Source organism: Pan paniscus, chromosome 18 (genome assembly GCF_029289425.2).
Source record: "Pan paniscus chromosome 18, NHGRI_mPanPan1-v2.0_pri, whole genome shotgun sequence".
NCBI classification, from domain to species: domain Eukaryota; kingdom Metazoa; phylum Chordata; class Mammalia; order Primates; family Hominidae; genus Pan; species Pan paniscus.
In genome coordinates, this window is record NC_073267.2 from 31,301,459 (window position 1) to 31,373,336 (window position 71,878).

Genomic DNA, 71,878 nt, shown 5'->3' on the forward strand with positions numbered 1-71,878 from the left:
GGAAGCACCCTCATATGACTGTAGTTGGACTGACATGACTGCCAGATTGTGGGACTTGGTCTGGAGCAGAGACTACTTGGAATGGTAGAGACAAAACTCAACAGCCCCTGGAGCTGCGCTTGTGGTGGAGCTGGACCCTGATTTTAGCTGAACCTTGTTTTTAGAGACAGGGTTTCCTTCTGCAGTCTCAAACTCCTAGCCTTGATTGATCCTCCTGCCTTGGCCTCCCAAAGTGCTGGGACTACAGGTGCATGCAACCACACCTGGCTAATTTTCTTTTCTTCTTTCTTTCTTTCTTTTTTTTTTTTTTGATGGAATCTTGTTCTGTTGCCCAGGCTGGAGTGCAATGGTGCGATCTCGGCTCACTGCAACTTCTGCTTCCTGGGTTCAATCCATTCTCCTGCCTCAGCCTCCCAAGTAGCTGGGACTACAGGTGTGTGCCACCGTGCCTGGCTAATTTTTGTATTTTTAGTAGGGACGAGACTTCACCATGTTGGCCAGGCTGGTCTCGACCTCCTGACCTCAGGTGATCTACCCATCTTGGCCTCCCAAAGTGCTGGGACTACAGGCACATGCAACCACGTCTGGCTAATTTTCTTGAGTTTTAGTATAGACTGGGTCTCGTTATGTTGTCCAGGCTGGTCCCGAGCTCCTGAGTTCAATCGATCTTCCTGCCTTGGTCTCCCAAAGTGCTGGGCCTACAGGCGTGAGCCACCATACCCAGCCCAATTTTTGTATATTTTGTAGAGACACAGTCTTGCTATGTTGTCCAGGCTGGTCTCAAACTCCTGGGCTCAAGGGATCTTGCCTTGGCCTCCCGGAGCACTTAATTACAGGAATGACTGCATGTGCTGTTGTGCCTATACTTTCTGGAGATACGTTGTTAGGAATTTATGTAGTTGGCCGGGCACGGTGGCTCATGCCTGTAATCCCAGCACTCTGGGATGCCGAGGCAGGTGGATCACCTGAGGTCAGGAGTTTGAGACCAGCCTGGTCAACATGGTGAAACCCTGTCTCTACTAACAATAGTAAAATTAGCTGAGCATGGTGGCACATGCCTGTAGTCCCAGCTACTTGGGAAGCTGAGGCAGGAGAATGGTTTGAGCCCAGGAGCAGAGGTTGCTTGCAGTGAGCCAAGATCATACCATTGCACTCCAGCCTGGGCAACAGAGCGAGACTCTGTCTCAAAAAAAAAAAAAAAAAAAAAAGGAATTTACATAGTTGAACAACTATTCTTTGGACATCTTTCAGTCCAGTAGACGGTGTTAAACTTGAAGACAAATAACGATTTGACCTGTGATATTTGTTTTTCCCTCTTATCTTCTAAGCCCATTCATCCAGGTCATTCATCACCTTTAAAGGCATCCCCAGAGGGAGGCAGGTCTGGACAGAGCTGAAGATTGCACAGGCCATTTGCAGGCTGGATTCGTTCTCTGGTGACCCACCTGTCTGACTCGAGTTATTTTTTTCCCATGTCTGGACAAGACTGACCTCTGCCCAGCAACTCAGGCCTGTATTTAGTCCAAGGGCCCTCAGTGGCTTTTTTTTGTTTGTTTTTTCAGGAAGTGAAGAATTTAGAGGGATAAAAGGGGGAAATAACTTTTCAGCCTCTGACCTTTGTAACAATCTGATTTCCTTTTAAAGGAGCATTGTTTGGGCCTGGGGCCACCTAGACCTTCTGATGCTCTTTCCCCACCCTTGGAGGAGGAGGAAAGGAAGAAAATGGGCCCTGAGCGATCACCACATACCAGGCCCTGGTGGTCTAGTGGCGAAGGAGGCAGGTAGGGTCTCTGCTTTCATGGAGCTTCTAGTCAAGCGAGATGCACTAAACAGTAAAGGGACAAATAGGATTACTGGAGGTAGCCCTAACTACTGGGACAGAAACAAGATGGTAAGATAGAGAAGGAAGAGTGGCCTGCTCAGATGGGGTGGTCCAGAGGCCTCTCGGTGGAGGTGACTCCTTTTTATTTTTTTTGAGATGGAATCTAGCTCTGTCGCCCAGCCTGAAGTGCAGTCGTATGTTTCATGTGCGTCCGTGTGAAGAGACCACCAAACAAGCTTTGTGTGAGCAACATGGCAGTTTATTTCACCTGGGTGCAGGCGGGCTGAGTCCAAAAAGAGAGTCAGCAAAGGGTGGTGGATTATCATTAGTTCTTACAGGTTTTGGGATAGGGGGTGAAGAGCCATGTTTTGCGGGCAGGGGTGGATCTCACAAAGTACATTCTCAAGGGTGGGGAGAATTACAAAGAACCTTCTTAAGGGTTGGGGAGATTACAAAGTACCTTCTTAAGGGTGGGGGAGATTACAAAGTACATTGAACAGTTAGGGTGGGGCAGAAACAAATCACAATGGTGGAATGTCATCAGTTAAGGCTATTTTTACTTCTTGTGTGGATCTTCAGTTACTTCAGGCCATCTGGATGTATACGTGCAAGTCACAGGGGATGCAATGGCTTGGCTTGGGCTCAGAGGCCTGACAGTGTGATCTTGGCTGACTGCAAACTCTGCCTCCTGGGTTCAAGCAATTTTTGTGCCTCAGCTTCCCGAGTAGCTGGGATTACAGGTGCCTGCCACCATGCCCAGCTAATTTTTGTATTTTTAGTAGAGACAGAGTTTCACCAGATTGGCCAGGCTGGTCTCGAACTCCTGTCTCACGTGTCTGTGTGAAGAGACCACCAAACATGCTTTGTGTGAGCAACATGGCTGTTTATTTCACCTGGGTGCAGGCGGGCTGAGTCCAAAAAAGGAGTCAGCAAAGGGTGGTGTGATTATCACTGGTTCTTATAGATTTGGGGATAGGCAGTGGAGTTAGGAGCAGTGTTTTGGGGGCAGGAGGTGGATCTCATAAAGTACATTCTCAAGGGTGAGGAGAATTACAAAGAAACTTCTTAAGGGTGGGGGAGGTTATAAAGAACCTTCTTAAGAGTGGGGCAGATTACAAAGTACATTGATCAGTTAGGGTGGGGCAGAAACAAATCACAATGATGGAATGTCTTCAGTTAAGGCTGTTTTCACTTCTGTGGATCTTCAGTTGCTTCAGGCCATCTGGATGTATACGTGCAGGTCACTGGGATATGATGGCTTAGCTTGGACTCAGAGGCCTGGCATTCCTGTCTTCTTATGTTAATAAGAAAAATAAAACAAAATAGTGGTAAAGTGTTGGGGTGGTGAAAATTTTTGGGGGTGATATGGAGAGATAATGGGCGATGTTTCTCAGGGCTGCTTCGAGCGGGATTAGGGGCGGCATGGGAACCTACAGTGGGAGAGATTCAACTGAAGAAAGATTTTGGGGTAAGGGCTGATACTGTGGGGTTGTTAGAAGGAGCATTTGTCATATAGAATTATTGGTGATGGCCTGGATACGGTTTTGTATGAATTGAGAAACTAAACAGAAGACACACGGTCCGAATAAGAGAAGGAGAAAAACAGGTATTAAAGGACTAAGAATTGGGAGGACCCAGGACATCCAATTAAGAGAGTCCCCAAGGGGGTTCAGCATAATTATTTGCTTGGTTGACAAGTTTTTGGACTCTATCCTTGAGTTTTTTTATGTTGTCATATACCAGGCCAGATTGATTTAGGTAAAAACAACACTCTTCATTTAAAAATATAGAGTCGTCCTTTTTCAGCAATGAGTAAATTGAGGCCTTGGCGATTTTGGAGGAAAGAGAATTGCAAAGCCAGCAATTGTTTATTTATTTATTTATTTATTTACTTATTTTTTTAAAATTATACTTTAAGTTATAGGGTACATGTGCACAATGTGCAGGCTTGTTACATATGTATACATGTGCCATGTTGGTGTGCTGCACCCATTAACTCGTCATTTACATTAGGTGGATCTCCTACTGCTATCCCTTCCCCCTCCCCCACCACACAAGAGGCCCCAGTGTGTGATGTTCCCCTTCCTGTGACCAAGTGTTCTCATTGTTCAGTTCCCATCTGTGAGTGAGAACATGCGGTGTTTGGTTTTTTGTCCTTGTGATAGTTTGCTGAGAGTGATCGTTTCCAGCTTCATCCATGTCTCTACAAAGGACATGAACTCATCCTTTTTTATGGCTGCATAGTACTCCATGGTGTATCTGTGCCACATTTTCTTAATCCAGTCTATCATTGATGGACATTTGTGTTGGTTCCAAGTCTTCGCTATCGTGAATAGTGCCGCGATAAACATATGTGTGCATGTGTCTTTATAGCAGCATGATTTATAATCCTTTGGGTATATATCCAGTAATGGGATGGCTGGGTCAAATGGTATTTCCAGTTCTAGATCCCTGAGGAATCGCCACACTGTCTTCCACAATGGTGGAACCAGTTTACAGTCCCACCAACAGTGTAAAAGTGTTCCTATTTCTCCACATCCTCTCCAGCACCTGTTGTTTCCTGACTTTTTAATGATCACCATTCTAACTGGTGTGAGATGATATCTCATTGCGGTTTTGATTTGCATTTCTCTGATGGCCAGTGATGATGAGTATTTTTTCATGTGTCTGTTGGCTGCATAAATGTCTCCTTTTGAGAAGTGTCTGTTCATATCCTTTGCCCACTTTTTGATGGGGTTTGTTTTTTTCTTGTAAATTTGTTGATGTTCTTTGTAGATTCTGGATATTAGCCTTTTGTCAGATAAGTAGATGGCAAAAATTTTCTCCCATTCTCTAGGTTGCCTGTTCACACTGATCCTAGTTTCTTTTGCTGTGCAGAAGCTCTTTAGTTTAATTAGATCCCATTTGTCAGTTTTGGCTTCTGTTGCCATTGCTTTTGGTGTTTTAGACATGAAGTCCTTGCCCATCCCTATGTCCTGAATGGTATTGCCTAGGTTTTCTTCTAGGGTTTTTACGGCTTTAGGTCTAACATTTAAGTCTTTAATCCATCTTGAATTAATTTTTGTATAAGGTGTAAGGAAGGGATCCAGTTTCAGCTTTCTACATAGGGCTAGCCAATTTTCCCAGCACTATTTATTAAATAGGGAATCCTTTCCGCATTTCTTGTTTTTGTCAGGTTTGTCAAAGATCAGATGGTTGTAGATGTGTGGTATTATTTCTGAAGGCTCTGTTCTGTTCCATTGGTCTATATGTCTGTTTTGATACCAGTACCATGCTGTTTTGGTTACTGTAGCCTTGTAGTATAGTTTGAAGTCAGGTAGCATGATGCCTCCAGCTTTGTTCATTGGGTTTAGGATTTCTTGGCAATGCGGGCTCTTTTTTGGTTCCATATGAACATTAAAGTAGTCTTTTGCAACTCTCATCAGCCCAGTTTAATATTACCTATTTATTATAATGTAATGCTGCTCACACAACTGAGAAAACACTGTTGCTTTACCCCCTCCAGCTCTGTAGCAGCCACGCACAAATCATAGTACTATAAACATATGCTAATTACACAACCTATGTAGGCAATCAATATTAAGAAAAACTTTTACTGTCCAATATTTCTGTGGTTGAAAATGTAGAGTCTAATTTTGATCTGCAGTAACATCTAGGTTAATGTTGATTCAGAAGGAAAACGTTTGTTGTTGCCATGAGAAGAGGCATTGAAATGCTGAATCACCACCACAAATGTTACCACTATTAATATAAGGAGATACATAGGAAGATCGAATTAGACCATCTTGGACCACCAGGTTTACAATTCCACCTGCAGATACATGCAAGAAGTATTGTCACAATACTTATGTCACATTATTCCGTTGAGGTCATCACCAACTAAGCTTATAATTAATGTGTGGTCAATTTGGTCAATGTCACCAGCGTAGCATACTAACAAAAACAAGGGTTGCAAACTCAAATGCCTATAAGGCAGAACGTAAGACGGTAGGAAGCAAAGTCTATAGGGAGCTATATAATAGAGGCTGCAGATTCATGGCAGATTCTAAAGCATAGCAGTCCCCAACATTTTTGGCACCAGGGACCGGCTTTGTGGAAGACAATTTTTCCACAGGCGGCATGGGATGGGGTGCAGGATGGTAATGGTCTTGGGATGAAACTGATCCACTACAAATCATCAGGAATTAGATTCTCATAAGGAATATGCAACCTGGATCCCTCATGTGTGCAATTCACAACAGGGTTCATGCTCCTGTAAGAATCTAATGATGCTGCTGATCTGACAGGAGGCAGAGCTCAGGCAGCAATGCAAGCAATGGGGAGCAGCCAGAAATACAGACGAAGCTTCAATTGTTACCCACCATTCACCTTCTGCTCTGTGGCCCAGTTCCTAACAGGCCACAGACCAGTACATGTCCATGGCCCAGGGGTCAGGGACCCCTGCTGTGGCACATTGCTTGATAGAGGACTGTAGCAGCCATGTGCCCTGACCTTTCCTTTTTTTTTTTTTTTTTTGAAATGCCAGAAACCCAGAATTTTTTTTTTTTTTTTTTTTTTAAGACAAGGTCTGGCTCTGTTGCCCAGGTTGGAGTGTAGGAGGGCGATCTCAGCTCACTGCAGCCTCAACCTCCCTGAGCTCAGGTGATCCTCCCACCTCGGCCTCCCAAGTAGCTGGGACCACAGGTGCACATCACTGTACCCAGCTAATTTTTGTATTTTTTTTTTTTAAGGGATGGAATTTCACCATGTTGCCTAGGTGGGTCTTGAACTCCTGGGCTCAAGGGATTCACCCACCTAAGCCTCCCACAGTGTTGGGATTATAGGCATGGGCCACCATGCCTCACCCTAGAGACTATTTTTAAGACTAGTTTTAGGTTCTCAGAAAAATGGAGAAGATAGAGATTTCCCATATCCCTCTGACCCCATACACGCATAAGCTCCCCATGATCCCCCACCAAAGTTGTACATTTGTTAGAACTGATGAACCTATGTTGACATTATCATCATTGGATTCTCATTATCATCCAAGGTCCATATTTTACATTAGGGTTCACTCTTGGTGCTTTACATTCTATGGGTTCAGACAAGTATATAATAACATGTATTCACCATTATAGTATCATACGGAGTATTTTCACTGCCCTAAAAATCCTTCTGGGCTTTGCCTGTTCATTCCTCTCTTACTCCTAATTCCTGGCAACCACTGATACTTTTGCCTTTTCTAGAATATCATATATTTGGAATCATACAGTAGATAGCCTTTTCAGATAGATTTCTTTCACTTAGTAATATGCACTTAAGTTTTCTCCAGGTCTTTTTTTGGCTTGATAGCTCATTTCTTTTTAGTGCTGAATCATATTTCATTGTCTTAATGAACCACAGTTTATTTAGCCATTCACCTACAGAAGGACATTTGGTTGCTTCCAAGTTTTGGCAATTATGGATAAAGCTGCTATCAACATCCATATACAGGTTTTCATGTAGACGTAAGTTTTCAACTCCTTTGTGTAAATACCAAAGAGTGTGTTTGCTGGGTTATATGGCAAAAACATGTTTGCTTTTGTAAGAAACCACCAAAATGTCTTCCAAAGTGGCTGTATGATTTTGCATTCCCACCAGCTGTCACTGCTAATTGGGCAGACCTCCTTTAGAGATGTCACCAAAGATAGTGTAATGCTCTTCACTGTAGGCATTTATGATCTATACAAGAATAACAGTGGATTCTGGGTCAGTGCCTTTATTTTATCCTGCCAAGTTCAAGAGAAAGGTTTGTTCTTATTCTAAGAGAAGACTGTTATGGTAAAGTAAAAGGAAGAAATATATAATTACTCTTCTATTGAGGAGGGAGAAGAAGGAAACACTGTGATGTAAATGGCAGAAATTCAATAATTTAATTCAAACTAAAGAGAATGGGAATGTATTGAATTCAGGAATGGAATGTAACGGGAAACTCCACTGGTGGTCTTCAGGCATGGCTGAATCCCGTGTCTCAAATGATATCATCAGGAATATGTTCCTCCCATCCCTCAGCTCTGTGTTCCTTGGTGTGGTCTTTACTTTTTCCACTTGGTAATATGAATGTCCTCCAATATCCTCCCCTACTGCCAGAGATACCAGAGAAAGGAGAGCTTCTCTGATAGTTCCATCAAAACTCCCAGGGATGACTCTGATTGGTCAGCCTGCATCACATGCCAGTTTTCTCGGTCAAGGAAGTGGGACCATGTGATTGACATGAGTATAAGACAATCTGTTCCTGAAAGAAAAGGGTGCTGGGGGAAAAGGCAACAGATGTCCACCACAGCATGTTTTTTCACTTTACTGGTTATTATCTCTTTTTAGACTCCCTCAGCACTGGACAGCCGAGGCCACGAAGGACTTGGGACCCTTTCTAGTACTTTTCTCAGGAGATGAATTAAGCTCTATAGCCACAAAGGTAATGTTGTGCTCCATCTTAAGAAGGCTGAAGGAGTTTGAAGGGGAGAGAAAGTGTGGTCAGTTATACAGCATTGGGTTTACTGCTGTCTATGGTTCTGGAAGCTTCCTCCCTGCCTCCAAGGGCTAAGATGTTTCCAGCTCCATTCCAGGATGTGCAAGGTTCTGGAAAAGGGAGTGAGTCCACAGCTAAATGAACTCAGGCCCTTTTGTGTGGCCCCCCAGGCAGATGTGTGCAGGCAGATATTACTTAGCTACCACTCTGCTATTAGTGTACATCTCACACGCACGCCTGTTCTGGCTCTCACACTGGCTGGTGCCCTATGCACATGCACATGTATGTCCAGTGTATGCAGTCACATGTGCAAGCGCATTTAATCCAATAACAAGTCTTTATTGATCATTACATTTGGGCATGACACTTTTCTAGGAGTAAGACCCCAGAAGTTAGACAGTCTAGGCCAAGGGTCCTGCAAAATAAGCATGAGTTAGTCATTTGTGCTGCATAACAAAGCCACACAATCTCAAGGGCATAGAACAATTAGCATATGTTTCTTGCTGCCTGATTTGTGTGTCACTGGGGCAGCCCTGCTCTAGAACTTGTTTTTCTCACCATGAAGGTGTGAAACTACCAAAAAAGGGAAGGGATAAGTACAATTCTCCTTAAGTCCTAGGTTGGAAATTGGCACGCTGTCACTTCTGCCACACTCCAATGGCCAAAGTAAGTTACATGACCAAGACCAACTTTAATGGGGCAGGAAGGAGTCTCCTTCCATGGAGGTGGAGGGCAGGAAAGGAGTGAATGTTTGCTGAATGACAATCAGATACCCCACAAAGCACATCCACACACTCTCATACCTGCACTTGCAGGCACAAGGTGCACATGGACACACATGCTCAGCAGGGCCTGAACACACACAACTTCACCTAGGATCACACGCAGCACACATTCTGAAGTCCAGTCACAGTAAAATCATATTCTGGATGTCTGAATATATAGTTATAAGCAGTTGATGCACAAATGTTTATTTTTATTTTATTATTTTATTTTATTTTGAGATGGAGTCTCCCTCTGTTGCCCAGGCTGGAGTGTAGTGATGCAATCTCGGCTCACTGCAACCTCTGCTTCCTGGGTTCAAGTGATTCTCCTGCCTCAGCCTCCCGAGTAGCTGAGATTACAGGCCCCTGCCACTATGCCCAGCTAATTTTTATATTTTTAGTAGATATGGGGCTTCACCATGTTGGCCAGCCTGGTCTTGAACTCCTGGCCTCAAGTGATCTGCCCGCCTCGGCCTCCCAAGTGCTGGGATTACAGGCGTGAGCCACCATGCCCGGCCCTGATGCACAAATGTTATATATCCATCTATTTTTTTTCCTTCCTTGTTTTTCTTATGTTTAGATGTTTATTATTATTTTTATTTTTCCATAAGGTATTGGGATACAGGTGGTGTTTGGTTACATGAGTAAGGTCTTTAGTGGTGATTTGTGAGATTTTGGTGCACCCATCACCTGAGCAGTATACACTGCAACATATTTGTAGTCTTTTATCCCTTGGCCCCTCCCACTCTTCCATCCAAGTCCCCAAAGTCCATGGTATCATTCTTATGCCTTTGGGTCCTCATAGTTTAGCTCCCACATATCAGTGAGAACATCCATATATCTATCTAATCTTAAAAAAATCAACTTCTGAAATTGAAAAAGTCTTGTATCAACACTGTGAAATCTCAAAAACACAGTGTAGAGTTAAAAAAAAACCCAGATTGCAAAAGAATATCTATAGTAGGATACAAAGTAAATAGATAAATAGTAGCTGAATTAATTTAAAGCAAATGTAAGCCAAGTTTATATGTAAGAGAAGTGTAAAAGTGAATGCCAAATTCAGAGTGACAGTTACTTCTGGGGAAGGAGAAAGGCAAAGAGTGAAGGAGGGACTTATTATTTATATTGTGATGTTTTATTTCTTAAGTTGGGTTGTGAGGACATGGGTGTTTTGTTGTATTATTCTGTATACTCTTTTTTTAAATACTGGAAATGTTTAATAAAACAAGTAATACATGCTCCTGGTTAACAAATCCCAATCGCACCAAAGATAATAGGATGAGAAGCAAGTCTCCCTCCCACCCCAGACTTCTAGTTCCCTAGCCTCCCTCTTCAGAGGCAATTGCTGTCCCCAATCTCTTCTGCATCCTTTCAGAAATATCCTGAATACCTATATAACAAGTTTTATATAGGGATAAAAATACCTATATAACAAGCCTTGCCAACATGGCGAAACCCTGTCTCTACTAAAAACACAAGAGCATACACACACTCTTCTTTACAAAATACAAAATGGAAAATGCCATTCACTCCACTATGCACATTGCTTTCTAAAAGTTAACTGTCTTAGAGTGGTTGCCTTCAGCCTCAGCTGCACATTAGAATCATCTGGGGAGATTCCAAGAGGGACCAATCCATGGTATCCAGCCCAGCCCGACTGAGTCAGAATCTTTAGGGGCTGGCTCTGGGTGTCCCAGGTGACTCTTAGGTACAGCCAGGGTTGAGAACTGCTGGCCTAGACTGTGACTCTAATTCTGAAGATGAGACTAGAAAGGGGAGCTACATAGGCTGAGAGGCTTGCTCTCTGGGTGAGCTGGGACCCAGTGAGGCATAGCTGTTTGTAGAGCCTGATGGATTATCTGGGCCCATGGACAGGCCTTCTAATAAAATCCCGAGTCTTGACAAAGTGTATTCGTTCTAGATGAGACATGGCACTTTCTCCAAGGCAACCCAAAGTCCCCTAAGTCCCCTCATTGCTAGTCTCCACCCAGGATGTTGAGACAACCCTTCTTCACCTCCTTTTCATGACAAATGTTGTGTTAGGCAATTCTTTTTTTCTTTCTCTTTTTTGAGATGGAGTCTAGCTCTGTTGCCCAGGCCAGAATGCAGTGACACGATTTCGGCTCACTGCAACCTCCGCCTCCTGGGTTCAAGTGATTCTCCCGCCTCAGCCTCCTGAGTAGCAGGGATTACAGGCATACATCACCACGCCGAGTGAATTTTTGTATTTTTTGTAGAAACGGAGTTTCACCGTGTTGGCCAGGCTGGTCTTGAACCCTTGACCTCAGGTGATCTGCCTGCTTGGGCCTCCCAAGTGCTAGGATTACAGGTGTGAGCCACCGCACCTGACCTGTGTTAGGCAGTTCTTGCATTGCTTTAAAGAAATACCTGAGACTGGGTAATTTATAAAGAAAGGAGGTTTACATGGAATACTATGTGGCCATAAAAAAGAATGAGATCGTGTTCTTTGCAGGGACATGGATGGAGCTGGAGGCCATCATCCTTAGCAAACGAATGCAGAAACAGAAAACCAAATACCGCATGTTCTTACTTATAAGTGGGAGCTAAATGATGAGAACATGTTGTCACATAGAATGGAACAGCAGATACTGGGGCCTATTGGAGAGTGAAGGGTGGGAGGAGGGAGAAGATCAGCAAAAATAACTAATGGGTACTAGGCTTAATACCTGGGTGATTAAATAATTTGTACAACAAACCTCCATGACACAAGCTTACCTATATAACAAACCTGCCACGTACCCCTGAACTTAAAATAAAAGTTAAATTAAAAAAAAAAGAAAAGGGCCAGTTGCAGTGGCTCATGCCTGCAATCCCAGCAGTTTGGGAGGCCGAGGCGGGCAGATCACGAGGTCAGGAGATTGAGACCGTCCTGGCTAAGAGGGTGAAACCCCGTCTCTACTAAAAAATACAAAAAATTAGCCGGGCATGGTGGTGGGCGCATGTAGTCTCAGCTACTCGGGAGGCTGAGGTAGGACAATGGCGTGAACCCGGGGGGCGGAGCTTGCAGTGAGCCGAGATCGTGCCCCGCACTCCAGCCTGGGTGATAGAGCGAGACTCTGTCTAAACAAACAAACAAACACTGCCAGGCACAGTGGCTCACATCTGTAATCCCAGCACTTTGGGAGGCCGAGGTGGGTGAATCACTTGAGGCCAGGAGTTTGAGACCAGCCAGGCCAAGATAGTGAAACCTTGTCTACAATAAAAATAAAAAAAAAATTAGCCTGGCTTGGTGCTGCATGCCTGTAATCCCAGCTACTCAGGAGGCTCAGGCACGAGAATTACTTGAGCCTGGGAGGTGGAGGTTGCAGTGAGTGGAGATCACACCACTGTATTCCAGCTTGAGCAACAGAACAAGACTCTGAAAAAAAAAAAAAAAAAAGACAAGAAAAGAGGATTGATTGGCTCATGGCTCTGCCGACTGTACAGGAAGCATGATGCTGGCATCTGCCCAGCTTCTGGGAAGGCCTCAGGAAACTTACAATCATGGCGGAAGGCGAAGGGGGAGCAGACACATCTTACTTGGCCGACACAGGAGCAAGAGCGTGATGGGGGAGATGCTACATGCATTTAAACAACAAGATCTCGAGAGAACGCACGCACTATTGTGAGGACAGTACCAAGGGGATTGTATTTAACCATTCATGAGAAATCTGCCCCCATGATCCAATCACCTCTCACTGGGCCCCACCTCCAACACTGGGGATTACATTTCAATAAGATTTGGGTGGGGTACACATCCAAACTATATTAAATATAAAGTTTAGTAAAAACTTTGAAATAGCACCAAACCATAAAAGGGGTAGGTACACATACTTTTTTTTGTTTTTTTCTGAGACAGGGTTTTACTCCCATCACCCAGGCTGGAGTGCAGTGGCATGCTCTCGACTCACTACAACCTCAGCCTCCTGGGCTCGGGTGATCCTTCTGTCTCAGCCTCCTAAGTAGCTGGGATGACAGGCTCATGCCACCACGACTGGCTAATTTTTGTATTTTTAGTGGAGATGGGGTTTCACCATGTTGGCCAGGCCAGTCTTGAGCTCCTGACCTCAAGTGATTTGCCTGCCTTGACCTCCCAAAATGCTGGGATTACAAGTATGAGCCACCACACCTGGCCTAACCTACATTTTTTTGTCGATATTACCAGATTGCTCTGCTAATAGTGCACAGTTTGACAGTCCCACGGAAAAATGAATGTGCCCAGCATTAAGTATTAGCACTTTATTTTATTTTTGACAATCTGATGGGTGAAAAGTGATTTACTTATGTTTTTTAGACTTTATTGGATTTTTATTGAAGTTGAGTATCATTTTATAGGATTCTTTATAGAGACCACATTAGTGGGACTAGGGAATAGATTTATATGAGAAGTTGCTATAACAAAGAATGAAGGCAGTAAGTAGTGTGACAGTTTCAACTCTAATTTCAATCTGTATTTAAGGGGTTTTAATTATTATTCCTCTTCTTTCATCTTCTTTCACACAGTTTCCTGAGATCCTTCTGCAAGCAGCTTCCAAGATGGCCAGGACCCTGCCCCCTAAAGAATTCCTCTGGGCTGTCTTTCAATCTGTTCGGAACAGCAGTGATAAGATCCCCAGCTCTGACCCTATGCCTAGTGAGTGTTTTCAGGGTATCTGAGCCATTGCTGACATAGTAATTAATGTTTTGGGCAGGATCCCTGACATCAAGAGGCCTCCTTATGCAGGGAACTGGATGAAATGTCTGCAAAGCAATAGAATGACAAAATCTATAGGCAAAAGAATTACACTTTTGGGTCAGGTGCGGTTGCTCAAGCCTGTAATCCTAGCACTTTGTGAGGTTGAGGTGGGCAGATCACTTGAGGTCAGGAGTTCAAGACCAGCCCGGCCAACATGGCGAAACCCTGTCTCTACTAAAAACACAAAAATTAGCCGGGTGTAGTGGTGCACACCTGTAGTCCCAGCTACTCAGGAGGCTGAGACACAAGGATTGCTTGAACCCAGGAGATGAAGGTTGCAGTGAGCTGAGATGGCACCACTGCACTCCAGCCTGGGTGACAGCGAGACTCTGTCTCAAAAAAAAAAAAAAAAAAAAGAGTTACACTTTTGTAAAGTGACGTGGAATCATGTCCCATACTCCATACCCAGGCTAGTAGGTTTAATGCGTGAATATGTGTAACAAACATTTCAGTAGGATTGACTTAAAGGACCAACATGGATTAGTGGTTTAACATAGCAGTGACAGGGCCGGGCTGGCTAGATTTCACTCCTGAGTCTGCCACTTACTGGCTGTGTGGCTTTGGGTAAGCTCTTTAACCTCTGTGTGCCTCAGTTTTCATCCTTTATCAAATGGGGATAATGAAAGTCTCTACCTCACTGGGTTATTGTGAGAATTAATGGGTTTAAACCCAGAAACATGCTTACAGGAATGCCTGGCATGTAGCAGATCTTTAATAAGTACTAGATATTTTTAAAATTTGATTTTTTTTATTTTTTTGAGATGGAGTCTTGCTGGAGTGTCACCCAGGCTGGAGTATAGTGGCATGATCTTGGCCCACTGCAACCTCCACCTCCCAGATTACAGCAACTCTCCTGCCTCAGCCTCCTGACTAGCTGGGATTATAGGCATGTGCCACCACGCCTGGCTAAGTTTTGTATTATTAGTAAAGACGGGGTTTCACAATGTTGGCCAGGCTGGTCTTGAACGCTGGTCTCAGGTGATCCACTTGCCTTGGCCTCCCGAAATACTGGGATTACAGGTGTGAGCCACTGCCCCCGGCCTAAAATTTGATTTTATAGAGGCAGGGCCTCGCTCTGCCACCCAGGCTGGAATGCAGTGGTGCAATCATGGTTCACTACAGCCTCGACCTCCTGGACTCAAGGGATCCTCCCACCTCAGCTTCACAAGTAGTTGGGACTACAGGCATGCACCACCACATCTGGATAATTTTTTATTTTTTTGTAGAGATAGGGTCTTGCTGTGTTGCCCAGGCTGATCTTGAACTCTGAGCCTCAAGTGATCCTCCTGCCTTGGTCTCCCATAGTGCTGGGATTATAGATGTGAGCTACCATGCCTGTCCAAGTGTTAGATATTTTATTATTATTACCATGCACCTACTAAGTGCAGACTGGGGCCAGGCATGAGGAGACAAAGTTAATCACCCCCAATGATAGTAGTTGACAGTCAGTGCTTGCTTTCATCCACCCAACAAATATTCGTTAAGCACCAATTTTGTAAATAAAGAGCTTACTTTCAAATGGAGGGTAGCAAGACAATAAATTTCCATACATAAGTAAAATATATGGTATATTGTATGAAAAGTGCCAAGAAGGAAAATAAAGCAAGGGAATGCACCACGAGTGTTGAGAGGGGACTGTCATGTGAAAAGAGAATCATGAAGGAACGTCTTATTGAGAGGTGACATTTGAATGAAGACCCAAGGGAGAGTGGTCCATGTGGATATTTTCAATTAGAGTCTTCCAGGCAGAGAGTGCGACAGGACCACTTCCATGAGTGGGAGGTAAGGGCCAGTGTGTTTGGAGGGGAGTGAGAGACAAGGCCAGCCATGTAGTGACTGTTAAAGGAAACCCTAATGACTTTGGCTTTTACTCTGGGTGGAGGAATCGTGTGACATCGAGCAAAGAAGTATCACAATTGGATTTATGTCTACCTTGGGTGATTATTCCTCCATGCATTATCTTGTTCTCCCGTTTTTTTTTTTTTTTTTCTTGGTGAATGTGGGGTTTTATTGGGTAATGGAGGTGGCTCTCGGTGGGATGGATGGGGAGCTAGAAAGGGGGTGGAGTGGGAAGATGATCTTCCCCTGGAGTTTGGCTGTCCTGTGACCAATCTCCTCTCCAACTGTCCCCAGCCAAACTCTTCTTGGCCTTCAGATGCTCCTTTCTCTGCCATGCTGCTCTTCTGCTCCTCTTCTCTTCTATTCATCTGCTCATCTGCTTGTATGCTCATGGAGCCTGGGGTTTGGGGTTTATATGGGTACAGGATAGTGGGATGTGGCAGGCCAAAACCTAACATTTGGGCGTGAAAACAGGAATCCCTATTCCCATTTAGGGCTGCAGATTTCCAGGCTTGGGTGTTCTCTTGTTTTTTAAATGAAGGAAACTGGGGCTTAGGAGACTAAGGGACTTGTCTAAAGTCACAGAATTAGTAAATGGCAGTTCTTGGATTTGTACCCAAAGCTGGTGGTGACCACCACTGGCTCCCACTGCCCTCAAGGTCTAGCAGTCCATGTCATCATATTGCAGAGCTCTTACTGTGTGCATGTGGTACACAAAATAAGGCTTTCCATGCTCAGGGGAAGGAAGCTCTGGTATCAGTGCATAGTTTGAGTGTTCTTTAGTTGGTTCTGGGTATTAATTGCTGCTGTGCTTTAGTGATTAATGGATTAGCAGAATTACCGCTTGGTTTTATATTAATTTGTGTGTGTGTGTTCACTCACTCCACAGATATTTGCTGAACACCTACTATGTACCAGGCTCTATTCTAAGCCCTGGACAGACACAGTGATAAGACCAAGTTCCTGATATACTAGTCAACCATTCTGCCCTCTCTAGTTCTGTGCTATCACTGATGTTGTTTTCACTAGAGGGTGGGCTGGGGGTTGGCCTAGGGAGGGATGAGTCTTTAGTCCTCTCCAAGTGGCTTATGATAAAGATGTTTGAGGACCACAACTGGCATCTTTGATCTGGTCTACTTTTGCTTCTTGATTGGAATGCAGTGAATTTCCATTGAAGGTGCAATGAGAAGAGAGAGGCCATGGGGCTCGGGAAATACCCTGGCCTTGGGTGGGGTTGGTGCATCTGTCAGCATCAGTGGTGGTCTGCTGCTAAGATAAGAAATCCAGGGTTGCTCTTAAGGATCCTAGAGTTTTCTCCCAGGTTGGGCACATCAGATCCAGCAACGACAATATCTCACTTGCATGTTGGTTGGTAACTGGTTTGAGTAGGTAAGGTTCACATTATTCAAAGACCGAAATGGATGTTTTTCCTGTTGCCAAGAGAAATGCAATGGGCTCATTTCTCTTTTCTCTTGGGATGGGAAAGCCACAACCTCCACTATGATTTTCATGGACAGCAACTCATCTTCCTGGTTTTTATTTTTTATTTTATTTTGACACAGGGTCTCACCATTACCCAGGCTGGAGAGTAGGTGTGATCACAGCTCACTGCAATCTTGACCTCCCAGGCTCAGGTGATCCTCCCACCTCAGCCTGCTGGGTAGCTGGGACTACAGGCATGTGGCACCATGCCTAGCTAATATTTTGTAGTTTTTTTTTTTTTAGAGGTGAGGTCTTACCATGCTGCCCAGGCTGGTCTTGAATTCCTGGGCTCAAGTGATCCTTCTGCCTTGGCCTCCCAAAGTGCTGGGATTAAAGACATGCGCCACCGTGCAGCCCATCTTCCCATTTTTATAGGAAGGCTGCTGCATAATTTTGGAATCTTTATGCTGGGTTGCAAACTCAAAGGCATAGGGGGTAAGATAGGCAACAGAAATTGTGTATCGAGTGCTTACTGTATGCGTGGCACTGTTCTAAGTGCTTTACATATAACACATTTAGTTTTCACAACCATCCTATGAGGTGATTTTATTTCCATTTTATAGACAAGAAAACTGAAATACAGCGAGGTTAAATAGCCTTGGATTTGAATCGAAAGTCAGGACTGTTCACCACCAGCTCTTACTGCCCTCAAGGAATTTGTAGTTTAATTGTAATGTTGCACCGCTCCTAGTTTGTGCATGTGGATGTGCAAAACCTGGCATTTCCATGACTTTGTTACCCAGTAATTAGCAAGAAATGGCAGAAGTGGGATTCAAACTGGTCCCTGGGCTCCTGCTCTCTGCTTTTACTCTGTAGTCCCTTCCATGCATAAATCTGACTGGCGAAGAATGTTACTCATTTCAATACACTAACATTTCCTGAAATTCTCTTTCCTCTTCTCCTTCCCTGCATCTCTCCTTTCTTCAGGTTGCCATGGAGTCGTGGCCCCCTCTTCTGATGACATCTTCAAGTTGGCCGAAGCCAATGCCTGCTGGGCCCTGGAGGACCTGCGGTGCATGGAGGAAGACACATTCATCAGGACTGTGGAACTGCTGGGAGCTGTCCAGGGTTTCAGCCGGCCTCAGCTGATGACCCTGAAGGAGAAAGCAATACAGGTGAAGCCCACCTCAGGGAGGAAACATTAAACAGAGGAAAAAAGAAAAACACCAAAACCAGTTCAGCATTTCTGCACATAGAGCCCTCCTCGAGCAGTTTTCCCATACATCATCTTGAAATTTTACTGCATCAGCTCAGTGATATTGTGATCTCCTTATCTGAGAAAGGAGGAAATTTCCAGTTCCTCCCTCTTAGGGCTGTGGCAGAGAATGGGATGAGATGTGTCTTGGCATCTAGCGGATGCTCAGTGAATCAAGTTCTGTGGATGTCCCAGTGCCTCTGACCAAGGTGGTTTGCAGGAATTAGGCTTTATTCCTTCACCTGGAGAGCCCCAGCTGCTGCTCACAGCAGGTTTTCTCAGAATCATTTGCAAATTTGTCTGAAAATATAACAGAAAGGAGTAAAAAGAGGACTGGAAGTAGCTTTCCATCTTTAAGAAGGTCCCTTTGTTGGCTGGGTGCAGTGGCTTATGCCTGTAATCTCAACACTTTGGGAGGTCGAGGCGGGCGGATCACGGGAGGTCAGGAGTTCGAGACCAGGCTGGCCAACATGGTGAAACCCTGTCTCTACTCAAAATGCAAAAATTAGCCAGGCGTGGTGTCATGTGCCTGTAGTTCCAGCTACTCAGGAGGCTGAGGCAGGAGAATGGCTTGAACCCGGGAGGTGGAGGTTGCAGTAAGCCAAGATTGCGCCAGTGCACTCTAGCCTAGGCGTCAGAGCTGATACCTTGTCTCAAAAATAAATAAAAATAGGCTGGGTGCAGTGGCTCATGCCTATAATCCCAGCACTTTGGGAGGCGGATCACGAGGTCAAGAGATCGAGACCAGCCTGGCCAACATGGTGAAACCCCATCTCTACTCAAAATGCAAAAATTAGCCGGGTGTGGTGGCATGCACCTGTAGTTCCAGCTACTCGGGAGGCTGAGGCAGGAGAATTGCTTGAACCCGGGAGGCGGAGGTTGCCGTGAGCCGAGATTGCATCACTACACTCCAGCCTGGTGATAGAGCGAGACTCTGTCTCAAATAAATAAATAAAAGGAAAAGGTCCCTTTGTGGCCTGTTTTAGCTTTTCTTTCTTTTTTTTTCTTTTTCTTTTAAGACAGAGTCTTGCTCTGTCGTACAGGCTGGAGTGCAGCAGCGCGATCTGTGGTTCACTGCAAACTCTGCCTCCCGGGTTCAAGTGATTCTTGTGTCTCAGCCACCTGAGTAGCTGGGACTACAGGCACAAGCCACCATGCCTGGCTAATAATTGTATTTTAGTAGAGACGGGGTTTGTTTGGCCAGGCTTGTCTCAAACCCCTAGCCTCAATAGATCTGCTCACCTTGGCCTCCCACAGTGCTGGGATTACAGGCATGAGCCACTGCACCCAGCCCTGTTTTAGCTCTTTACATGGTTGTGGAATATCTAGTTACCCTCAAGGGTTAAACAATTCAATGTCTTAAAATTATAAATATAACTGTATTTATGTATTATATGAGTACTTCAAGTTTATTGTAGAAAAGTCAGAAAATAATAAAGAAGAAAATCAGTGATAATCTTTTACTCACTGTTGATATTTTGATAAGCACTGTTCAGCAGATAAGCACTGTTGATATTTTGGTATATTCACTTGAAGCTTACCACACTCCAAAACTATGTATATAAAAAATATTATTTTATATATTTCATACATATATCTCATGTTTTACAAAAATGATATTATACTTACCTACTATTCAATAACTTGCTTTCTACACCCAACAGTACAGACTGCATATTTTTTCATATCCAAAATGTACATCTATGTCAGTATTTTATTTATTTATTTATTTTTTGAGATGGAGTTTTGTTCTTGTTGCCCAGGCTGGAGTACAATAGTGTGGTCTTGGCTTACTGCAACTTCTGCCTCCCAGGTTCAAGCAATTCTCCTGCCTCATCCTCCCAAGTAGCTGAGATTACAGGCATCCACCACCATGCCCGGCTAATTTTTGTATTTTTAGTAGAGATGGGGTTTCACAATGTTGGCCAGGCTGGTCTCGAACTCCTGACCTCAAGTGATCTGTCTGCCTGGCCTCCCAAAGTGTTGGGATTACAGGTGTAAGCCACAGCATCTAGCCTATATCAGTATTTTAAATAGCTTTGTAATACAATTAGCCTTCCATATCAATGGGTTCCACATCTGCAGATTCAACCAACCTCAGGTAGAATGTATTTAGAAAAAATGCTCCAAATAACAATATAACAATAAAAAACAATACACATAAAAATACAGTAGCATTTTTGACATAACATTTTGTACATATTTACATAGCACTTATATTGCATCAGGTATTATAAGTAATCTAGAGATGATTTAAAGTATACAGGAGGATGTGCATAGATTATATGCAAATACTACACTATTTTATATAAGGGACTTGAATATCCATGGATTTTGGTATCTTTAAGAAGTCCTGGAACCAATCTTTGGTGGAGGTATCCACAGGGGCAACTTCATTTTATTTATGGTTAGTTCTTATTTATTTAGCTAATTGTTAGACTTTCAGGTTGCATTAAAAAAGTGCCTCAATGTATGCCTTTATACATATACTGTTGGGTACTTGTCTCATTTACTCAGGCTAAATTCCCACAGGTGGAATTCCTGGGTCAAAGAATATAAATACTTTAAAAGCTTTTGCTACAGATAAGCCAAATTGCCCTCTCAAGAGTATGTACCAACTTATATTCTCAACTACAACAAATGAGGGTATCCCTTACCTTGTATCTTTCCAGTATCGTAAATGGTGATAAGTCTTTATACTTCTTGACATGTGATGAATCAACGTGGTCTGATTGTTTTTAATGTATATTTCTTTAATTATGACTGAGAATAAACTTTTCCCCATACATTTAATTTTTCTTTTGTGAATTCCTTGTTGATGTCTTTTGTCTATCTTTTTTTAAAACAAATATAGTCATCTTTTTATTATTGATTTAAAAGAGAGCTTTATATTAAGATTTACCCTATGTCTTTTTAATTTTTATTTATTTTTTATTAAGGGATAGTTGACAAATACAAATTATATATATTTATGGTGTATACATATATACAATATGATGTTTTGATGTATGTATACATTGGGGAATGGTTAAAGCAAGCTAACATGTCAATCACCTTTCATACTTGTCCGTTGTCAGTTTTTGTTGTGAGAATATTTAACATCTACTCTCTTCACAATTTTCAACCATTCAACACATTATTATCAACTGTGGTCACCATGCTGCACAATAGGTTTCCCTATGTCTGTTTTATTTTTATTTCTTTGAGACAGGGTCTCGCTCTGTCACCCAGGCTGGAGTACAGTGGCACCATCTTGGCTAACTGCAACTTCTGCAAGTGACTCTTGTGCCTCAGCCACCCAAGTGGCTGGGATTACAGGTGTGCGCCACCATGCACAGCTAATTTTTTTTTTTTTTTTGTATTTTTAGTAGAGGCAGGGTTTCGTTATGTTGGCCAGGCTGGTCTTGAACTCCTGGCCTCATGTGATCTGCATGCCTTGGCCTCCAAAAATGCTGAGATTCCAAGTGTGAGCCACTGCACCTAGCCTCCTTATGTCTATTTTAGATACTGCCTTTGTCCATTCAGGCTGTTATAACAAAATATCATAGACTGGTAACTTATAAACAGAAATTTATTTCTCACAGTTCTGGGGGGTGAGAAATCAAAAATTGAAGCACTGGCAGATCCAGTATCTGGTAAGGACTTGTTTTTCATAGATGGTGCTTTCTCACTGTGTCCTCACATGGTGGAAAGGGACTAGCTTGTAGCTAGCTCTCTGGGGTCTCTTTTACAAGGGCACTAATCCCACTCATGAGGGCTCCACCCTTATGACCTAATCATCTCCCAAGGCCCAACCTTCCAATACTATCACATTGGAGATTAGGTTTTAACATATGCATTTTAGAGGGGCACAAACATTCAAATCATTGTAAATACCATCACCAGTGTTCAGTCTAATCTATTTTCTTTTTTTGCCTAAAGGTTTGGGACATGCCATCTTACTGGAGAGAACACCATATCGTCTCCCTGGGGTGCATTGCTCTGGCTCTTAATGAGAGTGAGCTGGAGCAGCTGGACCTCAGCTCCATAGACACTGTGGCTTCCCTAAGCTGGCAAACAGAATGGACCCCGGGACAGGTGGGTGGATGTTTCTGGGTCTTTTAACTATTCCATATTTATAAGAGCTGCCTTCATATCCTTACTGTTAATTTCCTCATCATGGTCATTTTTGAGTCTGTTTCTGTTGACTGATTTTTCTCTTAGTTATGAGTCATATTTTCTTTTTTTGTTTGCAAGCCTAGCAATTTTGATTGGGTGATGAGCATTGTGGATTTTACATTGTTGAGTATTTGATTTAGTTGTATTTCTTTGAAGAGTATTGGGCTTTGTTCTGTCATACACTTAAGTTACTTTCAAATCAGCTTGATCCTTTTGATGCTTCCTTTTGAGTTTTGTTAGGGTAAAACCAGAGTGACCTTTATTCTGTTGTTAATTTATCATCATTACTGTGACATGATTCCTTTGAGGATGTTACCTAATGCTCCATGTATTTCAAGATCTCTCTACTTTGGCTGGTGAGAATGTGAACTATTTCCAGCTCCATATGAGCTCTGGAAGTTGCTCAGCCTAATCCTTTCTGATTACTGATGACTCTTTTCCTGCCTATGTGGAGTTTCACTCTTTGCATGTGCAAAATAGCAGTCAGTACTAGACATCTCTGCAGCTTTCTGGAACCCTCTGCAGTTTCCTCCTCTCCAATACTTTGCCCAAGTGATAAGTGCTGTGGCCTCTCTGAACTTGGATCTCTGTATCCTCAACTCAGCTGGGCCACTGGGCTTGTTTTGGTTCCTCTTCCTGATCCATGTCTTGGAAACTGCTTTTTGGCAGTAAGTGAGGGTAATTTTAAGGCTCATCTTGTTTGTTTTTCTTCTTCTGGGATTATGATTCTGTTGTTCCATATCCAGATGCAGTTGTCTTATATATTTTGTTAAATTTTCTAGTTGTTTATGGTGGGTGGACAATTCCTATGTTAATTAATCCTTCATGGGCTAAAGAAGAAGTTCTTCCCAGAATTTTAATTGTTTTGATTGGGAGAGAAGTTTAGGGTGTCTAATCCACTGTACTGCTGGAAAGGGAAGTGTTAGCCCTTCCATGTTATCTTCATTCTTAGGCAGCTCTCTCAGTGGTCATTTTCAGCACTAGGTTTATATACAATCTAATTAACAAGCCCATAAAAATGTGCCTCTTCTTTATTAGTTTTTGGAAAAGCCTCAGCATTGACTCCACTCATGTAGTTGCCCGCCCCTGAGCCACCACTCTGGTCTGGGGTTGAATATGTTGGTTGGCGAGGCCTGCATCAGGGAGCGGAGTCCATCTTATCACCATCTCATGACCACATGAGCCAAGTGGGGAAGGATATGTGGTAGGCTGATTAAGGTCCCCCAAAGATGTCCATGTCTGAACCCCTGGAAGCTGTGACTATGTTAACTTATGGAGCAAAAGGGACTTTGAAGATGTGATTAAGGATCTTGAGATGGGGAGGTTATCTTGGATTATTTGGGTGGGCCCAATGTAATCACAAGGGTCCTTTTAAGAAGGAGCAAGGAGGGTCATAGATAGAGAAGGTGACATGATAATGGAAGCAGAGGGACCTAGAAAGAGATCTGAAGGTGCTCTGCTGCTGATTTTGGAGATGGAGGAGGGGGCTATGAGCCAAGGAAATGCAGGTGGCCTCTTGAAGCTAGAAAAAGCAAGAGAATGAATTCTTCTTAGAACTCCCAGAAGGAACCCATCCTTCTAGTCCATTTTAGGACATACAGTCTCTAGAACTATAAGAGAATAAATGTGTATTTTTAAAGCCACTATGTTTGGGGTAATTTGGTAGAGTAGCAATAGGAAGCTAATAGAGGGTAATTTTCCAAAGAAAAAGTGTGGACGCTGAGCAGCCAAAATCAATGAATGTCCCCCTACTCTTTTGAGCTTTTTGTAATCACGGTGGCCATGTTTCATAACTCTGAGTGGCGCCATCCAAACAGAATACAGTGTGAATGGTGCACCCCTGGAGCTGGGCAACATGCAGATCCTGGCCATGAAGATTACATGAGTTAATACTTGAAAACATTTTGAACAATGTCTGGTACATAGTAGTCAATAAAAATTAGCTGTTTTTATGTTGATATTGACATCATTGCATTGTCATCATCAACATTATCATCATCATTACAGCCCCTTTCTCTGGGTTAGTCTCCTCCTTTGCAAGATGAGAGGGTTAGCCCCAACAATCTGAGGTTCCTTCCAGTCTGATATTCTATAATCCCATGGTTCTTTGACTCTAAAACTGGTTTTGACTAGTTTGAGAAGTGCCACATCACACTGTGCTATTAAAATCATTCTATTTGCAGTCTTGGAGAAACACAAAAATACATCCGGAAACTAGGGTATCTCCTTCCCTTTGCACTGATTTTAATTCTCATGGATGGCAGTGAGATTTATCAATATGTTTGAAGAGGATATGAAAACCTAACACTTGCATGTATCATTTGTAGTCAGTTCTTCAACTTAAGCTCCCAATCAACCTTAAATGCATGTTTCTAGATTAATAGTCAGACCTGACGGAACTACATTAACAGATAGTTCAGCTCAAAAACCAATATAAGGGAAGAAACTATTATAGAAGCCAGAGGGATGAACAGAGAGATTGAAATCTTAAAGCTATTCATTTTTCAACGGTTAATATTGCCTAAAAGTGTTGGTATTAATTGTCTTGGAATCATTACATATACACTGGTCTCATCACTCAAGGAAATTTATTTTAACTTATCACCTTGCAGGCTGAGCTTGCATTTTCCGGGTTTCAGTGGCAAGGACAATTTAATACCATATCTTCAAAGTAATTTCATTTAAATTGTATTTTTGCACTTTCATTTTAAAGTGAGCGTGCCTGATAGTTGAGGAGCCCAAATTGCTCTGAGTCAACTAGTGAAACCTGATTGTGAAGACTTAATAAGAAAAATTTGAAAACTAACTTGAATCTCCATTTTTTCTCCATAGCCAAACACCTTCACTGGCTAAGAGTATAGGCCCTGGAATCAGACTGCCTGGGTTTTGATCCTAGAACCATCATTTTCTTTTCTCTTTCTTCTTCTTCTTTTTTTTTTTTTAGAATGAGTTTTGCTCTTGTTGCCCAGGCTGGAGTGTAATCTCCACTCACTGCAACCTCTGCCTCCCGGGTTCAAGCAATTCTCCTGCCTCAGCCTCCTGAGTAGCTGGGATTACAGGCATGCATCATCACACCCTGCTTATTTTGTATTTTTAGTAGAGACGGGGTTTCTCCATGTTGGTCAGGCTGGTCTCCGACTCCCGACCTCAGGTGATCTGCCCGCCTTTGTCTCCCAAAGTGCTGGGATTACGGGCAGGAGCTACGGCGCCTGGCCAGAACGATCATTTTCTAGCTGTGTGATCTTGGCCTAGTTACTTAACCTCTCCTTGCCTCAGTTTGCTCATCTGCAAACTAGGGATACTATTAATATTTACCTCATAGTGTTATTTAGGAGGATTAGATGAGATAGTATGTGTAAAGTGGTCAAAGTGGTGCCAGCACACAGTATGCACTCAAGAAATGTTAGCTACAATAAATGTTAGCTATTACCACTTTGTATATACAGTCCCATTAAGTCAAAGACATATAAGTCTAAGCATGGTGTCACTGCATCCCCCGCCCCCATAGTAGCTGTGAGCTTTGTAATCATGGAGGACAACTTGATGAGGACACTGACCAGTCCGATTTTCAGAAACATGAGAAATCTTCCTGAAGCCAGTCTATTACATGAAGGCAGCAAAATGAAGCATGTCAAATAATATATATTGCCCACGACTTTTGTAAGTCATCACTCAGATGTTGTTTCATTCATTCATTCATTCATTCATTTACTTACTCAAGGAGTACTTATTGAACTCCTACTCTGTGGCAGGCATTATGCTAGGTGCTGGGGACTCATTGGTAAACTACCTGGATATGGTCCTTTTCTTTTGGGAGCCTACTTGGTGATACAGACAAAAAAGTGAGTAATCAAAGTGAAAAATTTGAAAAATCACGATAAGTGATGTGGAAAATGGACAAGGTGCTCATGGGAATAGTGGGAAGAAGGGCTGTTTGAGATGAAAGAGTCCAGAGGGCAGTTTTCTCTGAGTAGGTAGCATTTAAACACACCTGAGGGGTGGGAAGCACCAGCCCATGAAGATGGAATTTCATTGCAACATTTCACAATCTTCCTCAACACTTTCTCTCAACACCTTAATGATCTATATTGTGTGATGGTGATGACTAACATTAAACAGAGATGGGGGCTGGGCATGGTGGCTCATGCCTGTGATCCCAGCACTTTGGGAGGCTGAGGTGGGTAGATCACTTGAGGCCAGGAGTTTGAGACCAGCCTGGCCAAAATGGTGAAACCCTGTCTCTACTAAAAACACAAAAAATTAGTTGGGTGTGGTGGCGGGCGCCTGTAATCCCAGCTACTTGGGAGTCAGAGGCATAAGAATTACTTGAACCCTGGGGGATGGAGGTTGCAGTAAGCCAAGATCATGTCACTGCACTCCAGCCTGGGTGACACAGTGAGACTCTGTCTCAAAAAAAAAAACAAAAAAAAAAACAACAAAGAGAGTTGGGAAGATTGACTATAGCCTGTGATTTTCGCTTCCACTTAGAGGTCTGTCCTTGGATGTCTCCTCATCTTTGCCTTGTGAGGTCTTATAATCTCTTTTACTTGCTCCCATGAGCACTGAAGGAACCAGACTTTATTTTGTGAGACAGAGTCTCACTCTGTCACCCAGGCTGGAGTGCAGTGGCACAATCTTGGATCACTGCAACTTCCACCTCCCAGGCTCAAGCAATCCTCCCACCTCAGCCTCCCAAGTAGCTGGGACCACAGGCACGTGCCACCACACCTGGCTAATTTTTGTATTTTTTTGGTAGAGACAAGCTTTCACCATGTCGGCCAGGCTGGTCTTAAACTCCTGACTTTAAGTGATCCTCCTGCCTCGGCCTCCCAAAGTGCTGGGATTACAGGTGTGAGCCACCGTGCCCAGCCCAGACTTTATTTTGTAGCTGATCTTCATAGGATTGGCTTGGATGCCTCCTCAGGTCCTACATAGGTAGATAAAATGAATCAGCACATGTTTAGTTACAAGTGGCAGAAAACCCAACACAAACTGGCTTGAACAAATAAAGGGGCTGGGTGCAGTGTGCAGTGGCTCATACCTGTAGTCCTAGAACTTTGGGAGGCTGAGATGGGCAGATCACTTGAGGTCAGGAGTTTGAGACCAGCCTGGCCAACAGTGAAACTACTTCTCTACTAAAAATACAAAAATTAGCCAGGCATGTTCACGCCTGCCTGTAATCCCAGCTACTGGGGAGGCTGAGGCATGAGAATCGCTTGAACGTGGGAGAGGGAGGTTGCAGTGAGCAGAGATCATGCCGCTGCACTCCAGGCTGGGTGACAGAGTGAGACCTTGTCTCAAAAAAAAAAAAAAAAAAAAAAAAAGGAATTTATTGACTCCCATTACTGGAAAGTTCAGGGGTAGTGTTCAGATACAGCTGGATCCAGGATCTTCAACACTCTGGGTGGGAATCTGTCTCTTATCATGTTTTTGAACTTTGCTTTTCTTTGTGTTGGCTTCATTGAGAGACAGGCTCTATGCCTGCATGTGGTAGGTTCCAGCAGATCCTTGTGTATATCCTTCTAAGTTCAAGTCCAGAGTAAAGAAAGCTCTTCCCCTAATGCTCCACTCAAAGTTCTGGTTGACTCTGGTTAAATCACATGTCCAATCCAGAACCAGTGACTGCAGCTAGGCTAAGGTATGAATTGAAATTCATCACTCCTGGAACTTGGTGCAGTTAGCTTTGACTGAACCACATGAAGCAGGAATACAAGAGAGGTGGTTCTCCAGAGGAAGTTATGAATGATGAATAGCCACTGTGCTAGAATTATGGAGACTTATGTGTCAGCCGCCTTAAATCAAGGCTTAGTTTAAAATAGTTTAACACCAAAGCATTTTGTGTGCTACTCTTGGAATTGAAGAGTAAACATTGGAATTGAAGGGGTAAACATATTTCTGTAGGACCATAGAGGAAGAAAAAATCATTAAGGGGTAAACATATTTCTGTAGGACCATAGAGGAAGAAAAAAATCATTCTGGCTGAAACCTCATGAAGAAGGTGACATTTGAGTTGAACCAAAAAAAAAAAAAAAAAAGAATGTCTGCCCTTGGAAGTGCAGAAGGGCATTTCAGATGAAAGGACTGGTTTGAACAAAGGCAAAGAGACAGGAAATTACAAGGTTTTTTTGGAGGTTGTGGAAAGGCTGGGTGCAGTGGCTCATGCCTATAATCCCAGCACTTTGGGAGGCCGAGGTGGGTGGATCACTTGAGGTCAGGAGTTTGATACCAGCCTGGGCAACATGGTGAAACCCCGTCTCTACAAAAAATACAAAAAGCCAGATGTGGTGATGTGCACCTGTAATTCTAGCTACTTGGGTGGCTAAAACACGAGAATTGCTTGAACCTGGGGAGGTGGAGGTTGCAGCGAGCTGTGCCACTGCACTCCAGCCTGGGTGACAGAGCAAGACTCCATCTCCAAAAAACGAAAAAAAAAAAAAAAAAAAAAGGGAGAAGGAACGTTGTGGAAAAAGATGCTGGAAAAGTTTGGATCCTGATGCAGAAGAAGTTGTATGTCCAAACTGTCTGAAGGTCATAAGAGTGACTGAAGGAAATAAGCAGCAGACACACAGGACACAAGTGCCTTTAATATTGGTGAAGGATGTAAGAGATTCGTTGCCTGAAGACACTTCCATAGATTAGGGGACATACTCAGTTGAAGTAGTATCTTAAGGACATGAACTTGGATGCAGAGGCCAGGATGGTTTGGAGTGGGGATTCCAGAGAAGTAGGATGGGAGATCAGTCAGGAGACTACAGCAACAGCTTATTTATCCCCTCAGGCCTGGGGACCTTGATCATTCCTGGATGGTTTATCTTTTATTCTTACTATTTTTTAGGCTGAATCCATTTTGCAAGGGTACCTGAATGATTCAGGATACAGTATCCAGGACCTGAAGAGCTTTCATTTGGTAGGACTTGGTGCAACCCTGTGTGCTATAAACATCACTGAAATCCCACTTATAAAGATCTCAGAATTCAGGTAACTAAAATATGAATGTGCAAAATGGCAAATGGGTTAATTCAGCCATCCATCCATCCATCCATCCATCCATCCATCCATCCATCCATCCAGATATTCCACCTCCTGACACTTGGCACCTTTCTGGGCTAAAATCCCACTGGGCTAATGGGATAAGCTGGATCTGCTGTCCCTGCTGAGCCTACTGTGCAGTGTGTGTGTGTATGTGTGTGTGTGTGTGTGTGTGTGTGTGTGTTTGTTTTTGGCTGAAGAGTCCAAGCTCATATTATATCCCTCCCTCTTTAACCACTACCAGGGTGGTAGTGGCCAGAATTGGGACCCTGCTCTGCAGCACACATGTCTTAGCCGAGTTTAAGAGGAAGGCTGAAGTTGTGTTTGGGGATCCCACTGAGTGGACCAGTTCTGTCTTGCAGGAGCTTGGGACCATTGCAGGTAAGACTCACCCTGAGCATACCTTTCTCTCCCTTTCCAAACTCAAATGTGGGGACACAAAATAAAACATTATCCTTGGCCATGTGTAGCAAATATCAGTGGCGTTACAGTAGAACCTACATTTCATGATTTGAAGTTGCAGAGGGTGGGTCTGCAAATCTGCTTTTAAAACAAGCTCTTTTGGAGATTCTTGTGTTCACTAAAGTTTGGAAAACCGCTAGTTTAGAATGTGATTTAATCGGCCCCTAAGTAGGTTTATACAAAATTTGAAAGTGTGTAAATTGAAGTTCCTTCTGGGCATGCGTTTCACTGTAGGAGGCCAATCAGGGCTAATGTGACCCACATTTTTTTTTTCTGAGTTGATGAAGGAACTTGATTCCCCAGTGTGATTTCCAGGGCCTTTTGTAAGGAATGATGCCTGCCTAGAACACTCAGATCTGAGCATTATGCAGCACCATTAACAAAACAAGCAGAGTTCTGATGGCTTGAAATAAACCCCCGTGATTCCTTTTTCTCCCCAGCTGGATTAACTAAGGCAGAGCTCCGGATGCTTGACAAGGATTTGATGCCATATTTCCAGCCATCAGCAATAAAATGCCTTCCTGATGAGATATTCAAAGTAGGTGCTCAGTTCTTCAAGGAGAAATGGGAGCTTGACCCCATTTCAAATCACACAGGGAAACAGGTGATGGGCCTTGGAATTTAGAGGCTTGTGACCAGGCTCTGCTGATGGGGTCAGAGGAGATCTGTGTGAGTTTAGGTGTTTTTAAAAAACATTTTTTCTTAAAATTACAATATGTAGTTTAATTATATTTATTTTTATGGTCATCTTCTCTTCTTCTAGCAGGTGGTACTGATTTTCTACTTATGGTGGTATGACAGGTTCATAAACCCTTACAAAAACCCCTGGGGACAGATATAGTTCAGAAATCAGAATTTCTCAGATTTTGAAAAGATCACCCTGTACATTTACTGTATGTAACTTCATACCCCCAGCAGTGTCTGGGGAAGCACCTTGTAAGCAAACACACTAATATTTCTGTGAAGAAATCTGTGACAAGCCACACTAATTGGAATAAATAGAGACTATAAATAAATAGCCTCACATTACTTCAGGTCAAGTTTTGCCGATAAATAAGTTTGACTTAAACTTTGGGGGAAAACTTGCAGTTTTCAGATTATTTTTGGACTTTGGAATTGCAGATGAGGGATTGTGGACCTCTGTAACATTTCCTTTTAAGATATAATTAAATAAAAATATTTTAGTTGATTTAGGTCAGGCATGGTGGCTCACACCTGTAATCCCAACATTTTGGGAGGCTGAGACAGGCCAATCACCTGAGGTCAGGAGTTTGAGACCAGACTGGCCAACATGGTGAAACCCGGCCTCTATGAAAAATACAAAATTAGCTGGGCGTGGTGGTGGATGCCTGTAATCCCAGTTACTTGGGAGGCTGAGGCAGGAGAATCACTTGAACCCGGGAGACAGAGGTTGCAATGAGCCAAGACCACACCATTGCACTCCAGCCTGGGCAACAAGAGCGAAACAATCTCTCTCTCTCTATATATATTTTCTATACATATATATTTTTAGTTGATTTAAAGAAAAGTATTAGGAAAATCACAAGAAGACAGGTGAAAAACTGCTATGAAAAAATTGAGAGGGTGAAATTGGATCATTTGAAGGAAGGGAAGCAGGGTATCTAATGACCTTGCAACCCTTTTTTCTGTCTGTATACAAGATTAGGGGAGTGTTTGGTGGGAATAGTCTGCTCTGATGAGGAGGCAGTGATTCTGGTGTTCCTGTTTGCTGCGTAATGTGGGAACACATTTTGTCCAGCACTTCTGGATAAAACACACAAACCAGGCTCGACAAACTCCCCCAGTGCCACATCACTTGTTCATTTCAAGAAAGATAGCCGAGGCCGGGGGCAGTGGCTCACACTTGTAATCCCAGCACTTTGGGAGGTTGAGGAGGGTGGATCACAAGGTCAGGAGATTGAGACCATCGTGGCTAACATGGTGAAACCCTGTCTCTACTAAAAATACAAAAAAATTAGCTGGGGTGGTCACGTGTGCCTGTAGTCCCAGCTACTTGGAAGGCTGAGGCAGGAGAATGGCATGAACCTGGGGGGCGGAGCTTGCAGTGAGCCAAGATCGCTCCACTACACGCTAGCCTGGGCGACAGAGCGAGACTCTGTCTCAAAAAAAAAAAAGAAAGCCGACCTTCAATCACTTCAGCATCCTGGACAGTTCCGAGCACATTGCAGGCATAATAGCTGTTTGAGGGCAATAAATAGCAGTCCTCAAAGCCATTGAGCAAATACCTACTTCCCCTCTGGGGCACTCTGCATGGGACAAGCAGCTTGGTCTTGGATGCTGGCATTTTGCTAAGCACTTTCTCTTGGTCTTGTTTGGAGTGCTGTTGTGCTGCTTCCTTGTACAGGTATTTATCTATTCCAGAAATCCCTACTGATCACCTACATTGTGGCAGGCTCCAGGGTAGGTGCACCTAAGAATGCACAGGTGAAGGGGTTATCACATAGTGCCTTCAGGGGCCTAAAAGGTAACATAAGGTGCAGTAGGCTGGGTAGAGACCGAAGTGAACTGGAGAGCCCTGTCTAAATGTGGAGGCTGCTTCTCATTCCTAGCACATTCGTGCAGTGTGGCCATGTGGGCCCAGGATTGCTGAATTTTCCTTTTCACTTTTTTCGAGAAGAAGTCAGAAATCTTCATTTTCATATGGAATTGCTTGATAATTAAATGTTGGCAGCCAATCTGAATTTATTTTTGAAAACACAGTGCCGTAGGCCTAGAGATTCAATCTGGCCTGTGGGTCGCAAGTCAGCAACATTGATAAAAGAGATAATTTTTAGAATACAGACTCTGTGTTAATGGTATATGGAAGCCAAAAAAGTACCTCTGTGACCACCCCACCGTGTGTGTGTGTGTGTGTGTGTGTGTGTGTGTGTGTGTGTAGTGAGAGGAGAGGAGGTGATGCTGAATTTTAATTTTTTTGAGACAAAGTCTCACTCTGTTGCCCAAGGGAGTGCAGTGGCACAATGATGGCTCCCTGCACCCTTGATCCCCTGGGCTCAAGCAATCCTCTCACATCAGCCTCAGTAACTAGGACTACACACTTGGCTAATTAAAAAAACTTTTTGTAGAGAAGGGGGGTCTCACTGTGTTGCCCAGGCTGGTCTCGAACTCCTGAGCTCCGTTAATCATTCTGCCTCAGCCTCCTAAAGTGCTGGGATTGTAGGCATGCGCCATGGCACTTGACCGACCAGATGCTGAATCTTGGAGAACAGCTGGCGATGAAGAAGAAACAGTGTTCCAGGCAGAAGGAGGTGCACAGAAAGATGCTGCCTCTAGGGAACTGTAAATATTGGCACCCACTCTCCTGGAGTGAAGAATGCCATGTGTGAGGCTGGAGAGGTGGGCAGAGTTTTTTCCAGGAGCCTGAACTGTGTTCTGGAGTGGGGTTCCTGGAAGGGCTTTACACAGAGGGATATGATTCCAGGGAAGTATCTACCTGGACAAAAGAGGAGGAGAGGGTGACTGACAGGAGAGGAAGGGATGAGGGAGCATAAGCATCTTTCCCAGATTCTTCAGGGCCTTTAGAAAATAAACATGATGATATAGAGTCCCCTTCGTATTCCAGTCCCATTGGAACGAGTCACCAAGTCCTTTGATCTGGAAGTGACTTCAGAAGACACCTTGTTCACAGTCCTTGAAGACATAGTCTGGCCGGCAGAATTTCCATAGCAGATATCACCAGTAGATGACTGCATTTTCCCTCCATGGAGCCCTCACAGAGCTCATCACATGGTGCTCAGGCAGTCAAACCAAAGGATCAGAATCAGTCAGCAGAGGAGATGAGTTCTCTATGCTGTCTCACATTTATCCCCAAAGCCCAGGGAGGCTGTGTAATTTCTTCAAGGTGACACAGCAAGTATGTGGCAGAGCAGGGGCTCAAATTCAGGCCTCTGATCTTTAAGGCCTGTGTTTCCCCCTCCACATCAGTGTTTCAGGAGGTGGAAGACTTGAAGCACTGGGAAGCTGTCTTGCATTGCATTAAACAACATTGCCGCATAGGGAGGAAATCATGCTTCCCTTTTCAACTCTCCATTAGTACTTCTAAATACCTCAAGAAGGAAGTGTCAATTTAACCCTGTATAATACATTTTATATTCTCTCTCTCTCTCTTTTTCTTCAAGAGGCCAGGGGTTCAGATATTGTTGGCGGACAAATCTAGCTAGGATTCAACAATATTGTTTTATTTTTATTTTGCGGCTCCTATTTAATGCTTGCTTATGGCAAGTCTGCCGGCTTTCCGTTTTTGGAAACTTCCATTTTAAATTTTCTATTTTTAAATGCATTTATTTTGGTAGTGCAAGAGTGATCTAATTTTAAGGAAATATCTTAAAGAGGACCACACATGATACACACAAGGGGATGGCAAAGTTGTGTGCATCCTGCGCGGACGCCCGAGATGTGGGAAATCCGGGGAGGGGCCCCGTGTGAGGGTGCTGCCCCTTTGCCTCCTGCAGGAGCTGTCCGCGGAGCAGATCGCCTCCCTGGGTCCGGAGAACGCCGCGGCGGTGACCCACGCCCAGCGCCGGCGGCTCAGTTCACTGCAGCTGCAGAGCCTCCAGCAGGCGCTAGATGGCGCCAAGACTCACTCCTGGCAGGACGCGCCCGCTAGCGCCGGTCCCACTAGAACCTCATCCTCGCGTTCTCCCGCAGGTGAGCGGAGCCGCCCTCTGCCCCGCGTCCCAGCCCCACTCTCCTTCCTTGTCCTCCCTGTCAGGCCTGGGGTGGGGAGGTTCTTAAGATTCAGAGCGAGGTCTCTGACAGTCACTGGGGATTCTGCCCTCAGTGAAAAACCCAAAGTCCCTATCAAGCTTCCCTACCAAGCTTCAGAATTAGTGATTCTCAACTATGGCTGCCCTTGGGTGGGGGGCATTAAACATCTTCCAGTTCTCCCGCCCCTACCCAGGACGCATAACATCAGAAACTCAGGACTAATTTCATTTTAGCCGCTCCTTTGCAAACTCCCTCCTCACTATCCAATAATAATGAACTATTATTATTATTATTATTATTATTATTATTTTGACTCAGAGTCTCGCCCTGTCGCCCAGGCTGGAGTGCAGTGCCACGATCTCGGCTCACTGCAACCTCCACCTCCCAGGCTCAAGCGATCCTCCCACCTCAGCCTCCCAGTAGCTAGGATCACAGGTGTGTGCCACCATACCTGGTTAATTTTTGTATTTTTAGTAGAGATGGGGCTTCACCATGTTGGCCAAGCTGGTCTTGAACTCCTGACCTCAGGTCATCTGCCCACCTCAGCCTCCCAAAGTGTTGGGATTACAGGCGCGAGCCACCAAGCCTGGCCTGTCCAATATTAATTAATTCAACCCATGTTTACTGGGCACCTGCTATGTTCCAAGTCTGCAGTAGGGGCTGGGAATACAGAGGTGAGCAAGATAGATAAGGCCCTCTTGTAAATGAAGAAGATATTTCAAATCTGACAAGACCAGGGAGGGTGATAGTGACTGAGGGCTGAGCTAAGATAGAGAAGCCTCCCCAGGGAGTGGCATTGGATCCTGGGAACATGGCCTTCTTTCCTTTTTCTCCCCCATGCCTTTCTTACAGCTCTCCCCATTTCCCCTTCACTTTCTCACTTCTTTATGGTGCCTTCTGTTCTTAACACCACATTTGGACCATGCTCTGGGGAGATAGCTTCTAACAAGATGGGGAACAGAGATGTTCCCTGCCCTCATTGAGCTCTCGGTGCAGCCTGGCGGGGAGGGAAGACATGTACCCTGGTGAACATGAGGCAGGTGCTGGGTGCTGAGATGGGGAACACACATGGGTCAGAAAACCTCCTAAAGTCAGTGATGTCTCAGGTGAGACACAAGGTGAGAAGAAGATGTGCTTAGCGAGGTAGACAGTGTCTCAGGAATAGGTACCGGCATGGGCAAGTGCCCAGAGAAGTCAGAGGACTTGGTGCTTGACTAAAACCTCCACTCCACCTTTTCCTGACTTGAATGTCTCCCTATCCTGCCTTCACATAGGGATGGTGAATTGGAGTATTCCCCATTTCTGCAGCCAAAAGTGGCCAGAGGTGGCACTTGAAAACATAAATCATGCCTTTTGATGTATTATATTATTACTTTAAAACACTTTTCATTGAGGCTGGGCACATTGGCTCATGCCTGTAATCCTAGCACTTTGGGAGGCCGAGGTGGGCGGATCACCTGAGGTCAGGAGTTTTGAGACCAGCCTGGCCAACATGGCAAAACCCCGTCTCTACTAAAAATACAAAAATTAGCCGGGTGTGGTGGGGGGCACCTGTAATCCCAGCTATTCAGGAGGCTAAGGCAGGAGAGTTGCTTGAACACTGGGGGCAGAGGTTGCAGTGAGCTGAGATCATGCCAGTTCACTCCAGCCTGGGCAAAAGAGCAAAACTCCATCACAAACAAACAAACAGCAACAAAAAAAAACTTTGCATTGAAATATGATATGCATATATTTAAAAGTTATTTGTAAATGTTATAGCGTTTTGCATGAATAGATAATATGTGCAATAGATAATGCACAGGGTTCCAAATATATAAAGTCTGAAAGGCATGTGGTGAAACCTTGTCCTCCAGCCCCTGTCCCCCAGCCACCCTGTTCCCTCCCCAGAGGCAACCAATGTTAGCAGCTTCTTGTGTATTTGTCCAGAGATATTCTATGCATACACAGCAAATCAAATATAGATGATCTCTGCACTTTTCACAAAAGCTTATTATACACCTTATTCTGCACCTTGTATTTTTCACCTAACCATATACTTTGGAGGGAGTTCTGTATCTGTGCACAGGAGCTGTGCCATTGTTGGTTTTATGGCTATGCCATAACTGTATTCAACCAGAGGTCTGTAGATGGACCTTGCAGTTGTTTCTATTTTTTTTTTTTTTTTTTTTTTGCTGTTATGAACAATGCTGCAGCTCCTGACCTGATATAATTTGCATCTGTGCAGTATGTCTGTAGGATAAACTCTTCAAAGTGAGATTGCTAGATCACAGGGTCTGCATTTATAATTTTGATGGATGTTGGTCGGATGTGGCAGCTTATGCCTGTAATCCCAGCACTTTGGGAGGCTGAGGCAGGTGGATCACTTGGGGTTAGAAGTTTGAGATGAGCCTGGCCAACATGGTGAAACCCCGTCTCTACTAAAAATGCAAAAATTAGCCAGGTGTGGTGGCACATGCCTTAGTCCCAGTTACTAGGGAAGCTGAGGCAGAGGAATCGCTTGAACCTGGGAGACAGAGGCTACAGTGAGCCGAGATGGCGCCATTGCACTCCATCCTGGGTGACAGAGCGAGACTCTGTCTTCAATTTTTTTTTTTAATGGATGTTGTCAAATCCCCTGCAGAAAGGTGTGACCAGTTTTCCCTTGAAACAGCAGTGTCAGAAAGTGATGAGGGCCCCTTAAAAAGATGTTCCCTGCATGTCCCTGGCTGGGCAAGATCCTGGATGCCCCTCCTTCATTCACCCCAAGGGCCTAAGTGAGGGCTGCCATTGGATGATCCCTTCCTATGGACCAGAGCCCTAATCTTTTCTTTCCTAAAGTTGCTTAATCATCGGAATCACCTGGGAGAGATGCTTAAAATACAAATTCCTGGGTCTCCTGGCAGACTTGCTAAATCAGAATCTCCAGGGGATCCTGGAATTGGTGTTTCTAACAAGCTCCCTAGTACATGTTGACTGACACAATCTCATTTAATTCTCACTCCCCCACCCCTCCTCCTCTTTGGGGGTCATTGTTCCCATTTAAGAGATGAACAAATCAAGGCTCTGCATCAAGTGGTCCCAGAGAGAGACTCGGGGAGTTGGACATGATGTGTCTACCTTCTGCTTGCTGCCAGAACTTCATGTGTACTCTTATTTTGTATTTGCTTTTAGGAGCTCTCCAGTCGTGGGGTCTTTGGCTTGGTTGTCCCCTGCTGGTTCTAATGGCCAAGCTCCTGTGGTGAGTGGCCTGAGCGCATCGTCCTGTGTTGCCCCAAGCAGCTGGCCAACGTGTGTAGAGACAGGATGCTCCAGATGGTGGGACACCGTTCCCTGGATCCAGACCCTCATCTAGGGCAGGGAAAGCCTGGGGCCTTGATGGTGAAAATGCACCCCAAATGAAAAATAATTATTAAAAATGATCTTGCAAATTATTTTTAATTTTTTTAAATTTTAATTTTTGTTAGTACATAGTAGGTATATATATTTATGGGGTACATGAGATGTTTTGATACAGGCATGCGATGTGTAATAATCGCATCATGTAAAATGGGGTATCCATTACCTCAAACCTTTATCCTTTGTGTTACAAACAATCCAACTGTACTCTTTTAGTTATTTTAAAATGTGCGATTAAATTACTATTGACTATAGGGTCGGGTGCAGTGGCTCACGCCTGTAATCCCAGCACTGTGGGAGGTCGAAGCAGGTGGATCACCTGAGGTCAGGAGTTCAAGACCAGCCTGGCCAACATGGTGAAACCCCATCTCTATAAAAATACAAAAATTAGCTGGACATGGTGGTGTGCGCCTGTAATTCCAGCTACTCGGGAGGCTGAGGCAGGAGAATCGCTTGAACTGAGGAGGCAGAAGTTGCAGTGGGCAGAGACCATGCCACTGCCCTCTAGCCTGGGTGACAGAGTGACTTTATCTCAAAAAAAAGAAATTACTGTTGACTCTAGTCATCCTGTTGTGCTATGGAAGAGTAGGTCTTACTCATCTTTCTGTTTTTTTTTTTGTACCCATTAACCATCTGCCTCCTCCCCACCAACTCTCCCATTACCCTTCCCAGCCTCTGTTCACTGTCCTTCTACTCTATCTCCATGGGTTTAATTGTTTTGATTTTTGATCTTGCAAATTCTTAAGCCCACTCATCTCCTCAGCAGGAAGCCCTTCTCTGTCCCATTGCAGCCTCTTTTGTTTTCCAGCTTGGAGACAGAGAACCTGTGGGGAAGGAAGGGTGTTTTCTGTTAACAGCACGAGACCCTTACAATCAAGTTGCTGCCCTCACTTTAGAGAGATACCAGAGAGAGGCAGTGCAAGAAAAGGCACCATTTTAGCCAGGGCCTCATCTAGTTTCTACTTGGGCTTAATTTCACTTTCTTGAAGCTACAGGCTACATTGGATTTCTCCTCTACGATATTTAGCAGAGCTGAAATAAATGAATCCCTGAGCAGAAGCCAGTATTCTTGCCTGATTGCTGGGACTAATTGATGTTTTGGTGGGCACTGCATTGGTTGGAAATTAAAACATTTAACATGGCTCAACGTTAAATCAATTTAAAAATACATTTTTCAGGTGTCTTCCATTTCCTTGGGACTCAGCTGAATGGATGGCTGTGAAGTTATCATTAAACTCTCAAAATATTCCCTGTTTTTGGTGGAGATGGTGGTGGCTCTTCTGGTTTTAAGTTGCTCTGGGCTTTGGGGAATTGGTTGAAATAAAAAATAAAAGTACATTGGGTAAGTCAGTCACTGATGTGATCCTGGCGGCCTGAGAAAACTCCACCCACTGGCTCGATCCTGCTAGAATGAAGTTACTTCCGGGAATTGCCAGGATGTTTTTAGCCTTAGGTTTAGGAAGTCAGGGCTCAGGGAAGGGGGGCAGCAGCGGTGTTTGCAAACACCTTCTCGAAGACAGCATCACAGCTGCGTGTCAGGGCGTTTCCCTGGTGGCATCCTAGGTGCTTCTGTTCTGCCATCAGCACACCTTGGGTTCTCCTCCTAGTCACCTAACCACAGTAGACATCTCATCTGGAGGTAAGAAAACTGCATGTTTCTGAAAATCTTGGTGTCCCTAAAAGGCGGTGGATTTTACAAAGCGTCATGAGTAGGTGTTGCAGAGGCTGGAGTGTATTTTCAGAGGTCACGTGGTTTTATAGAAAACTAAGACTGCAGTGTGAAAGGTGTGATCCTGCACGTGTTATTTAATGTCTGACTTGGTTTTCCTTCATCCTGGCAGGGAAGTGGCAGCAAATGGGTGCTCCTCAGGTACAGAACATTAATTTTTTTGTTTTTGTTTTTGAGATGGAGTCTCACTCTGTCACCCAGGCTGGAGTGGAGTGGCATGATCTTGGTTCGCTGCAACATCCACCTCCCGGGTTCAAGTGATTCTCCTGCCTCAGCCTCCTGAGTAGCTGGGATTACAGGCATGCGTCACCATGCCCAGCTAAGTTTTGCATTTTTGGTGGAGATGGGATTTCACCACGTTGGCCAGGCTGGTCTTGAACTCCTGGCCTCAAGTGATCCGCCTGCCTTGGCCTCCTAAAGTGCTGAGATTACAGGCATGAGCCACTGTGCTTGGTCCAGAACATTAATTTTCTTACAAACAGCAGCCCCCAGTTTAGCTGGGCTGGACCAGCTGCTTGGAGAGGGGTTCTTGATGAGAACGTGTCTGCACAGACTCCCATGAGGATGTCCTTGGATCTCAATCGGTATTCTCACTTTCTGCCGGTCTTGGATTATCCTGGACAAGAAAAAGCAAACAGTAACAAAATCCACTCTCCTGCGAGTCAGGCTTCACACTGCCAACTTCATGTAGCTTTTGTATTTCATCTCTTTCTGATCTAATTCCTGTTTCTTTCCTCCCATCTTGAATAATGACTCCCATTACAGAGGGCTGACTCTGGGTCAGGCTGTCTAAGGGCTTTCACTGTGTCATTAGCTCATTTCATTGTGGCCATGCTCCTGCTGGGTAGGCACTGTTAGGATTCCCATTTTCCAGATGAGGGGACAGAGTGTGAGAGAGGTTAAGGAGCTCTTGTCTAAGCTTCCCAGATAGGACAAATTTGAATCCTGACTTCTTTATCTCTGCACTGTGCTGCCTCCTGGATGGGTGTCCTTTAACTTTTCTAATAAGTCAGATCAGAGAGAGATTCTGTAAATCCCTTCACCTCCTCCTCTGGCGGGAGGACAGTTTGCCTCACAGCACATATAATTGGTGATCACCCCAGGCAGGAAGACAAATCTAGCTGATGCCCTGCAGGAACCCCAGGGTCTCAGGTTGAAATGTGCAGTCCTTTGCATGCAGGAAAGCAGCAGGTCACGCTGGCAGGTGCTGCTCCCATTCACCTTTCAATGTCAGCTCTCCTGATGGATTTCTAGCCTCCATCCTTCACAGCCCTCCTCAGCTGAAGGCAGGGATCACTGGCACTTGTATGCAGATCACAGCATGTTGGCTTTGGTTCTTATCAGTCAGGACCTGTGCCATTCTGGCTTCTAAATTTTTTGAATATCACCCCAGTTAGATCCTTTTGCAGAATCTCTACCTTCAGGCCCACTCCAGACACCAAGCCTGGCTTGATGGGGGCTGCAACTTCAGCCTAACATCCAGTGGAACTTACAATGAAGTTATCTTCTCTAGTCCTGGTACCCAGGGGTTCAGCCACAGCTGCTTGTGATGGGCTGTACTACCAAACAGAGGTTACTGTGTCTTGGGGCATGTGTGTGTTTACTCTGCTTTACTGAAGTCATGGAAGAGAGTTACAACACAGTAAACAACTTAATATTCAATACTAGGCATTTTTTGTCCTTAAAAGTCCTTTGCCCACTTTTGCCTCTTGAGGGGCCTTTAGAAATATTGGGCCAGGCGTGGTGGCTCATACCTATAATCTTAGCACTTTGGGAGGCTGAGGCAGGAGGATCACTTGAGGTCAGGAGTTCATGTCCAGCATGGGCAACATAGGGAAATCCTGTCCCTACCAAAAAAAAAAAAAAAAAAAAAAAAAAGGTTGGGGGCAGTGGGTGGGTCACTCCTGTAATCCCAGTATTTTAGGAGGCTGAGGCGGGCAGGTATCTGAGCTCAGGAGTTCAAGACCAGCCTGGGCAACATGGTGAAACCTCGTCTCTAGTAAAATACAAAAAATTAGCTGGGAGTGGTTGCACGTGCCTGTAGTCCCAGCTACTTGGGAGGCTAAGCAGGAGAATTGCTTGAACCTGGGGGGTGGAGGTTGCAGTGAGCTGAGATTGCACCACTACATCTGAGTCTGGGCAACAGAGTGAGACTCTGTCTCCAAAAAAAGAAAAATTAGCCCCCGCCTGGTGGCACACACCTGTAGTCCCAGCCACTCAGGAGGCTGAAGTGGGAGGATCGGTTGAGCCCAGAATTTTGAGGCTGCAATGAACTATGATTGTGCCACTGCACTCCAGCCTGGGTGATGGGATGATCTATATCTATCTGTATATGAGATATATATCTCTCATATATGAGAGATATATATCTCATATACAGAAAAGCGTAATACAAACTACCTATGGTATTGGAAGAATCCCAGGAATCGTTGGAGGTCTTGAATGAATTTGAAGAGGGTACTCAGTTCAAGACTACTTTAAGACACACATTTTGTAGATGTCCCAACTAGACACTGTGTGGCCTGGGAATATAGATGTAGATAGATATCTATATCTATCTGTATATGAGACATATAGCTCTCATATCTTATATATATGAGATATATTTCATATATATAAGAAAATAATATATGAGATACGTATAACTCATGTATATGATAATATATCATATATAAGATAATATATGAGATATATATCAAAGATTATATTTAGATATATAATATATCTAGATTATATTTAGATATATAAGCTATATATAATCTTATATATGATATATATTTCTTATAAATATATTATAACATAATATAATTGAAAAAAAGTAAACATTGCAGAATTCCCAGGCCACACAGTATCTAGTTGGGACATCTACAAAGTGTGTGTCTTAAAGTAGTCTTGAACTGAGTACCCTCTTCAAATTCATTCAAGACCTCCAACTATTCCTGGGATTCTTCCAATACCATAGGTAGTTTGTATTACGCTTTTCTGTTGTCGCTTCCCCGATTACTGATTGTTTCAGAAAGAGACATGGGCTTGGCTGATCCATGCAGATATCTGCAGCTTGCCAGCAGCTGAAGTCTTTATTTGCCTTTATCTCCGTTGTGGCCTCTGATGAGCCAGACTACAGAGATGCTGATGAAATCTGGGAGGCAATGGTGGAGGCTGTAGTTTCCCAGGAGAACTCTGGCCCTGGGGAATTCCTTCCAGTCTCTGAGTCCCTGTGGCACATCTCCATGTGTGGCAAACTAGGTGATTGCTCCTAGTGATTCTGCTTAGTTCCTTTATTAGAATTATAAGCTTTTTGCCATGTGACTTTGTAGTACATCTCAATAGGTAGAGTCTAATTCCTTGCCCTTCTAACTTTGGGCTTTGGTCATTGGAATGTGAGCAGACACAACATTTTTCCCCCAGCAGAAGTTTTAAATGTGCTGCATGATTTGACTTGACCTCTTGGCAATTGCTTCTCATGTGAAGGGACATGTGGAGCAGACCTGAACTCAACCCAAACCTTGGAGCCAAGCTGAGCTCAGCAGAACCTAGCTGAGCTCAGCCAAGCCAAACCCAGTGTAATCACAGCCAACCTGAAGACTCAGAAGCAAGAAACAAATATTTGTTATAGGGATCTATTGGGATTTGAGAGTTATTTCTCTTTTTTTAAGTTATTATTTTTTTTTGAGATGGACTCTCACTTTGTCACCCAGGCTGGAGTGCAGTGGAGTGATCTCGGCTCACTGCAACCTCTGCCTCCTGGGTTCAAGCACCACTAGTGCCTCAGCCTCCCGAGTATCTGGGATTACAGGCATGTGCCACCTTGCTTGGCTAATTTTTGTATTTTTTGGTAGAGACAGGGTTTCGCCATGATGGCCAGGCTGGTCTCAAACTCCTGACCTCAGGTAATCCACCCGCCTTAGCCTCCCAAAGTGCTGGGGTTATAGGCATGAGCCACCGTGCCAGGCCTAGGGAGTTCCTTGTTATTGTAGCAAAAGCTGTCTTATATATCATGTCATTAACATGCCCACCTTACACAGTGCTGGTCCCATTCTGATGACAGGAAGATGATACATTTTATCCTTTACCCTTACCATCATTTACTATGTACACTATACCCAGTTGTCAAGCTCTTCTGCCTCCAAAAAGTGCTATGGTACTTGATACCCGATAATGGTCTTTAACTTCTGTCATGCACCCATTTATTTCCCATCTTCCAGACCAAGGGTCCTAGAAATCACAGGAAAGCTGGGGTCAGAACTTATACTCATAACATGGTTGTTCCACCTACTTTGCCATGGCAGACTTTGTATCTCATGGCTCACTTAACTACTTCCCTTGAGCACTCACTGTTCTAACACTCATTTCCCCCAAATCTATAACTTAGCTTCTCTCCCTGGTGCAATCAAGGCCCTTTTACCTGGAGTCTCCCAGAAGGATTTTCAGGTCATGTGCTATATTAGGTCATCCTTAGGGAAGAACGTTCCAATTGAAGAAGCCATCTGACTCTCCCCCAGGTGTGTGGTCATCTTCTCTGCTCATGCTGGAAGATGGAAGCCCCTTTGAAGTAACTTAGTTCAACAAGTCTGCCCTTAAGTTGTCTTCCCCCTGGGGATCTGCCCCATCTTCGTCTTCTCCCTGCCACACCAGGTTCATTGAGAGCTCACTCTCCCCCATGGTCCTCTCTCATGCTCCCTGGCATCTTGCAACAGGGAACTTGAGATGCTGATGGGCAGTTGGGTGGATTCTCAATGGTGGCCAGTCCAGCTCTAGGACCTGCCATACTGGAAAGGGTTTGGGGTTGGAGGAATCGGCATGACAACTCCCCAGCCTGTATTCCACCCAAATGTAAGCTTCTGTGGGCAGGAGGCTCATCTGTCTTGTTCACTGCCGTGTTGCTACTGCCAAGCAGTCCCCAGTAGGCTGGTCATGGCTGGTGTCCATTACATATTTGTGCAGTGTATGGGTGAACATACACACGTCCTTTCTGAAACAAAATTGAACTCAGTAGGACACTCACTCAGGCAAAGATTGGGAAACTTTAGATCCATTCTGGAGGAGGGGGGAGATAGAATCAGAATATATTCATTTAACAAACATTTATGGAGAACCTACTTTTTTGGCAGACCCCATGCTACAGAAACAACAGTACACAAAGCCCTGCTTTCATGAAGCTTACAGTCTACTGGGGGCTGGGAGAGGCAGACCATAAACACACACATGCACACATATACATGTTCATATCCACACACCCCTGTATCAGAGAGTGATAAATATTATGGAGCAAAGAAATCTGGAGGAAAGGATCGACAGCTCCAGATGGTGATGGTAGGGATAGGGGTGGTGGAGAACAAGCTTTAATAAAACATTAGGTGGTCAGTAAAGGCTCTGCCCTCAAGAGGGATACAATCACTTCTTAAAGGTCCCACCTCTCATGCTCCCACTTTTGGGATTCAGTTTCAACATGAGTTTTGGGGGGTCATTTGAATCATAGCACATGGTGTCCACCATCAGCTCTAAGTTTACAGCCTAACACTCCCGCAATAACAAGAAAGAGAGAGAGAGACAGAGAGAGAGAGAGAGAGAGAGAGAGAGAGAATGATCTTTCCTAGTTACTTCAGCAAAAGTCCCCAGGTTAGGTCTGATTGGGCTTGCTTGAGGCAGGTGCCCATTTCTGATCTGACCACTGTGGCCCAGACAATGGTTACACCAATTGGCCAAGGCTAGGTCTGATTACCCTAAATCCTACCACAAATAACATTGACTGAGCAGGAAAGGACTGATTCCAGAAGAGATCAATTACTAAAATGTGGTAGGCAGAATTCTGAGATGGCCCCCAAGATCCCTGCTCCCTGGTGTGCACAATCTGTGCAATCTCCTCCTCTCCAGTGCTGCACAATTAGAGGATGTGATGGAATAGCCCTGCCCTGACTGGGCTACTAGTTAGTTGATTTTGAGTTAATCAAAAGGGAGAGCATCTGGGTGGGCCTGACCTAATCAGGTGCACCTTTAAAAGGGACTAGGCCCTTCCTGAAGTCAGAGATGCTCAAAGTGTGAGAAAGCCTATGGAGAGGGCACAGGGCAAGGACCTAGGTTTGTCTTTAGGAGGTAAGAGAGGTCTCTGGTCGATAGCCAGCAAGAAAACAAGACCTCAGTCATATTGATGCAGGGTAGATGAACTCCAAACTGGGGCTTAGCCTGTGAGGGTTCTTGGCCTTGCCCAGGAAAGAATTCAAGGGCAAGCTGGAGGTAGAAGAAAACAGCTTTACTGAAGCGGTGGTGTTACAGCTCCTGCAGTGTTACAGCTCCATGACGGCTCCTGCAGAGCAGGGCTACCCTGTAAGCAGAGAGTGGCATCTCTGGGCAGTTTTGCAGTCATATTTATACCTGCTTTTAATTATATGCAGATTCAAGGGTGGTTTCTGCAGAACTTTCTAGAGAAGGGGTAGTAACTTTAGGTCATCAGGTCATTGCCATGGAAAGGGGTGGTAACTCCCAGGTATTGCCGTGTCAATGGTAAACTGACCTGGCACACTGGTGGGTGTGTCTTAGGGAAAGCTGCTTCCCTCCCAGCTCTGTTTTAGTTAGTCCTGAACTTGGTCCGGTGTCCAAGCCCCACCTCCAGAGTCAAGTCCTGCCTCCTATCTCAAGATAATCAGAAGGAGCGGAAGTCTGAAAACAACCAATCATCCTGGAAGAAGACCCTGAGCTTTAGATAAGACTACAGCTCCAGCTGACACCTTGATTTCAGCCCCATGAGACCCTGAGCAGAGAATCCGGTTGAGCCATGCTTGGATTTTGACCTATAGAGCTGTGAGATAATACATTTGTGTTGCTTTAGTTGATGCACTTCTGTCAATTTGTTACACAGCAATGAGAACTGAATAAAGGAGAAACAAATGCTAGGTAGACAGAAGCGACGGATGTGCATGAGGAGCTGAGACAGACAGCTGCCTGGAATTGAGCCTTACTTAGCCTGGAAGGTATGACTATGTCTGTGAATCCTCATTGGAAGAAGTTTTATTGGTCAGACATCCTGTTCCATGTCAGCCTCTCCCTCTAGGATCTTTTGCTTCCTGCAAGGAGTGGGGCCTGGTATGTTTATCTTTTGCATTTATCATTTATAGGGACTCAGCATCAATTCATCCTTTCCCACAGTATTGTGAATTTCCTTTGGGGAAGCACACTTTTGGTACTCTCCAGTGGATTAGGTGGCATTAGCCCCACCTTCACTCCAGTGCTGGGCCCTGATTCCCTTAAGTCAATTAGCATACTCCATTCCCCAGGCCATAATGACTGATTCAGGGATGGACCAAAGAGAGCCAGGCTTTGGATTTTTTATTCAACTGTCAGAGTAAAGAGAAAGAACTTCTCTTTCCTCTGCACATGAATTGGGCAGCCATCTTGAAATAGTAAGAAGAGAAGCTTTATAAAGGAATGAAATTAAGAAATGGAGTGAGAAGAATGGAGTTAAGAAATGGTGTGAGGTCAGGCATGGTGGCTGACACTTGTAATCCCAGAACTTTGGGAGGCTTAGGTGGGTGGGAGGATTACATGAGCCCAGGAGTTCGAGACCAGCCCTGGCAACATAGTGAGACTGCCTGTTTCTATAAATAATGAAAAGAATTAGCTGGGCATTGTGGTGCATGCCTGTGGTCCTAGCCACTCAGGAGGCTGAGGTGGGAGGATTGCTTGAGCCTGGGAGGTTGAGGCTATAGTGAGCTGAGATTGCACCATTGCACTCCAGCTTGGGTGACAGAGTGAGATCCTGTTAAAAAAAAAAAAAGAGAGAGAGAAAGAAGGAAAGACAAAAAGAAAAAGAAAGAAAGAAAGAAAAAAAGAAAAAAGAAAGGGCGTGAGAAACACTGGGTCCTGGCAAAAGATTTTGGCACCTGCATCAAACCATACCTGCAGGTTTGCCCCTGGACCTTTCAGTTATATGAACAAATATGGGTTGGATTTCCTTATACTTACAAGTAGTTGGGTTGCTTTCTTTTTTCCTGTTTATTTTTCTTGCTCATGAGATGCACACAAATTGTTTTTTATTATGGGTATAAGTGATCACAAACTGCCCATTTTCTCTATAACCTGAACAGAGAGAGTATGGGCATCTCAGCTTCACTGGGCCACAGCATCAATCTTTACCCTGAATTCAGCTTTGATGCACCTGAGTGCCTGATGAGCTACAGGGATCCTGTTTTTGAAAACTTTACGTGGGTGACAAAATAGCAAAATAGTGTGTGAGGCCTTTGCCTTGAGACCTGGGTTTGTTCCGGAGACAACTGTAATGGAGGAGAGAGATTTGCTCCTCCCACTCTCCTCGCTGACATTTGGCCTCAGGGGACTGAGTCATACCCGACTGACTCCATGTATATAAGTTTGAATGGCAGTCTGGTAGTCCAACCAGGTGATGCTTCCTGTCCCCTGAGGGTAGCCAATATCATCTCCTGCTTTTCTTCCTCCTGATTTAGCATCACTCAGGGCAGGAATTCTGGGCTGGAGGAGAGGGGCCTATAGTTCTCTTGTATGGTCTGAGTTTGCTCACACAGCAACCTGCTCTTATCTAGTCTGATTTTTTTCAACGGCATCCTGTTGTACCTTGTCATCTGGCTCTGTGGACAGGCCTTTCTGGTCTTCACACTGATGCAGGTTTGTTAGTTTTTTTCCTGCTTGTTAATGTATAGTCAGGAATTTAACATCCTTGACTGTCCTCATCATCGGACACCCTCACTAGTCTTGTCAAGTCTTAGCTATACAAATGAAAGCATGGAAGCTTGGAGGTGATATGTCATGATGCTGAATCCTAGGACTGAGCCCCGTGAATATGCTGTTAAGGTTCTTCAATCCCCACTTGCCTTCTGGGCCTGCCACTCTTGCAACATCCTTGTGTCATGCTCAAAGACCTTTGCAGTGCCCAGTTCTGTGTTTCCTAACAGTGTCTTTGTTTTGGGTGCATTCTTTGATATTGGATGCTTGAAATGGACTAATCAGGTCCTGGCAGGCAATGGATGCACATTAAAATCAATTACTTGAGGACAGTTTAGCAAAGAGAGTATTTACAGAAGCATGGACTGGGTTAAATGAAACAAAGGATGTGAGGTACTCTGAAATTGTCAACAGCACAGAGCCCTTACCAACCAGGTCTAAAAGGGAAGGGGAGAGAGACTCCTGGAATCCAGAAAGAACTGTAGTGTGATTACTCAACCTTCCTACACTGCATAGACAAAACCAGTTTGCTGAGACTGTGGTATTGCAGTGAAGAAAGAGTTTAATTAACTTGAGGCTAGCCATGTGGAAGAACTGGAGTTATCACTCAAATCAGTCTCCCCCAAAACTTGGAGGTTGTGGTGGTTTTTCTTTTCTTTTCTTTTGTTTTTGAGGTGGAGTTTTGCTCTTGTTGCCTGGGCTGGTGTGCAATGGTGTGCTCTTGGCTCGCCGCAACCTCCGCCCCCTGAGTTCAAGTGATTCTCCTGCTTCAGCCTCCCAAGTAGCTGGGATTACAGGTATGTGCCACCATGCCCGGCTAATTATGTATTTTCGGTAGAGACAGGTTTTCTCCATGTTGGTCAGGCTGGTCTCGAACTCCTGACCTCAGGTGATCCCCTTGCCTTGGCCTCCCAAAGTGCTGAGATTACAGGTATGAGCCACCGCACCCAGCCTGTGGTTTTTCAAAAATAGTTTGGTGGGCAGAGGACTAGGCAATGGGTGCTGCTGATTAGTTGGGGATGCAATAGAGGTGTGGGAAATGGTCCTGGTGCTCTGAGTCCACCTCTGGGTAGGGGCCACAGGACCAGTTGAGTCATGAGTTACAAGTCCAGGTGGGGTCAGTTATTTGCCAGAATGCAAAGTCTGAAAAACATCTCACAAGACCAATCCTAGGTTCTATAATAGTGATGTTATCTATAGGAGCAATTGGGGAAGTCACAAATCTTGTGACTTATAGAACAATGGCTGGTTCTAAAACTATGCCTAAGACTATGCCTCCATTTTAGCAGAATTCAGGCCCCTCCCTAATCTTGTGGCCTTTCCTTAGTTTTACAAAGGTGGTTTCAGCCCTGAAACAATGAGGGAATCAGTTTTAGTGGAACACTATTATCATCCTTGCTTTCAAATTAAACTCTAAACTAAATTCCTGTCCAGGTGCAGTAGCTCACACCTGCAATCCCAGCACTTTGGGATGCCAAGGCAGGCAGATCGCTTGAGCCCAGGAGTTCAAGACCAGACTGGGCAACATGGCGAAGCCCCATCTCCACAAAAAATACAAAAAAGTTAACATGCGCCTGCAGTCCTAGCTACTCTGGAGGCTGAGGTGGGAGGACCACCCTGAGACCAGGGAATTCGAGGCTGTGGTGAGCCGTGATCATGCCACTGCACTCCAGCCTGGGCGACAGAGTGAGGCCTTGTCTCAAAAAGCAAATAAATAAAATAAAATAATTCATCCCATGATTAACTTGGCCTATGCCCAGGAATGAGTGAGGACAGTTAGCCTGTGAGGCTAGAAACAAGATGGAGTCAGCAACACCAGATTCTCTCACTGTCATAATCTTTGCAAAGGCAGCTTCAGTAGCTGTGAGAAAGAGCCGCCCAACAAGGGCTGTAGCAGCTTTTCCCAGTGGCGCCAATGCTTCCCTAGTCCAGGCTCTGGGGAATTCTCTCTTGGAAGACGCAGCAGGCTGGAGTTGAGGGTGGGGACTTTAATCCTCCTCTGCACATTGCCAGGAACCACCTTTTCCCTTCCAGAGCAGACTTTCATTTTAAAAGTTATTTTGTGTTCAGCTTCTGAAAGTCCATGTGTTTGCTCATTCCCAGGAGAATTTTTATGACTTCTACACTTTTAAAAAGCTCATGTGAAGCTGCCTGGCTTTCTGTCTAGGTTTTGGATACCTTCTGCTTGCGCCTCCAAATCCGCTGTCCGTTCTTCTCAACTCTGGTGTGCCCAGGGAGCCAGACTGGCCAATGGGGACCCAGTAGGAGATTGGAGGGTGGAAGGGGAGGTCAGGGTATTTATTCCCTTGGCTTCTTTCCTTCCGGGCTGAGAGTTTGCAGTGGCTCAGGTTCTCCCTAAAGGCCACAGTTCCTGTTGGGCAGCTCTGTCTTACAGCGACAGCTCTCTCTGGGTTCCGGGATTCTCTCTCTCTCTCCTTCCCTTTTAGACCCCACTGTTGATAATACCAGCGTGCTCCACATCCTTGTTTTCTCTTAATCCTGTCCACACTTCTGTAAATAATCTCTTTCCTAAACTGTCCTCAATTACCCCATTGGAGTGTGCATCTGTTTTTTGCTGGGGCCTTGATTGCTCCATTTCAAACACCCAGTGTCAAAGAATTCACCCCTGAAGGCTGCAAGGGGAACCTCAGGGAAAGCTTCCGCAATGTCTGTCTGTTTCCAGGTGGTAGTCCACCTCCGGCGTAGCCTGGACCAGGTCAATCAATGCTGCCTATTTTATATGATCAAGTTTGTCATTGAGGTCGTGAAGATGCATACCTCTTACTTCTGGCTTGGGGACAGTTGGGCACTGCCCCGTAGTTAATGACTGTGGATACAGTTCTCAAATTAATCTGGGTGTCAGCTGAGTCCATCAGCCAGTGAGTAGCCCCTGATTGCGTGGCCAAGGAAAACCAAAACTCCACCAGGGTTTCTGCAAATGACTGTCTCAGGACTCCTTCTAGTTGCATGCTATCGATGTACCTCCTTGCCCCAGGTGTGAATCCTCTGAAATAATTCATAGTGGAACATTGTGGTAGACAGCTTCTAAGATGACCCCAAATGATCCCTGCCACCTCATATTCATGTCCTTTTGTGACCCCTTGCCCTGACTGTGGGCTGGACCTAGTGACTAGCTTTTATTTTTTTATTTTCACTTAAAAAATAATTTCTCGGCCAGGTACGGTGGCTCACGCCTGTAATCCTAGCACTATGGGAGGCTGAGGCAGGCGGATCACGAGGTCAGGAGTTCAAGACCAGCCTGGCCAACATAGTGAAACCTTGTCTCTACTTAAAAAAAAATGCAAAAATTAGCTGGGTATGGTGGTGTGCTCTTGTAGTCCCAGCTACTTGGGAGGCTGAGGCAGAAGAATAGCTTGAATCCAGGAGGTGGGGGTTGCAGTGAGCTGACAGTGAGCTGTCTCTTTTTTTGAGACAGGGTCTTGCTCTGTGGCCCAGGATGAGTACAGTGACACAATCATGGCTCACTGCAGCCTTGAACTCCTGGGCTCAAGCAATCCTCCCACCTCAGCCTTCCAAGTAGTTGGGACCACAGGTGCACATCACAATGCCTGGCTAATTTTTAATTTTATTGTAGAGAGGAAGTCTCCCTATGTTGCCCAGGCTGGTCTTGATTTCCTAGGCTCAAGTGATCCTTCTGCCCCAGCCTCCCAAAGTGCTGGGGTTATTGGCATGAGCCACTGCGAACAGCCTATAATTTCAACTTTTATTTTAGATATAGGGGATACATGTGCAGGTTTGTTACATGGGTATGTTGTCTGTTGCTGATGTTTGGGGTATGACTGGTTCTGTCACCCAAATAGTGAGCATAGTTTGTCAGCCCTTTTGTCTCTCCCTTTCTCTCTCATCTAGCTGTTCCCGTTTTTTTTTGTTTTTTTTTTTTTTGTTTGTTTGTTTTTTGAGACAGAGTCTTGCTCTGTTGCCCAGGCTGGAGTGCAGTGGCATGATCTTGGCTCACTGCAACCTCCACCTTCCAAATTCAAGTGATCCTCATGCCTCAGCCTCCTGAGTAGCTGGGATTACAGGTGCTTGCCACCACGCCCTGCTAATTTTTGTATTTTTAGTAGAGACAGGGTTTTGCCATGTTGGCCAGGCTGGTCTTGAACTCCTGACCTCAAGTGATCCGCCCAGCTTGGCCTCCCAAAGTGCTGGGATTATAGGTGTGAGCCACCATGCCCAGCTGTAGTCCCCAGTTTTTATTGTTCATATGTTTATATCCATGTGTACCCAACGTTTAGCTCTTGCTTATAAATGAGAACATGCAGTATTTGGTTTTCCATTCCTACGTTAATTCACCTAGGAAAATGGCTGCCAGCTGCATCTATGTAGCTGCAAAGGGTATGATTTTGTTCCTTTTTATGGATGTGTAGTATTCCATGGTATATATGTACCACATTTTCTTTTTCCAATCCTCCATTGATGGGCACCTAGGTTGATTCAATGTCTTTGCTTTTGTGAATAGTGCTGCAATGAACATATGAGTGACTAGCTTTTAATCAGTAGAACACAGCAAAGGTGATAGCATTTCAGTTTGAGATTAGGTTACCAAACACACGGACTTCTGTCTTGCTAGCACACACTCTGTCTTGCCTTCTTGCTGTTACTGAACCTAACTTGGGTCCTCCTGCCCAGCACAGCAAAACCAAACATTGATATTGGGATTGTAGCAAGAGGAAGTGGGGTATTTATTGGAGGGGCACCAAGCAAAGATAATTAGTTAATGCTTAAGTCCCAAGCTCCAGGATGGCTTATAGGTAAGAATTTATAATTGCAGGAAGGCAGAGGTTACATGCAAAGTTATAAATCAATATATGGGAGGCTCTACATTGGTTTGACCTAAAAAGGCAGGACGTCTCAAAGTGGGAACCCATGGGTCAAAGGTAGATTTAAAGATGTTTTGATTTGTAATTGGCTTAGGAGGAGAAGCCTTGTCTAAAAATTTGAGATCAGTGGAATGTTAGTTCTGGCCTGGGGTGTGACTTCCTCTACTCCCCTTAGGAAGAAATTTAGAACCGAGAAAAGTGTTAAGAGTTTAGCCTTCAGGTCCCCCTTATCTGAGTCCTATGTGTTGCTGGACCCATTTAGTGGGGAGTCCTCATTTTTGAAAAACAATCTATGAACACTAGTTTTTATAGGGAAGCCAAACATCCCATGATTTTAACTTTTTTGCCCATTATTCTAAGCTACTATTATCTTCTTGCTTATTAAGTTGTTTATTGATGTATTTATTTATTTTTGAGACAGAGTCTTTCTCCATTGCCCAGGCTGGAGTGCAATGGCATGATCTCGGCTCACTGCAACCTCCACCTCCTGGGTTCAAGTAATTCTCCTGCTTCAGCCTCCTGAGTAGCTGGGACTACAGGCATGCGCCACCACTCCTGGCTAATTTTGTATTTTCAGTAGAGATGGGGTTTTGTCATGTTGGCCAAGCTGGTCTTGAACTCCTGACTTCAAGTGATCCACCTGCCTCGGCTTCCCAAAGTGCTGGGATTACAGGCATGAGCCCCCGTGCCCAGCCTTATTTATTTTTTAAGGGTTAGCTAAGTGCCTGGAATTTTTCTTAAAGGAACTTAAGATTTTTCTTTATTTCTATGTTTGAGGGTGGGAGTGCTGCATGTCCCTAAGAGAGGTCCCTGTTCTGCCTCATTGCCTGCTTGCTCTGATAAATCAAGCTGTTGTGTTGTGAGCTGCCCTTCGGAGAGGCCCACGTGGCAAGGATCTGAAAGTGGCTTCTGACAACAGTTCATGAGAAACGAATCCTGCCAATAATCATGTGGGTGCACTTGGAAGTGGATCCTGCCTCAGTCGAGTCTTGAGATGAGACCTAGCTTACACCTAGATAGCAACCCATGGGAGACCCTGAAGCAGGGGGCCCATCTTCGAATTCCTAACCCACAGAAACTGTGAGATAATAAATGTGTTGTTTTAAGCCACTGAGTTTTGGAATAATTTGTTACACAGCAATAGATAGCCAATATAGCAGTGTAGACTTTAGTTGATGATTCCAGTGGGGAGACCAAAGTGAAATTTACATTGCACACTTCACAAAAAGTAACTAACTAACCAACCCATCAGTCATTTCTGTGCTTCCTCAGCCCTCTCAATGCTGAGGGCTCCTCTTTCTTGCTCTTGTTCTCTCTCAATATCATTTTCTAATTTGGCCATGTCTAGCTTCATTGCATATTATCTTTCTCTGGATTGTCAGTTTTTTCTGTGTCCATTTTGGCAGAGAATTTTAGTTTTTTGTGATTTTTTTTCTTTAGAGATGGAGTCTCACTCTGTTGCCCAGGCTGGCCTCAAAGTCCTGGGCTTAAGCAATCCTCCCCACTTGGCCTCCCAGAGTGCTGGGATTACAGGCATGAGCCATCACACCTGGCCCTTTCTGACTTCTACTCCCAAACGTGTTGGCCAACTCCTCAAGATATTCAGCAGGAAAAAATCCTCTCTATTAATGCAGCACACCTTTCCTGGGCAGCAGTGTGGGTAATAGATTCATGAAATATCTATTACATAAGTCTCTCAGCTTCTTCCTGCATATATTGCTATTCAACTGCTTAAAGCTATTGAAAAATTCATGCAAACAAAATTTTAATCTAACAGAGAAAATATCTTTGTGACATTGTTCAAATCAAGTTATATCATGTATGAAGGAGAAGCACATTCCACCGAGAAAAGCTTTTTAAACTCTCTGCTTTTTGACATTTTAACCGGTATGTTAGATAAGAAGACTGGTATGGAAATATAGTTAGCAACATTGTTGGAAAATATAGGCTAGAAAAGAGTTCAAGAATATGTATCCATTGAACTTGATGAAATAATTTTAGAAGCTGAGGCTGTGAAATCTTGACAGCAAAACTGAAGAGACACTGTAGAGTTCCCATTTTGCAGATTTATATTTGGTTGGTTCATGCAGGCAGACTCCAGGAGAACTAAGACTTTGTTAAATACCTAACACATACCCAGTAAGAAGGATAAATGTAGGTATTCACATCAGGGTTTTAAACACGTGATCCAATAAATCAGCAAAAAGGCAGCAAAGCAATTGTAGTAATGGTTAAAAAAAAAAAAAAAAAAGGAGTGGGGAAGACTTCAGGAGCAGGAATTGTATAAAAATACATCCAAATGTGGCTATTTCTGACTACTTCATTTAAATGTGAGCCTCTATCCGTTCTCACCTGGATTCCAGCAAGAACTTCCTAGCAGTTTTCTCTGTTTGAGATTTGCTTTCTTGGGGTCTATTTTCAACAAGGCAACTGGAATAATACTTAAAAAAAAAGTATCAGGCTGGGCGCGGGGGCTCATGCCTGTAATCTTGGTACTTTGGGAGGCTGAGGTAGGAAGGATCACTTGAGGTCAGGAGTTTGAGACCAGCCTGGGCAACATAGCTAGACTCTGTCTTTACAATACATAAATAAATAAGTAAATACATACATTAGTCAGGTGTGGTGGCACATGCCTGTAGTCCCAGCTGCTTGGGAGGCTGAGGTGGGAGGATCACTTGAGCCTGGGAGGTTGAGGCTGCAGGGAGATGTGTCCCTGCCACTGCATTCCAGCCTGAGTGACAGAGTGAGACCCCGTCTCCAATCTCTCTCTCTCTCTTCTATCTATCTTCTATTTAATTTATCTATCTATCTATACACACACACGAAGTATCAGAACATTATTCATGATAGCCAAAAGGTTAAAAAAAACCCAAATGTCCATTAGCTGAATGGATAGTTAAATTGTTGTACAGTATATCCATACAATGAAACATTACTTGGCAATTTAAAAAATGAAGTATGAGTAGTCATATTTATAGAGACAGAAAGTACAATGGTGGTTGCCATGTCAGGGACTGGGGTGGGGTGGGGAATGGGAATTGTTGTTTAATGGGTACAGAGTTTCAGTTTGGAGAGGTGACAAGAGTTCTGGAGATGGATGGTGGGTATGGTTAAACAACAGTGTGAATATACTTACTGCCATGAAACGATACACTTGAAAATGGTAAAGATTGTTAAAAAAAAACCCAAAAGGACTGAAGTGCTGATATATGCTACAACATAGACGAACCTTGAAAATCTTATTCTAAGAAGCCAGATGCAAAATGTCACATGTTGTATGATTCCATTGATATGAAATGTTCAGAATAGGCAAATGTATAGAAAGTAGATTAGTGGTTGCCCAAGGCTGGGTAGGGGTTTTGCGGGAAGGGTTGAGAAAATGGGGAGTGACTGCTAATGGGTAAAGACTTAAATGGGTGATGGGATGATAAAAAGTTCTAAAGTAGATTACGGGCAGGTGTCGTGGCTCATGCCTGTAATCCCAGCACTTTGGACCCGAGGCAGGTGGATCACTTGAAGCCAGGAGTTTGAGACAAGCATGGCCAACATGGTGAAACCCCATCTCTACTAAAAATACAAAAATTAGCCAGGCGTGATGGCACATGCCTGTAATCCTAGTTACTTGGGAGGCCAAAGTGGGAGGACCGCTTGAACTCAGGAGATGGAGGATGCAGTGAGCTGAGATCACGCCACTGCACTCCAGCTCTGGACAATAGAGCTAGACTCTGTCTAAAAAAAAAAAAAAATTATAATGATGGTTGTACTACATTGTGAATATATAAAAATCCATTGAATTGTAAACTTTAAATGGGTGAATTTTATGTCAATTAAAGCTATTTTTTAAAAAAGACCTATATGAAAAACTTGAATTTTGGGGAGTTAGTTGTATTAACCAGGCCCTATCCAGTCTTTTTTTTTAATTTAGAGATGGGGGTCTCACTCTGTCACCCAGGCTGGGGTGCAGTGGTGTGATCATAGCTCACTTCAGCTTCCCAAAGAGCTGGGATTACAGGCGGATGCCACAATGTCTGGCTAACTAAAAAAAAATTTTTAAGAGATGAGGGGTCTCACTATGTTGCCCAGGCTGGTCTTCAACTCCTGGCCTCAAGTGATCCTCTCGCCTCAGCTCACAGGCGTGAGCCACCATACCTGGCTTATCTAAGAAAGCCACCATACCTGGCTTATCTTTCTCTCATCTTGAGAAAGAATGAATTCAGTTTGGTTACTGCACATTGAAGAGCAAGCTATCCTCAACATCCAGTAACACACCATAGCCTTTCCAAAGGTAGAAATGGTGATAGGGTCAAATAAGTATTTGTTTCACAGCATTTGAAGAAAAAAAGGCAGATTATGTTATTCCTTTGCTCAAAACCTTCCAGTGGTTTTCCATGTTAATGAGTGGAAACTAAAGTTCTTAAAATTGCCTACAAGGTCCAATACACTCAGTTTCCCACCTGCGACTTGTTTGAGCTTACCCCCTACTTCCTTCAGCCATGCTGACCTTCTCCCCATCCGTCCCATGCCCTGGACCCACTCCTGCCCCAGGCCTTTGCACCTGCTGGCTGTGACCTCTGCCTCCAAAATTGTTTTGCCAAATTCCCTCATAGCTTGCTCACTTATACCTTCTTTAGTTCAAATGTCACTTCTTGGCCACCTGTCTGGCCACCCGCCACGAAAGTGCATTCCTGACATTTTCTGCTTTTCCGCTTTTCTTCCCTCTTTCATTTTTTTCCCATGACACACCTGCACAATACACAGTTTGTTCATTCTTTGGTTCATTGTCTCCTCACACCCACTCAAGAATGTAGTACAAAGGCAGGGATTTTTGTCCATCTTGTTCACCACTGTATCCTCAGTACCTTTATAATGGTGTTTGGCACATAGTAGTAACTCAATAAGTATTTGTTAAATGAACAAATGAAAAGCTGCCATGTGTTCAAGAAGTCATTGTGTGTTGCATAGGAAAACAGTACCTGTTAAGGAGATACCAGCATCCTACAAATAGTGGAGGAAAATACCATGCAAGTTGCCAAATTGATTAAAGTGTGCCTTTTAACTTGTAGACTCCGGAGGGTAACTTACACAAATATGGACAATTGTTCCCTTATATATACAATTTGCCCCTGATTTTTCATTCCAGCTGTCACACAATTGCCTGGAGGATTTTTTTTTTTTTTTTTGAGACGGCTGTCACCCAGGCTGGAGTGCAGTGGCGCGATCTCGGCTCACTGCAAACTCCACCTCCCAGGTTCACACCATTCTCCTGCCTCAGCCTCCTGGGTAGCTGGGACTACAGGTGCCCGACACCACGCCCGGCTAATTTTTTTGTATTTTTAGTAGAGAGAGGGTTTCACCTTATTAGCCAGGATGGTCTCGATCTCCTGACCTCATGATCCGCCCACCTCGGCCTCCCAAAGTGCTGGGATTATAGGCGTGAGCCACCGTGCCCGGCCGAGGATTGTTAAACATCATTTAATAAGTGGGTCTTTGCTGCCCTTCTCCCAGGAATAGAGTATATAGAGTTGCCCATGTGAGAAGCAGCCGAAGCCCAGGTCAGCACCTGCAATGAGGAGTGGCTGCCTGGTTGAATGGACCGGGGCTTCTGTTTGAAACCTCACTGGTTTTCTCTGTTGACAGCATCTTGATATATATGGCATGTGTCTTCTGACCTTAGTGGCCTCTCACAAAACTCTGGAGCATAACAGTGCATCTCTTTGAGATTCTCTCAGCAGCATAGTCCATAGGTGAATTCTCTATGGACTATGTGTCTTATATTTTAAACCAATTTAAACCAAACCCATCACAAAAGTACCCTCCAACTTTGGGGAAAACCTGTCCAGCCATTTTCTTATGATATTGTAAGACAGAAACTTAATTTTTTTTTTGGAGACAGTCTTGCCTTGTTGCCCAGGCTGGAGTGCAGTGGTGAGATTTCAGCTCACTGCAACCTCTGCCTCCTGGGTTCAAGCGATTCTTATGCCTCAGCTACCTGAGTAGCTGGGACCGTCGGCACACACCACCACACCCGGATGATTTTTGTATTTTTAGTAGAGACAGGGGTTTCACCATGTTGCCCAGGCTGGTCTTAAACTCCTGGCCTCAAGCAATCCACCCACCTTGGCCTCCCAAAGTGCTAGGATTACAGGCATGAGCCACCACGCCCAGCCTGTATTTTAATCTCCAGGTAAAATAAGAACCAGAAAGACTGGGTCTTGTGTTTGCAGTATGTGGAACTGGAAATTAAGACTTTCAAATAAGGTTGAAGCCCGAGAGACAATGGTAGGTAAGGGATGGGTCTGTGGAGGGCTCTGGACAAAAACCTATGTCTACCCACAATTGGTATGCAGATTATCTTGAGTAGTTGGGATTACAGGTGCCTGTCACCATGCCTGGCTAAGTTTTGTATTTTTAGTAGAGACAGGGTTTCACCATGTGGCCAAGCTGTTCTCAAACTCCTGACCTCAAGTGATCCACCTGCCTTGGCCTCCCAAAGTGCTGGGATTACAGGCATGAGCCACCACATCAGGCCTAGAAATGGTATTTAAGGTTTACTTATCTGATAACCTGATTTCCTTCCTAGAGAAAGAATTAAATTGTTTTTAGCTGATTGAATGGGGGCTTGGGTGACATTTCAGGAGAGTTAGAAAGTGTACGTGTATATTTAAAGACTGATTTGTAAGTTGACACTTGAATATATGTAAGAGCAGTCAACTTGGTTTGAAACAGTCTTTTTTATTCTTTTTGGTTTATTGGTAACTGTGAGTTGATTTATCCCTAAAATAGTTCAAAGCCTTTTCTGTTTTAGCTCTGGGAATAATGTTTTTCTTCTTTTCAAAGATGTAATATTTCTGCTAACACTATAGAAAGATAAGAAAGATAAGAACCTTCAGGGCTCTTTGAAGACAAAATTGTATTCTGAATTGGGCATTCATTAGACTGAGCGGATAAATCTCTAAATCTGGGTTTTATGATTTTAGGTTTGTTTGTTTAATGGATTTCTTTGCTTAAACTTCAGGTGCATGCATGATAATTTTGAAGAGCAGAGAGATGGACAAATGTGATTTGATGTATAAGTCTTTTCAAAGGCATTTGAAAATGTATTTCAGGTTTAGTTAAGCTTATTTTTCACACTCTTAGTTGAAGGCAGGAGTGATTGTTTTCCTCCCTCCACACCTCAGAAAGATGGAATGGTTTTTCACTTATAAATTTTTCCATCTCAGAAAAGGAGGAGCAGAGGTTTTCCAGAAGGGTTAAGAATAAAGGTGGGGAAGGCAAGCCCTTGTTACCATAAGAGCAGGAATCCATACGGAAGAGTGGCTGGTTTAGATTTGCTGGCTTGAGAGTGGATTATTTTATCCAACTCTTGATCAGTGTTGTGAGAATTAAGTAAGATAATGGATTTAAGGGGCTTAGAAGTGTCCAATCAATGTTAGCTACTGTTGTTATTCTCAGTACTACATGTAGGCTTGATGGATATATTTGGAGACATTTGTACCAAGGGTTATGGGGCAATAAGTGCGTGGTTCACCATTTGGCCCAGTGAACTTTTCAGGACTTAGGATGAGGAAGGCGGGAAAGGCCCTGGGGCTGGCAGGTTTAGAGGGAGACTCTTGCATTACGGTCCTGAGAGCCCCAGGATAGGAGATGACCTTTATCACAAGATCTGAGAACTGCTGCTATCTCGGGCTTCTGGGATAATGAGCTGGAAGCTCACACTCTGACAATGGAGGGATTTTTTTTTTTTTTTTTGATGGAGTCTTGCTCTGTCACCCAGGCTGGAGTGCAGTGGTGCGATCTCGGCTCACTGCAAGCTCCGCCTCCCGGGTTCTTGCCATTCTCCTGCCTCAGCTTCCCGAGTAGCTGGGACTGCAGGTGCCCGCCACCACGCCCGGCTAATTTTTTGTATTTTTAGTAGAGACGGGGTTTCACTGTGTTAGTCAGGATGGTCTCAATCTCCTGACCTCGTGATCCACCCTCCTCAGCCTCCCAAAGTGCTGGGATTACAGGCGTGAGCCACCGTGCCCGGCCCAATGGAGGGATTTTTTATAGCATTATGTCTACCTGGCTTTTGATATGACTTGTGTCCTGCTCATGCAGCTTTGATGACTTCTGAAGTACAGATGTTCCTTGACTTACAATGAGGTTGCATCTCAATAAACCCACTGTAACTTGAAAATATCTTAAGTAAAACTTGCTTTAATACACCTAACCTACTGAACATCATAGCTTAGCCTAGCCTACCTTAAACATGCTTAGAACACTTACATTAGCCTAAGGTTGGGCAAAATCATCTAAAATAAAGCCTGTTTTATAATAAAGTGTTGAATATCTCACACAATTTATTGAACATTGTACTGAAGGGGCAAACCAGAATGGTTGTATAGGTACTTGAAGTACAGTTTCTACTGAATGCATATTGTTTTTGCACCATTGTAAAGCTGAAAAATTGTAGATTTAACCAATGTAAGTTGGAGACCATCTGTGTTTTGTTCCTCCTTAAAGCATACAAAAGTGTAGCCAAAGAGTGTTTCAAAGCTGGATTACATAATGAATTATTATTATTATTTTTTGAGATGAAGTCTCGCTTTGTTGCCCAGGCTGGAATACAGTGGCGTGAGCTCGCCTGACTGTAACCTCCGTCTCCTGGGTTCAAGCGATTCTCCTGCCTCAGCCTCCCGAGTAGCTGGGATTACAGGCATGCCTGGAATTACAGGCACACGTCACCACACCCAGCTAATTTTTGTATTTCTAGTAGAGACAGGGTTTCGTCATGTTGGTCAGGCTGGTCTCAAACTCCTGACCTCAAATGATCTACCCGCCTTGGCCTCCCAAAGTGCTGGGTTTACAGGTGTGAGCCACTGCACCTGGCTGAAAATCCAGATTTTTGTCCAAGATTGCAGAATAAATTGCCTGGGACAAGTCAATGAGTGAGGAGAGATAAGTCAATGGACTGAGAAGGGGTAAACTCAGTCTTGCATAAACAGAATACAGAGGGGATTTGGGTGGATGGGGAGCAGTGAGTGAATGGGCAAAGATAGGACAAAACCAAGCCCACTTAAAGAACGATAATATTACAAAGGACAAAGTTGAGAATACGAGGCAAAGGGAGGAAATTTAAAAAGCACATTTTTGAGCACTGACTAGTGATGCTTTCCCTGCATAATCTCATTTAACCAGTTTAACAACCTTAAAAAGGAAGTAGTAGTGTTCTTATTTCATAGATGAGGAAACTGAGGCTTGGAGACAGGAGAAATGTTCAGAGAAGACTGTTTCTAAAAGGGTATGTGGTTAGCTATATTCTAAACATTCTTGATACCTCCCCCAACCCCCCTGCCCTTGAATAGTCACTGTCTTCCCAGCCATCATCTATTCTACCTTCAAAACATATCCCCAGTTCATCCACTGCTTCCCGTTTCCTGCATTGTCACCCTAGGCTACCACTGCGTCTCAACATATACAGCCTCTCGATTCTCCTATTTCCTAATCTGCCTTCTGCTTAAATTGTTCTTTCAACAAAATCCAGAGAAACCCCAAACAAGTGCACATCTGATAAAGATACTGCCCTCATTAAAACCCTCAAAGGCTCCCTTGCAATTACTTTAAGAATCTCAAGTGCTCATGCTGGCCTTCAAGACCCAGCATGACCTTGTCCCTGCCAGCCTTTCTGGTTACATCTTCTTCATCATCTCCTTCATCCCGGTGCCCCACCAATGTGGTCCTTTCATTTCTCTAACTGCATCCTCGCTTTCCTTCTCCGTGGTCTTTACTCATGCTCTCCTTGCTACTTAAAATACTTTCTTTCCACTTTGCACTGACAAAGTGACTTGTCTTACAGTTCTCACTTTAAACATCACTTTTCTAACCTTCCAAATTAAAGTAAGCCTCCTGTACTTATTAAGAGTGGCATATTTTTCTTTGGGACACTTTACAATATAGAATTATGTACTTGTTTGTGTGATAATTTTTTTTTTTTTTTTTTGAGTTAGAGTTTCGCTCTTGTTGCCCAGGCTGGAGTGCAATGGTGCGATCTCAGCTCATTGCAACCTCTGCCTCCCTGGTTCAAGCAATTCTCCTGCCTCAGCCTCCCAAGTAGCTTGGATCACAGGCATGCACCACCATGCCTAGCTAATTTTGTATTTTTAGTAAAGATGGGGTTTCACCATGTTAGTCAGCCTGGTCTTGAACTCCTACTCCTGACCTCAGGTGATCCACCTGCCTCGGCCTCCCAAAGTGCTGGGATTACAGGTGTGAGCCACCATGCCCGGCCTGTGTGATAATTTGTTTAACATCTATATCTCCCTAGTAGATTATAGCTCCACCTGGTGAAGGAGTGTGTTTTTATTGCTCACTATTGTATTTCCAGGGCCTCATGAAGTGCTGCCAGGTAAATAGGACCTCCATAAATATTTATTGAATGAATACGTGAATGAATGAATGAATGAACTGCACCTAGGATTGCTGACAATTCTGGCTTTTGGGACTTTAGTGTCATTTTTCACTTACTTTCTTAAAGAGCAGTAAGTTTAAACTTATACTTTCACCTAGAAGACAGAAGAGTTTTTGAAGCAAAACCTTGAAGCTTGTGACGTGTGCCACGTAATGAATGGATGTCCACCCAATTCAAAGTCCCTGTGTTGTGATCTGACATGACCTCTGAGCTTGCCACAATGAACTTGACCACAAAGACACTGCGTGCACTGCCAACCACAACTAGCAATTGAGTAGCAAGCAGTGGTGTCAATCTTAAAAGCCTAAGATATTCTTAGATGCTTATTTTTATAATCAGTTTTATTATAGAGTTGCTAAAATGGGCCCAAACCATATGTCTCTCCATCGAGAAAAGTCAGCACTGACTGCATGAAACAAAACACTTGCAGAGACATTGAAAAGCCACTTGTTTGACTTTGGAAATAGAGCGCTAGTATTTTTTGCAACTCAAAAGACAAGCCTTGTCTTGGAGCAGTACAAGGAGAAGTGCAATCAAACAAATAGATAAAAAATCGTTTGTCTCTTCATTCGAGGTCGGTTTAGAATCACTGTGAAAGGTACATGCAATAATAGAAAGCCTGGTGAAACCCGGAGCTGCAGAAAGGGTTGAAATTATTTTGGGTCAAAAAGAGGCAGCCAAGTTGAAAAAGGTGCCCTTATTGAGTGACACCATCAAATGGGTTCAAAAGACGTGCTTGAAAATTGGTGGAGAGTCCCAGAGGCAGCTAGTTCTTTACATTTTGATGAAAGGGGGAGACATCCATGACTTGGCTATTTTGCCATCTTTAAAATAATGAAGTCTAAGAAGGTATGCTGATTTTCCCAATGCTGAATGGTATAGCAGCTGGTGAATTTTCAATAAGATACACTTTTCTCCTGTTCTAGCAAGTTTTGATATTTGCCATTTGGTTCCAGAACTTATTGTGTCTATGTTCCTAAAGCACTTTGACTCTGAGAGAGAGGACAAACTGAACCTGATATATGATGTTTTTGCCCCTTGATGGAGGCTGAATTTTCTGAACTTGAATGATCAATACAACAGTGTCTTGCTAAAAATTGTCTCGCAGAAAATTTTTCATTCATTTTTCTTGATGGCAAGTAATGTATTCCTTCATCAGAACAATTAAACATCTTTAATGATTTTTAAAGACAGGGTGTAATTACATGCACATGATAAAAATTTAAGCAGCACCAAGGGCGTACAGTGAAAATTAAGTCTCTTTCCTGACTGGAGACCATAGTATGAGTGTTTCATGGCTCCTTTCAGAGAGATTCCATGTCTAGCATTTATACATGCACATAAATTCATTTCCTTTTTAAAATTAACACAAATGACAGCATGCTGTATTCTCTCTCTTTTAAAACATTGAGATGGGGTCAGGCGCGGTGGCTCACGCCTGTAATCCCACACTTTGGGAGGCCGAGGCAGGCAGATCACCTGAGATCGGGAGTTCAAGACCAGCCTGACTAACATGGAGAAACCCCGTCTCTACTAAAAATACAAAATTAGCCGGGCGTGGTGGCACGCACCTGTAATCCCAGCTACTCAAGAGGCTGGGGCAGGAGAATTGCTTGAACCCAGGAGGCGGAGGTTGTGGTGAGCCGAGACTTTGCCATTGCACTCCAGCTTGGACAACAAGAGTGAAACACCATCTCAAAAAAAAAAAAAAAAATTGAGGTGAAATTCACATAGCAAAATTAGCCACTTTAAAGTGTACAATTCGGTGACATTTTACTCCATTCACACTGTTGTTCGGTTATCACTTCTGCCTAGTCCCAAAACGTTATGTTCTCTTTTGCAATTTACTATTGCTCTTTCACTTAAAAATCTATCATGGAGATTGTTCCATACTAATACATATAGATTCATGTCTTCCATCTTCGTCCTATGGGTAACCCTTGTGCCAGACCTGGAGATGAGCTGCTTAGATCCTCCTTAAACAAAGGCTCTCTGTCCAGCTGTGGGGAGTGAGGAGCTGATAGCCTTAACCTGGCAGCTCTTTCAGGGTCCCCTTAGCTGTTAAGTCATGGTCATGCTCTTCTTGGAGTGGCTCCCATCCAGTGACTGAGGGTACAAGGGCCTGACCATTTCTCTAACAAGCAATCTTTGCTGCCTTCTGAAATGGTGGTAGCTCTAAATTGTGCTCTAATGGCCCCTCCTGCCCAATCCTATCTCTTCTGCTTTTCTGGCAGAGGTGTTACTCCCTAATGAATCTTTTGCCTTCTATCTGGGCATGCGCTTCTCGGAGAACCCAACCAACATGTACAGTATCTCATGTATACAGTCTTCTAAGGATTGACACTGAGGTTGCTTCTGGATTTTTGCAATTACAGATAGTGCTGGATACAAATCTTTGCAAATATACCTTGCACGCATGCATGAGAATATCTGGAGAATAAATTCCTAGGGTCTAATTGTGGGTCTATTTAAATTTTGCATAAAAATTTGATACATGTTTTCTAACCACCTGCTCCTCCCAAGAGGTTGCACCAGCTTACAGTCCCACCAATCAGGGAAGAGGGATTTTTTTTTTTTTTTGGGGACAGGGTCCGGTCCTGCCACCCAGGCTAGAATACAGTGGCGTGATCATGGCTCATGGCAACCTGGTCTTCCCCAGTTCAAGCAATCCTCCCGCCTCAGCCTCCCCAGTAGCTGGGATGATAGCCGCATGCCACCACACCCAGCTAATTTATATTTTACTTTTTGTAGAGACAGAGTCTCACTATGTTGCCTAGGTGGATCTTGAATTCCTGAGCTCAAGCGATCCTCCCACTTTGGCCTCCCAAAGCTCTGGGATGACAGGTGTGAGCCACCATGCCCTGCCTGAGAATTGTTTTCTCACACCCTTGTTAATAGAACTATTATCACATTTTAAAATGTTCTCAATTTTATAGGTGAAAATATGTCATAGTAGTTTTAATTTGCTTTTATTTTATGATGAGTGAGGTTGATTGTATTTTCAACTCCTTAGAAATGATGACAAGCAAATGAAAACTATTTCATACTAAAACAAGCAGAGAAGATAAACATTTGCCATGGAATCTTGAGATAAAACACAATGCTTTAAAGAAATCCTCCGCTTGTAGAGGGCTACTTTGTGCTAAATTTCCATACATCTTTTGGCACAAATTCTCCTTCCTATTAAGAAAACTGTGATAGAAAAATTTGAGAAGTCCCGCATATTGATGTAAGATTTTCTTAAAGTACAGGAGGAAAGGTGTCTACCTGTATAAGGGATTTCCTGAGTACTGAATCTATTAGGTTTGGACATTAAGCATGTCATAATTTAATATGTATAATGAGTTAAAATGATTTTTTTCGGGAGTTGTTGTGAGTTGGCAATTAGAATGTTTTAATTCCTACCATTGGTTACACTCTGTCAGGCTCCATGAGATAAAGGTAATGGCAGAAATAATTACGTTTCCTGTTTTCCCAAATGAGTCTAAGGAGGAACCAGGGCAGGGAAGGCTAAGCTCCCATTTCAAATGTAACAGCTGTGAGTGCAAAGGACCAGTGGGGAATTTGTCCTGTCTGATGACAGGGGCAAGTTGAGGTGACATAGGAAAGGAATATCATAACATTCTGAGCTTTGGTCACAGACCAAGGCTATATCTATTAATTAATGGTCTATTTATTTTTATTTTTATTTATTTTTTTGAGACAGAGTCTCACTCTGTTACCCAGGCTGGAGTGCAGTGGCATGATCTTGGCTCACTGCAACCTCCCCCTCCTGGGTTCAAGCAATTCTCCCGGCTTAGCCTCGTGGGTAGGTGGGATTACAGGTGCACAACACCACGTCCGGCTAATTTTTGTATTTTTAGTAGAGACAGGGTTTTGCCATGTTGGCCAGGTTGGTCTCAAACTCCTGATCTCAAGTGATCCACCCGCCTTGGGCACCCACAGTGTTGGGATTACAGGTCTGTATCTATTCCATTTGGATGATGTTTTGAGACTCATTTTGCTTCTTTGTCTCCCTTAGGAGCAGGAGACTTGGTGAGGTATATTGATTAGACTAGAGGGTAGGCTGCTGTCACAAAGAAGCCCTAAAATTCAGTGCTTCAAAAATATGATTAGGACTTATGTTTTTCTCATGTTATAATCCAGGTGGGCCCAGGGTTGGATAGGTAGCTTGGTTCTGTGAACTCGTCTAGGGACTTGGGTTCCTTCTGTCTTATTGCTTAGTCATCTCCTGGAGTTTGTTTTTATTCATGTGACTGAAGCTGACTCACCAGCATCACATGCATGTTCTGGCTCATTGGAAGGGTGAAAGAGAGGAAGTGGAGGACCAGCAGTTCCCTTTTTAGGAAAGTGATGAAGATACTGACACATCACTTGCACTCACATTCTGTTCATGAGAATTTAGTCACAAGGCCACATCCAGTTGCAAGGGAAGCTGAGAAGTGAGATCCCAGTAGGGTGACCACATGCCCTGTTAAAACTCCATGGGAGGGTATAAATGGAAGAAGAGAGGATAAATTTTGGAGGACAATTAGCCATCGATGCCACATGGACTCAGAGCCTGGCAGAATTATGATCCAAGAAAGGCAATAAGTCTACGTCTATCATTAGCCACATCCATTCCAAACCTCCTGAACTGGCACCACAAGTGGGCAAGATAGTGGCAGGGGAGAAGGTAGCACCACTTTCTTCTTTGATCCTTCAAATAGGCCAGAATCTGTTATCAAGGGTGCCCAGTTAACTAACTTGGAAGCCATTCAGTCATTCGACAGATAATTAATGGAGCATCTGCTATGTGTCTGGCATTGCCTAGGCACTGGGTGCAGGGAGGTCCTTGTGGAGTTTCTAGGAGAGTGGAGGAGGTAGATGTTTAACAACAAAGAACTTTGCTAGATATATAATTACAAATTATGACAAATGCCATGAAGGAAAGAGTAGAGGATTCTGTGAAGAACTTGAGATATGGATTTCATTCATATTAGAGATAGAGGGAGGTCTTGGAGGGAGTATTTAAGCTGAGATCTAAAAGATGTGCTGGAATTGGCTGGTGGATGATGAAAGGGAAATAATGGTCTAGGTAGACTGTCTTAGTCCATTCAGGCTGCCGTAACAAAATGCCATAGGCTGGGTAGCTTATAAACAATAGAAACTTACTGCTCACAGTTCTGGAGGCTGGGAATTCCAAGATCAAGGCATTGGCAAACTCATATCTGGCAAGGGCCTGCTTCTTTTTTCACTGTATCTTCACATGGCAGAAGCAGCAAATGAGCTCTCTGGGTTCTCTTTTATAAGGTTACTAATCCCATTCATGAGGGCTCCACCCTCATGACCTGATCACCTACCAAAGATTTACCTTCTAATACCATTACCTTGGAGATTAGGATTTTGACATGAATTTTGGGACACAGACTATAACACAGAGGAATTAGAATGGTAAATGAGAAGAGAAAGAAATTGTGTGGCTGGAGAGAGAGGCAGCATAGTTTTTCTATAGACTTGTAGGCCTATATGTATCAGAGAGCTATTGTTGCATATCAAATTCCCCCAAAAGGTAGTGACTTAAAACAATAGTCCCTTATTACTTCATGATTTGGCAGGCTGGCAGTCTAGGCTAGACTCAGCTGGGAGGCGTTCTGGATCTAGGCTGAGCTCCCTTATGCATCTGGAGTCAGCTGTGGGTCAGCAGATGCCTCTGCTTCCGGGGTAGGCTGGTTGTTGGCTGGGGCATCTCAGCTCTCTTCCACATGGTCTCTCATCCTCCATTAGGCTAGCCCAGGCAGGATTGTTCTCATGGTGGCAGGGTTCTAAGAGAAAGTTGCTGCCTGCAAAGCCTCTTGAGACTTATGCTTAGAACTGTCACGCCATAATTTCTGCCACATCTATTGGCCAAAGCAAGTCCCATGGCCAGCCTAGATTCAAGGGGTGAGGAATTAGATTTTAACTCTTGATGGGAGGAGCTGCCAAGCCACATTGTAAAGGGGGCAAGATAGAGGGAGGGGTGAATTATCAAGGGCATTTTTGCAACCAGGTAGGAAATTTGTGTGGTTGGAAGTCACAGGAGATTTTTAAGCAGGGACCAGCAATAACAGGGCACATAGCCAAGGTCATTTGTGCTGCACTGTGATGGAAACTTTCAAGAGCTTGTGTCTTACCTTGCCATTGTGGTTATGAGTTCTTAGGATGCAAAGTCTGCGATGTCCTTTCCCAAGGCTGGACACAGTGCCCATCTGCCAACTCAACTCCCTTGGTTGCAAACAAGAATTGAAAGCTCTGTTTTCAGCACCTCCAGGTTTGCCAGTGAGGTGTTGTTGAGGAGATTTCACACAGACAGCTTAACTTGTTTGGAGTTGTGAAGCTAATACCATCACCACAAGCTGAGCTGTGAAGAATCCCAGACTCGTCTAAATTATAATTTGTTTGTTGGGCCTTAAGGGGGTCTGAAAAGCCTGTTCCAAATTCTTTCTCTCCAACACAAAAGCATATTTACCCAAACTGGCATTTCCCCTTTTGAGCATGTTTTTTTTTTTTCAATGATAGTGTTTTGCCAACTATGGTGTGCTGGTTGTTAAGCTATTGTCTCTCAATGAACCCATGAACCCATCCTTCTAGACTTTTCTCTGCAGTAGCCTCTCTCCTTTCTCTCTCTCTCTCTCTCTCTTTCTTTCTTTTTCTTTTTTTTTTGACAGAGTTTCGCTCTTTTTGCCCAGGCTGGAGTGCAATGGTGCGATCTTGGCTCACTGAAACCTCTGCCTCCCAGGTTCAAGTGATTCTCCTGCCTCAGCCTCCCAAGTAGCTGGGATTACAGGCATGCGCCACCACGCCTGGCTAATTTTGTGTTTTTAGTAGGGATGAGGTTTCTCCATGTTGGTCAGGCTGGTCTCGAACTCCTGACCTCAGTTGATCCGCCCGCCCTGGCCTCCCAAAGTGCTGGGATTACATGTGATAGTTTTTCTATAGCCTTGTAGGCCTATATGGATCAGATAGCTATTGCTGCATACTGAATTCCCTTAAAGGTAGTGGCTTAAAACAATAGTCACTTATTAGTTCATGATTTGGCAGGTTGGCAATTTAGGCTAGACTCAGCTGGGAGGCGTTTGTGTGACCTAGGCTGAGCTTCCTCATCTGCAGTCAGCTGTGGGTCAGCAGATGCCCATGTGATGTTGGGGTGGTGCTCTGTGGAACACCTTTTCCCGTCACCAGCCAGATGCTCTGTCATGAGGGAGACTGGAAGGAAGGAAGAAGGGGAAGGGACACCCTCCTTTTTGTTTGCTTCCTTTTCCAGTAGCATCTCTTCAGCAGTGATTCTTTACCCTGGCAAGGGCCATTGATTACAGAGGAAATTGTTCCAGTTTCCAGTTTCTTTCCCTACACTGCTAGAATCAGCCTCAGGAGCTCCCTTAGAGACACCAGCATTGTCAGGGGCCAACCCTCTCCTCATAGGGTCCCAGCTCCTGGTGGTTCCAAACTTCTAGGTTCTAATAACCCCATGCTCTTCCCTTTATTCCTTCAGGACAGTAACTGCTTTACGTAGTTCTTATCTCTTTGTTAACTCAAGGGTTCCCTTTTTTACTTTTTTAGTTCTCCCATACCGTTTAAAAAATTCTGATAAAATAAACTCATGCAGTTTCTGTTGTGTTGCCCAAACCTTGGCTGTTATATATAGTATATAAGATTATTTTAAATGATACCCACTTGAGCACTCAAACAAAAATTTGAATGGGCATTTATTAGTATAATATATATTATGGAAAAATATAACGAATACACAAAACTCATTAGTTCTTGAATATTATTGCTTAAGATTAAAACAATAAATTAAGAATGGGTTAACTTAAAGAACAATATTATGCAAATAGGACAAGTGGAACACAGGCAAAATAGCTGTGGGTGTAGGCTAGCTGCTGGCTGGGGCACTTCAGCTCTCCTCCACATGGTCTCTCATCCTCCATTAGGCTAGCTTTCGTAGGCTTGTTCACATTGTAGTAGAAAGCATATGCATGCCGGAGAAAGCATATGCATGCAAGAAATTTTGAGAGTACGCTAGTGAGGTATGTCTACCCTGCCCATTACTGTAATAAAATGACCTTTTAGAAG

At 44.0% G+C, this 71,878-nt stretch overlaps 1 protein-coding gene across 3 annotated transcripts; it reads left to right on the top strand.

Moving 5' to 3' along the window:
* Positions 1-7,623: 7,623 nt before the first annotated feature.
* LOC129394093 (otoancorin-like) lies at positions 7,624-42,364 on the top strand. Of its 3 annotated transcripts, XM_063597534.1 has the most exons (10): positions 7,624-8,255; positions 13,577-13,706; positions 18,057-18,244; positions 22,246-22,401; positions 29,318-29,460; positions 29,756-29,892; positions 30,414-30,511; positions 34,446-34,641; positions 37,852-37,918; positions 39,255-42,364. In XM_063597534.1, exons 2-10 carry the CDS (start codon positions 13,610-13,612, stop codon positions 39,364-39,366), a joined length of 1,194 nt encoding a protein of 397 aa, XP_063453604.1. In that variant the 5' UTR covers positions 7,624-8,255; positions 13,577-13,609; the 3' UTR covers positions 39,367-42,364. The 3 variants fall into 3 exon arrangements, 2 of the variants coding, with proteins under 2 accessions (XP_063453604.1, XP_054955268.2); XR_010110246.1 differs by lacking the exon at positions 30,414-30,511 and having other exon boundaries at positions 39,255-39,316; XM_055099293.2 differs by lacking the exon at positions 39,255-42,364 and having other exon boundaries at positions 7,630-8,255; positions 37,852-38,907.
* Positions 42,365-71,878: the final 29,514 nt, after the last annotated feature.

Excerpts from the sequence above, each read along its gene's own strand:
- LOC129394093 (XM_063597534.1), top strand. The coding sequence starts at position 13,610 with ATGGCCAGGACCCTGCCCCCTAAAGAATTCCTCTGGGCTGTCTTTCAA. Across the intron at positions 13,707-18,056 it reads CAGCTCTGACCCTATGCCTA|GTTGCCATGGAGTCGTGGCC; the intron begins GTGAGTGTTTTC and ends TCCTTTCTTCAG. Across the intron at positions 37,919-39,254 it reads CTAATGGCCAAGCTCCTGTG|GTGTCTTCCATTTCCTTGGG; the intron begins GTGAGTGGCCTG and ends TACATTTTTCAG.